Source organism: Sciurus carolinensis, chromosome X (assembly GCF_902686445.1).
Source record: "Sciurus carolinensis chromosome X, mSciCar1.2, whole genome shotgun sequence".
In the NCBI taxonomy this organism is placed as follows: Eukaryota; Metazoa; Chordata; class Mammalia; order Rodentia; family Sciuridae; genus Sciurus; species Sciurus carolinensis.
In genome coordinates, this window is record NC_062232.1 from 46,494,239 (window position 1) to 46,566,327 (window position 72,089).

Genomic DNA, 72,089 nt, shown 5'->3' on the forward strand with positions numbered 1-72,089 from the left:
AAAATTTTAGAGTTGTATAAAAATAACAAATTTGATTGGTATTTATTCATGTCATTTGATGTTTTGTAGCTGGATAAGGTAACCTCTAGTAAGTCATATATATGTATATATTCATATATATACATATATGTGCAATTTTGTGTTACTTTCACACTGAAATTGAAATTTAAGTCCATTTTTGAAAGATAATAAGGAGACCCTAACCTGTTTAAAGGTGATAAAGAATTTATAAAGTATTTGAAAAAGAAGATCAGTTTCATAAATAAAACACTTTACCTAAGTTTTGTAAAGAGACCATCACACCTGAGTTAAAACTCTGCCTCTCCCCTTATTCTACGTTAGTATAACCACTCAAGTTAATTTAAAGTTAAGTTGAAAATATAGGTTTTGTTATAAGGATAAATTTGATCTTGAAATAAAATTAAATATAATACATAGCTAATTAAAAGTTTAGGATTACAAAATTATTCACTTTTGTTAATACCTATAATATAAACTAAGTATGTTTTTACTCTTTTTAATTTCATTTCATATTTCCTTTAAACTTTAAAACTATTACCTGTTAGTGGTTTAAAGAAACATAGCTTCTAATATAATAACCAGAGTTAATTTGAGATAATGAGCCATCAGCTATAGGCTAGACAAAACGTAAGACTTCCAGTACACTACTGACCCCAATTAAACATAAGTAGTAACTAACTATAAAATTATAGACATGAAGGTAAAACCCAGTACTCCTTCTTTAAGACTAATAAACTTGGCCTCCTGAATAATTAAAACCAAAACTTAGGGACTAAAGATAAAAAGGGTCAGGGAAAAAAGCCAATATTGGACTCTTGCCCTCTGAGATCACCTTGAACCCAGGGAACAACGGGAACTTTTCTAAGTCTTTACAACTCTGGGCCACAAGACCTCCTGATCAGGGACATCAATGAGGCCCTAGACAATGGGAAGTCAACCAGGGCACATTCTGCAAAGAGGAGGGTCACTGGAAAGGAAAATGTTGCCCTGGTACTTCCAAAAGAAGCCATATGTGATCAACAAGACCTTGACCTATCCTATTAGATGGCACTAGAGAAGTTAAGATGATTCTCACAAGTTCCCAAGAGTGATCCCCTGAGGAATTTCAGGTGATTCTTAACAGTGGATAAGGACAAGGTCAATTTTGACCAAGTTGATCTTAAATATCTTGCAGGTGAGTTACAAAGCACAGCCACTCAAGAGCCAGCATCCAGAGCTAAGGTGACACAATTGATAGCAAAGGGGTTAGAGATCACTACAAAGTTACAACTAACTATACTATGAAATCCATCTATACTGCATCAGGTGTTCTCAGTTGTTCTGTTAATAATTAGGTAGAACACTATTAGGCAGACAGCATTCGCCCCTTACAAGATTCACTTTGGGCACACCCTCTTATTATAAGACGTATATAAAAAAAATCTAAAATTAAAATGCATCATGCCCTTTAAAGAAGGAGATGCTAATTTTTTTATAATAATAAAGTTAAGTCCAATTCCTAAAGCTGTTTTGGAGGGGTCCTTTCACTGTCTTTTTATCCCACCCTACTACAGTAAAGATAGAAGAGGTGGCCCCTTAGATTTATCACAGCAGGTTAAAAGTATCCTCTGATGGCTGGTAGTGCATTCTTGATCCAAAGGTACCTGGCAAGTTGACCATCCAAAATAAACAAACTGCACCTGCCCAGGTTGTTAAAATGTAAAAAGATTTTTGGGTGAATTACAACCTGAACTCCAAGCCATTACAACCACAATCAATTCATATTTGTCCCACTTTGCCTCTTCTTCCTTGACTTTTACTCTAAAGAATTCTAATCAGCAGATACCTGGGAAAAATGAACCACCTATTGGAGGTTCTGGATCTTTCCAATCATCTTACAGACAGGGGAGTTTAGGGAAGATGTTCTGCATTGTGAATCCAGGCTCCCTAATTTAAGGAAAACCTAAGCAACTAAACAAGACACTGTAAATAAAAATATAAAAAGGGAAAATGTGATGGCTACAGGGATAGATGAAGTCAGGCAAAATATCTGAAGTCAGAATTGAGTACAGGCAGTTAGTGGAGAAATATTGATCAGGTTAATTGAGAAAATGGAGACATGAATGCAATCTGCATCTGGGAAGTTGAAGAATGCCCCTGGGAGAATAGAATGGCAAAGACCTCCAGAACCCTTTGATTACAAATTTACCTGCCCTTACCATTCTTTTACAAAAGACTGCAGACAAAGATTTCCTAATTACTGTCCCAGGTTCCATTTGGCCCTGCCCCTTTGCCCACCTGCTTTTGACCTTCTTGCCATCTCATGGCACCTTCAGGGCCTAGTCATGTGAGGAGGAAAGAGCAAGAAAAGGGGGGGAGAACAGGAAAACAAAGGAGATCTTAATCTATAAAAGATGGAGCACATCAGCTGTGGTCCCCTTCTCCCTACTGCAAGAAGTTTGTTCTACTACTTTTAAATAAAACCTGCTTAATATGTTTTCCTTGGAGTTCTTCTCTTGTCATACTTCATCCTATGAGGAAGCAGAACTTGTCACCAATAAACAGTGCTATTATATCTGCTGGCAGAGAAAAAAATAAAACTTCACCCAGTTTTCAAAGCTACTGATGCTCTCCTTGCTGCAAAACCTCTCAGGAGTCACTGCACTGAGACTAGCTTCCAGAATATCATTTCCATTAAACTTTCAATTATTTGCTTCCATTCAAAATCTTGCTACCCATATTTGATCCTTCTGGATGAAATACCAATTTTGGTGAAGAGTGCTCCTATGATATGAGAGCAAAACACAGGATAGCTGTGATATTCAAAGTGGAGCCAGTTGGCACCCTGCACCTTGAGATTAAAGGGCTTGGGAAATCCATGTTCCAGTAGCACAGTGCACTTGGTTTATCACCCCAGCGATTGTCTGTGCCCTGAGTAACGTGTGAACCAATGAGTGACTACTGTGACATCCCGGCTGCTCTGCAGATACCTTGTGATTTAACAGAAAAGAAGAATTATAGCACAAAGGCATTATGATTCCCATGGCAACCAGAGAGGCTTCTGGTCCTGCCAACATCTGACAAACATTCAAGACAAGCACTAGCTCAGCTGTGAAGGTATGAGGGCAGACCAAGGCAGTGAGCCACAGGAGCCTGTTCTTGTTCAGAAATGCTATCCTAAGTTCATTGCCCAGATGAAGTGGAGCCAAGGTCTCCTGGGGACTCAGACTTGAGGGCCTATGGAAGATCCATATCTTTCCAGGATAAGAAACTGCACTGAAGACTGACAACATGCACGCTGGCCTACTGGACACCCCTATTCTGCTTCAGACTGGTCTGAGGGACCAGGAGGTGATGGAGTGTTATGCATGGGTGAGAGGATCACCCAGCAAAGTACCCTCACCATTGACATTGCCCTCCTATAATGCTCCTCCATGCCTGGGCTTACCTGCAATTTTGCCCACTCAGGAACCTGGCCTATGGCCCAACAAGCCAAACGGTATTATGAATGATGGTAGCTGAGTACAGGGGAGCATCCAAGTGCCAATAAGTGGGTTACATGATGATTGAGCTGGGTGCCTCTATTTCCTAGAATGTCCAAACAGGTGACACCTAAAACATGTGAACTTTGACTTTTTAAGTGGTGGTGTGTTGTGGATGTGATCCTTATTGAGGACAGGAGGGAGTGAGCTACTGAGAATGTGTAATAGAGGATAGGATCAATCTAGAACCTGAGTCAAGATGTTTTCTACACACTCCTCCTGCCAGTTGACACCTCCTTTGCTATTGCCCCACAACTTGGCTACACCCACAAATTCTTTTGCTCTCAGTTTCCGAGGGGCCCTTCAACTCCCATTGAAATATCTGGTCAATATGTCTTGAAATGAGGCTAATCCTCCTGACTTGACTACTGCCTATCTGACAAGAGGCCCACTGTGACAATGCCAAGGGTCCTTTTAACAGTCCCTGGAGGAGGATGCAGACTACAGGCCAGGGTCACAGAAACTGGCACAAAGATGCTCCCTAAAATTGAATGTGATGGATCAAACAAGTGCCTAGTAGAGACATGGTAAGTAGAATACAGCTCAGTAGGTAGAATGCTTGCCTCACAAGCACAAGGCCCTGGTTTCATTCCCCAGTACCACAAAATAAAAGATGTGATGAGCAGTATTCCAGACCATAATATCATATTGAGAAGCAAATCACACTGAAAGAGAGTAATGGTACATATTTCAAAGTTGAATATTAAAAAAGTCAAGAGCTAAGGAATTTCTGTGGGATATAAAAACAGAAGGGTGTTGGAGATGAAAAGCTATCTTCAGTGAACAGACACAAAAGAAAAAAATTGTCATGGTTAATTATCTCCCAAATATAACAGGACTTCCTTTAGTTTAAAAATATTATACCAAAACAACAAGAAGGAATTCACAGATCATTTGACAAGCAAAGATAACAACTGACAATAACTCACCTTGAAAGGGTTTGAATGTCCTTGAAAATTTATGACTCATTCCTGGTGCTTGCAATGGAAATCAGATAACACATATGCTTATTTTGCATTTCTGGCACATGACATTTGAGAAAAGATTTTCCTGTCACCAAGCACCTGCACCCAACACCAAAATTTACCCAAGTACAAGTTTGGAAATTCAGCAATTAATGATGGCTTCTAAATTAAATAGTGCACCACATTATCAGAGATTTAAACAAAATAATTGCTGCTAAAATACAGAAATGAAGACACAATATGATCGAATCCTGGATTTTAAAAGAAAAAATTTTAAAGAAGAACTAAACATATGATGAGAGTCATTGGCAATGAAACATAGATACTAACACATTTATAAAATACAAAATATTTTTTTCTTTGAATTTGTTATATCCACTACAAAGTCATGCAATACCTAATGTCTCAGATTTCAGTCTTTAAATGTGAATTCTATCAAATAGATGTTCTTTTGTTATGTCTTACCCTATAAATACAATAAAAATTTTCTACATGACCATGGTCAATGTGAGAAAACCACTTCCTTCACCCAATTCTACAGAGCATGGCTTAAGAACATCCATCAAAATCAACAAAAGTCTATAAGAGTACTTCATTAAAGTTTAGAGTGGACCTGCAATGATACAGGAAAGCTGGTTTTTAAATTCCCACTGTGTCTTCTGTGAGACATCAGTAGAAATTAAGATATGTACTTAGCACCAATTAACTCAATTCCTTAAAGAAAACAATATCTTCCCAATGCAAAAAAAAAAAAAAAAGTGAGAATAGTCATTGAGAAGAGTAGCTCTCTTTTTTCATCAACTCTAGGTTTCCCAGCTGACATTGAGGTTGACTTGTCACAAACCCAAGTGTCTCAGTACACTTCATTTGCCCAGAGACTGGCAGAGTGCCCCAGAAGGCTACAAATTCCCAAATAATATAGCAGTTGACCTTTTGAATTTCATGTCCTTATCTCCTGGTGAGCATACTTCCTTCTTCAAGAACTTGCTCATTTAATCCCCACATCAACATTTTCATGAGACTGAAATAACCTATCAGTTCCTCATGGTTGCCTTATCTCCAGGAAGACCTACTCTTAAAACTTCAAGGTCACTGGGGAAGTACTGCTAACTCTTAACCCAGACTTGTTCTGAAAACTCCCATTGGAATCAACTTCCATTTAATAGTGCTAATTTTCCAGACATGATATATTCACTTGATTTGACAGAGGAGAAAATATTGAGATTGAGGTATATGGATAATCTGAAAAGGTTCAATATGTCAGGTGACTGAATTCTGGTCCCCCACTGTGAAATGCTTTGCAGGAAAACCATACCAACACAAAACCAAACACTTTCTGGTGAATTTTAATTTCACATTTGAAAATAATCAATCCAGAAAAATTAGTTGCATGTCAACTCCAACTGTCTTAGGGGGATGTCATAAGAGGTAGATTTACCCCTGTCTTTGCAAGCATGAAAAGGTTTGTAGATGAACTCTGAACAGTCAAATTTCTCAGTGATACATGGGGGCCTGTGGTAAGAGAAGAAACAGGGACATCTAGGAAAGATTCTATGCTCAGGTCATTATTATATAAGAAAATTTTGGGGTTATTTCAAACCCAAACCCCAATCCTTTATGATCAAAATCAATTTTTCTCCCACTCTGCTTTCTCCTCCTGCACATTTATTTTAAAAAATTCTTAGCAGTGAATATCTGGGTCAAATAAATGGAGTAGTGAAGGTGCTGGATCTTCCCTATCATTTCAAGGACAGGGGGCACGCTGAGGCATGTACAGCTGCAGTGCAAAGCAAGATGCCCTAAATTAGAAAGGTGTAAACAACTTAGCCAGATGCTGTATCTATCTATAAATATACAAAGAAAGAGGTAAAGGCTTATGAGATTTGCGAAAACAGGCACAATATGTGATGACAGAAAAAATAATCCTCACCCAATTATCAAACTGTCTATTGTTCTGTTTGACACAAAATCCTTTCAGAAATTGTTGCAGAGATTAGCTTCCAGAAAGTCACTTACATTCAACTTTCAATCCTTCAATTCTATTCAAAATCCTGCTAGCCTGGTTTTGATTCTTCTCAAATAAATGCCTAACTTGGTTATCAGTGCTCCTGTGAAAGAGAACAAAAAACAATACAGGTACCATAAGCAAAGGGGAGCCATCTGGCATCCAGAAAATTGGGATTGAAGAGCAGTGAGTTCCAGGATCCTGTAGGAGAGGGCATTTGGTGTCTCTCCCCTGGGGTGGTTCCTGGGCATTGGTTAACATGGGCATTGATACGTGCTTGCTGTGACTTCCCCACCACGCTGAAGAAAATTCCTAATGTCATAGTTAGGGGGAATGAAAGCATGATGGTGTCATGTTTCCCATGGCAAACAGAGAGGATTCTGGCAAAGATTCAAGACAACCATAGGCTCAGCTTTGATGGTGGGAGTGAAAGTTAAGGGAGCTAGCCCCAGTGACCTGTTGTTTTAAAGAAATGGGATCCATTTTGGAATACACTGCCAGTTAAAAATGGTAGGATGACAACATGTGCCTTTATTAACTTGAAGAGTTCTGAAGTCATATCATCAACATGATTGTAACATTACAGACCCACCTAGTTTCTAAAAATATGGTAACAATTTCCTACCTACAAAAAAGAAATGGTAGGATGACTTCGAAAGGAAATCATTTCTTTACTTGCTGGTAAGAAATTAAGCCTTTAGGTAATTGATCCAATTGCAAATGCAAAACACAAAGTATGGGCTGAGGTTGTAACTCAATGGTAGAGCACTTGCCTAGCACATGTGAGGCACTGGGTTTGATCCTCAGCACCACATAAAAATGAATAAACACAATAAAGATATTGTGTCCATCTACAACTAAAAAAATATTTTTTTCGATATCATTTTATTAGTACAGAAGAACCCCCACTAGAATTTACATAGTGCAATAAAGTTGTTATTATCCCCAACATGATAACAATTATTCTTCATACAGCAAAAGAGCAAGATGAAAATACCTTTATGTTATAATTCAACTAATGTTGCTAGGTTTTATTAGAGTATTACAATTAAGATATTAAATTATAAACTCATATTGTATATCTGGAAATTAAATTACAAAATAATACAAATACTTTAAAGCTGTGATGTGCCAACAAATTTTACATTTTTATCATTAATATTTAGATTTCAGTTTCAGATTAGAAAAAGTTTGGTTGATTTTGTGGTGTGTATAGTAAAAGTTGAAAGGACTCAGGAAGAAGAAGATAAATAAATTACTTGACAGAAAAATTTTTTTAAACCAAGAAAAGATAATTAAGTTTTTAGCAGATTAATATTTTATCCTGTTGGCACAACACACAGAAAATACTTACATGATGAGTTCTTTTTTTTAAAGTCAACGGCAGCTTTACAAACAGTAATACTTCTTTATACATATATTAAAGTAACAATGTTTTACGGTTTAGCAGTTTTATGTTAAAGAGTTGAAAATTAATGTAGAGATCACTACTCATTTGCACATTATAATTCCCACCCCACCCACCTCCCCCAGTTTATTAAGAAATCATACAACTACATTATTTGGATATTAATTTATCAATATTTAAACTATGTGAATTCCTTTTGACTAATTCTTTTCCAAATACTGGAAGCATATAAAATACCATCTCTGCAAATATGACCTCCAGTCAAAGCCTGTAAAAAATTTTCAATATAACACACATTATTTTTCCATGTTTAGTCAAAAGAAATATATTACATAATTTACAAACATATTTAAACCAAAAAATTAAGCTAATATGAACATTTGTCCTTTGAGAAGTAATCTTCACAGCAGACAAATCTACTGAAGCAGAAATCTAATTTGGGGAGTGTAATTCATACTTTAATTCATATACCTATGTACTGAAATAGAAATCTAACATTATGAATTGCCAGTAAAACAATCATACACTAAGAAAAAAATCACCATGTTTTTACTTCTTGTGCTGATGAACCCTTACTATTACCAAGAGATCTCTTTTGGGGTCTCCAAAGAGTGAACCACACAACTTCCAAAAATAAAACTTTCCTAATTCTCATACCTCACCCACAACCTATAGTTCAATATACACAAATTCCAAAATTTAACTAAAGAAACAATTTATAAAGACATCATTAATACATATTTATGTCTACTCTCAACATAATAGCATTTTCTTTAATAAATCTTGGGTTGTCCTCTAGAAGTGACCTGTCTCATATAAAAAAGGCTATGGTCCCTTGGTTTTACTGGCAGAAGAGGTATTGCATGCGTGAGACCATTTATCAAACATAATCCAATACTTCCAAAGTCTATAGCAAAATTAAATTATTGGTGTTCTGAAGATTTCCCCAACTTCTCTTTTGATACAAATGTCAAAAATCTAAAATGGTGATTCTTGTTCAGAAGAGATAAAAAAATATAAGAAACCTTTGAAAAGCCATTACCTTAAGATCAAGAGTTATCTGAATCACCGACATGGAGTAAAGGAAATTAACACCATAAAAAGTATGGAAATTTTTTCAATTCACTTTTAAGACTGTCAGTAGTTCAAAATCTATCATTTCTTTAAATAAACTAACACTTCCAAATGTATAGAGACAGTAAGATCTGCCACATATAAATCCATGATAACTATTTCAGAGGCTTCATTCCTTACATGCTATGTTCCTTTAAGTATTGGATAATTAGTGCCTAGGAAGTCTACCCTGGAGAACATTGCTGACAGGACAGCATAATAATGTCCCCTTTTAGAACACTAATAAAGCTGACAGACTGACATTTTCTATATAGCAACGATCCTAAACTTTCATAAGTCACAAGTACTATATTACCAACCAAGAATCTAATCTCTCCAGTAATTAAGTGCCAGCATCATAAAACATCAAAATTAGCACAGTAGTCACAGTAAGTTCAGTAAAGAATCTGCTTAACTCTTCTCTTCTGCCTCTGTGAGGCAATACCCTGCCCCATATAATCAGGGCAGGGAAATAACACTCCCTCCTCAATTTTGCATCTGCTTATGGGAGCTTATAAGTGGAAAGTTGATTTAGCACATGCATGTTGGTCAGCTGGAGATGGAGGAGGTGTAGAGGGAAGACAGAGAAATGGATAATTTGTAATTTTATTACCATTTCATAAACTTATAGATATCACTAAAGTTCAGGTGATGATGGACTAGCAAATATAACATTAAGCTCAGTAAGTTTAATTTCTCCCAAGCAAGTACACACACTCTTAGAGAAGGGCAGAGATAAATAATAGTGAATAAAAAATACCTGTATATAAGTCATCTAATAGGTTCAGCATAATTAGAACAACTTTCTCTGTTCTACTAAAACTTCCTCTTCTGAGCCTTGATTATCAGGATACATGTTATGAATTGTGCAAAATTCCTTTTCCTTTCAGTAACTAAGGTGGTTGCTATGTGAAAGGTTCTCAAGGCTAGGCTTGAAATGTATATTTAAAAAAAGATGAAATGGTTTTGCACTCAGGACAAGTTTGAATGCCCAATCAAATCCATATCTGAAATCAAGAGTGTCCTGAACCAGAAGCATGCAAGAGAACATACCAGAATAGACTTTTTCAGGATAGCGTACATGTAAGTGCTGCAGTCATACAATCAGTTACAGTTATTCACCTGTTAAAATTTGTCTAACTTTATGTAAATAAGACTATGTACAAAAGCATTCCTGAGGTAAGTAAGAAGCAAATACAAGATAGAACCTGACAGGTCCTATCATGGGTGACTGTTCACTATCATAAATGACATCTATCATTTTCTACAAATAAGGCCAGCCAGTTCTAATCTATCTGAGTGGTGCCACTGCTAAATTCTGGAGGCTCTGTTTTAGCCCATCCCAACTTTAATGGATTCTAATGACCAGTGACCTCTGAAGTAAGCATTTGTGGGTCAAATGATAGCTTCATCAATTTTTTAGTGTATACATTTTGTGAACTTGTTAAATTCAGTCTTTAAGTTTGAGTCTACCTTCACCTCTTGTTTTAAAAAAACTCTTTTTAATCAGACAAATTGAGTAAAGGAGTTGTAGTCGTGAAGCAAACATTGGCAACCACTTTTATCCTTAGAACTTTCATCTTAAGCTTTCAAAATGACCTTAAATAGGCATTTTTAATTTATTTTCTTTAAAACTTGGTTGTCTTTATTTAAACTAATTTTTCATTATAAAATATGGTGAAACAGATCTGAATTTTCTGCGCAGTCCTTAGAAATACACTTTGATGCTAATTAAAAGTTAAGCTATAGATCATAATGAAGACATAAAAGCTACAAAAATATTTGTTGGGAATTAAACACATATAAATACTAGACAGTGCTAAATGTTGAGATGAAGCATAAAAGGTAATGACTGCAATGCTTACATGGCTGAGAGATAGCTGACATTTCCTGAGTTATATATTTTGGGGTGTAGAATTAGAATCAGAATGTTCTTTGTTCATGGAGCTGCAGTTGCTGGACTTCTCTTGCTCAGGATTGCCTTGTTGATCAGGAGTCCATGCTTCATTGTCCATCCCTGGCTCCAACACTTCAGGTGCTTCTGTTTCCTCTTCTCCACCTAGCTCTACATTGTCTTCTTCAGAACCATTAAGGGTTTTTCCAAGCTGAAGGGTTTCCATAGTCCTCTGGGTCTCTGAGACCCATGACTCCCATGACTCAATTGTACTATTAAGCCGCACTTCTACTGATATGGGTTCTTGAGTATAATCTTCCTCCTCTTCCTCATCTTCATCATCCTCTTCTTCAAGCATGCCAGGTACAAGAGTGCTGGTGGTGCTTGGGATAGAGGAATTTAAAAGATCGCAGCAACTGCCATCCAAAGAGCCTGTCTCTGTACTCTGCTGTGAGGCCCATTCCAGGTCATCTGGTTTCACTTCCTCTTTATCACCTGCTGTAGATTTCCCAGGATCTGTAGCTGAGGTAGTATTGCCTGCAGACACTAACGATGGTTGCTTACCAACATGAGTTATGTCAAGTGGAAGTTTAATGGGTTTTTCAAAACTGCTGTGCTTACAGGAAACCTCTCTCTCATTTTCTGATGTTTCCAGTCCATCTGAAGTTTCCACCATGTTTCTCCAATTTGCTTCATATTCCTTTTCATTTACTTCAGAGATGGGTTCGAAAATAACACTGCAGAAAGAAATAGCATTTGCTGCAGAGGGGTTCCAAGAATGCCCCATGTGGTGTGGTACCTTTTTCACAGTTTTTAAGGCTTCTTCAGCCTGTTCTTGTTCCATTGCTGCAACCATATCTTTATATGCTTTCCTGGATTTCTCAGTGAGTTCCACTAATTTATTAAACAGGCTCTCAGCATCAAAGTAGTTGAAGATTTCCACTACACTAACAGGAACCAGCTTGTTCACGCAGCATCCTAGATATTTTCTTCCAAGAGTAAACACGAAAGGAATTTCTTGTTCTCGTGCCATAGTTATGACATTGTAGAGAGCCTCATCTAGTCCACCTTTTGACTTCAGGTGCTTGTGTGTATTTTTTCACAGTTTGGAGATATCATAACACACTTGATCTTATTTAACTTCATATGTTTGGTGACCTCCCTTATTCATGCTTTTGCTCTTACAGGATCCTTTTGGTAGATGTGTTCCTGAAAACTGACAAGTTCTTGGAGAAGAAGGGTCACACATTCATCAATCTCTTTACAAAGAACCTGATTACAGTACTCTCTAAATCTTTTGCTATGGATTTTGGTTATTGTTGATGATGCCATTGAACTGCCTATCCCAGAACTGGCAGGAGAGCCTTGTGACACAGGTGTTATGCAGTATGGAGAATTCTGACTTGCTGGAGAAAGTGAAGTATCACTGGACACGCTCAGTCCAGTATCTTCCTGGGAAATGATCTCTTGTGGCAAATCATCAATAAAATCTAAATGCATTTCTGTTGGCTCCTCAGATCCCAAAAGATTGTGGTCCACAGTTAAATGTCCCTTCTTTTCCTCTCTTTCTTTCAAAATAACTTTTTAAGTGCTGTAGGTCATTTTAGTTTTGCAATTTCCTTCTCTTTTCCTTTTTTTGCTTTAGAGTCAGTAATATCCAAAGAGTTAAAAGATGTCAAGCAGGGTTGGCTTTTTGTTAAACATTTTCTGTTAGTAGAGTCTTTAGTGTGAAAAGAAGCTGCAGTAACCACTGTATATGACAGAGGTCGGGAATTAGTAATCTGCCTCTCTTTCATTGGTGCTTTTTGTTTTTCCAGAGCAGCTGACATGTCCCCTAAATCTAGCTGCACAGGTGTTTTATTCTTTTTTCCAGCTGCTTTTGATAAAGCTTCCTGTAATTTTTTTTGCTCCATACTTATTTCTGAATGTTCTTGAACTATGGCAAGAGCTGCTGCTAAAGGTTTCTTCTTCTGGCTTTTTGCATGTTTAGGAACTGAAGTGGTAATGTGAATTGGGGTCTGAACTATATTGATTGGTGAGTTTTCAGGTAAATCATCCAATACTTTTGAAGAAAGTTTCTGTTGAATATTCTCATCCTTAACATTTCCATTTTCATGTAGTTCTTGAAATCCACCTTCATCCTCAAAATATAAAGACTCAGAATTTGGGTCACTTCTATGGGTCTGACTAAGGTTTAAATGCTTATTATCTTGTCTTTTGCAAATTCTGTCTTCTTTCTGAGGAAGTACTATGACCTCGGCATCAGAATCCAGTCTGTGAATTATTTCTTTGTTCTGTTTGCCTTCTACTATGATCGTCCACTGCCCACGGGGACAATCACAACGCGAACGCTCTTCTTGATCACAGGAACCAAAAGCCGTTTATTCCGCAAGTCTCAGACTTATATCAAGTACATCAGCCTATCAGAGAGTAGACTACCAGGAAAGTTAGCCTATCAAGGAACAGTCTCCAGGCAGATACCAGGATCGCCTCATGTACAACAGCCAACCAGAGTTACTTCCTAAAACTTGTTTATGAGTGCAGCTATGTCTGGCAAGCTGCCAGGCGCCATCTTAGAGATCAGGCCACGGTGCGGCTCTGGGGCCCTCAGAGCCTGCCCCTGACATTCCACCTCTGGAAAATGCCTGATATTTTTCCATCCAGGATTTTTTCTGAGTTGCCTGGCAAGTTACACTAGATCAATTTACACCACCTGCACATACAGATGATTCCACATGATTTATGGTCCCAGAATCAGGATTTCTCAAAGCCCCTGCAGCAGGCTGGTTGTTGTTGTATTTGGGACTGCAGTAACCACTATCACTGTCAATGTTGGCTTCGCTAGCCCCCTATTCACTAGAGGATTCAGCCGTGGGGTGGGAAGCTCTTCTCCTCCTGTCTTTGGACTTCCAAAGCATTGTGGCAGTGCTCTCTGAGAGAGACATGTTAGGGATATCTGAAGGAAAATCAGTTTGCTGTGAAGCATCTACCAGAAGCACAATTTTTGATCGATTATCAGGACCTGCTGCATTTGTTTCTTTCTGAGTAGCTACATTTTTCACCAGTGATATTTTGCTTTTTATGTGCTGCTGTAAAAGCTGTTGTTTGGGTACCACTGGTCCTCTGTTACTGTTTCTGCTATGATGACTGGACAACAGAAAGACCTGTCCAAGCTGATTTGGACACTCAGTGCATTCTGTGGTGATAGCATTTACAGTATTTGCAGCCTGAAAGGTGTTGGAGTAAGGTGAAGGAAAAGGATGATAGAAACCCATAACTTGGGTGCATGGTGCTGGCATCAGCTGATAATAAGTATACTCTGTAGAAACAGGTGGCTGAGCAGATATAATGGGGTAGGCAAGGTATGGTCCAGTAGGGCTTGGGTTGGGCTGTTGCCATCATATATCATTATTATATAAAGGAAATTGTCTATTGGACTGGTTTTCCTGAACAAATGGATAACATGTAATCAAGTAGCTGGGAATTGGAGTTGGTTCTACACCAGAAACACTTCCGTTCTCGTTTGGGAGAGCCATAGGGATAATAAACGTATCAGGATTCTTCTTCTGGGGAATAAATGGCTCTACCTCAGCTGAAAGCTTGACATTCTCGTCTGTTGGGGCTCTGTCCATGGCGCCTGCAGTTTCAACACACCTGCTCTAGTAGGTATGAAGAGCGCCTCAGGCCGCTTTCTCCATGGCCCCCTGCTAGGGTCCAGGTTGTGCTCTGGACCTCTGCCACTGTCTAGCTATGCTCAACACCAAGTTGGCTACGCCATTGGCCCAGGCAGCTCCAGCTCCGGGGGCTGGAGGAGGCAGTGGCAAGCTCGGGGAGGGATCATCTGGGATTAAAAAATATTTTAAGAGAACACAAAGTAATCATTGAGAAGAGTGAGTGCCTCAGCTTTGAAGCTACTTGCTGAATCTGTTCCTCCTCAGCACTGGTAAACTGCTTTCAGCCAGCACATTCAAATGTCAGTTCAGTACTATTACACAAGCTAGTCTATCAAGAGAGCTCTTGTAGATAGGAACACTAACATCTGGGAGTTAAGTGGAGCTGCAAAAATGACCAAATTCACAAAGTTTCATTCAGACCCTTTTGCAAAATATTTTCAGAAAAATCTTCAACTGCAGTTTTCTGCTAGGAATGTGCTCCTGGTTTTGAAAGATACAGTGTGAATTGAAACTGTTTCTTCTGTTGCCATGAAGCACTTACATTTTTTGTTTATTCATCCAAATGCAAATCAATATATCTTCATTGACAACAGAGTGCAAGTCTCCAATTTGAAGTTTGCTGACCCTGCTCCTCTGCAGACCTTCTAAGTTCTTTTATTCATACACATTAACCACAGTTCATGAGCAATACCCCAACTAGTAGAATAAGATAACTCTTAAAGTTACAAACACCAAGCCGTGGGATGACAGCGGAACCATGCAGAGGATCTATTCCCCAAAGAGTCATTGGAATTCATTAGTGAAATATTTTCAGCAATCACTCTTCAACTGCAGTTGCCCTTTTGGAATGTATTGCCAATTACTGCAAGCCAATGACTTGCCAATGACTGTAAGCCTTTTCTTTAATTACTGGTAACATTTAGCTTTGTGATAATTCACCCAAATACAAACTATTGTATACTCATAGAGAACACAGTGAGTATGTGTACGTTGAAGGTACTTCAACTGCTCCTCCTCAGCACTTCTAGGCTGTTTCGAGACAGCACATTCAAACCACATTTTCATGCTAATACACAAACTAGGCTAAAAAGAAATCTCACATAAACAGAAGCCCCATCCTCTGGGAGTAAAATTGGACTGGAAGGATGATCAAATTCACAAGATCTCCTTGAACTCCATTTGTGAAACATTTTTAAGAAACTCTTTAACAGAAATTATCTAATAGGAATGAACTCCTGGCTTCAAATGATACACTTTGAATTGAAACGGTTTCTTCTGCTGCTGGAAAGCACCTATGATGTAAAGTGGGAACATGCATAGGATCTGCTTCCCAAAGATTCTTTGAAATTCATTACTGAAACATTTTCAGCAATCACTCTTCAACTTCAGTTGCCTTTTGGAATACCCTGCTGGTTAACAATGGTAGGACAGCTTTGAAAGGAAACCATTTAACTTGCTGGTAAGCAATAATGCTTTGAACTAACTGATCCAAATGCACACCACAAGGTACTCATTGAGAACAGAGTGAGTAAAAGGCATTGGGAAATGGTAGTTCATTGCAAGTGGGATCAAGCAATGCTAGACGATTTTATGAGAAGGAACTGTGTGTGACATTGGTAAGCAATAGTTCATTGCAAGTGGGATCTTCTCTTCAAGGCAGTTATCTAAAATAGTACATATTTTCATGTGTACCTTTTTATCAATATTCATGTGTCCTGATATCCATATTCATTTCCTAACTCTAACCCAAATCCAACCCAAAATGTAACACTAACCCTAAATTTATTACATAACTAAAAGTAACTTTGCATAAAAACATAAATAGAAATATGAATAGTTGAGTGCATTTTGATTTCTCTATTCAATAATCAATGGTAAATGTTCATATATATTATATATTCATATAGGTATATTATTCGTGCATCGATATTTTAAAAGGTGTATTTGTATGACTTATATTAAAACATTTGCTATTGCAATGTATTTTCTGGTGAAAAGACTTGTTTCCTGATATACATATATATTCCCTTACTCTAACCCTAACTGAAGCCAAAATTTATTACTAACTTAAAATTTACCCCTAGATCTAAACTCAAATATACATAAATGCATGTATAGTAATAACAGTAGTTATGTGTGTTTTGAATTATACCTTCAATTATCAAAGATATATTTGCATACATAACATTTTATATTCACAGATATATATCTATCCACACATACTCAAGTTTAAAAAATATGTATTTATATGGCTCATATTAAACCATTTTCTATTTCAAAATACACACTTTCATACATATTTTCACATGTAGCTGTTTATGAACACTCAGGTTTCATGATACATATATTGAATCCCTAACCATATATGGAAACCAATCAAAATTTAATAGTAATCCTAAAATTGTCTACTTTACTAAACCTAATTTTTCATAAAACCACATATGATAATGTGACTATTGATGTGTATTTTGATTGATATATTCACTTATAAATATGTGTATATATATTATACATTTAGGTATATAATTTATGAGCATTTCCCTAAATTTAAAAGTATATTTATTAAACTCACATTAAACCCTTCTCTATTTCAAGTTTTGTTTATACATTTTCACACATATTTTCAAATGTGCACTTACAAATATAAATATTTCCAGATACAATTATTTGTTCCCTAAACAACTCCAAATTTATAACCTCTAAATGTACCCCTATACTTAAACCTAATTTTATGTAAAAATTTGTATACTGATAAGAATATTTAAATTATCTTGATTTGTGTATTCAATTTCTTTGTTGTAAACAAATAGGATAAATGTTGTTTCTCTGTACATGGAGTAAAGGCATACCATTTGTGTAATCATAAATATACATATGGTAAGGTTGTTTGATTCATTCTGTTATTTTTCCCTTCCCCCCACCCCTCCCTACCCTCCTTTCCCTCTATATGGCCCTTTCTTCCTCCATTCTTGCCTGCCTCCAACCTTCCATTATGTGTCATCATTCGTTTATCAGCGAGATCATTCGTCAATTGTTTTTCTGAGATTGGCTTATGTCACGTAGCATGATATTCTCCAATTTCATCCATTTGCCTGCAAATGCCATAATTTTATTATTCTTTATGGCTGAGTAATATTCCATTCTATATATATACCACAGTTTCTTTTTTTTATTGTAAACAAATGGGATACACCTTGTTTCTCTGTTTGTACATGGAGTAAAGGCATACCATTTGTGTAATCATAAATTTACATAGGGTAATGTTGTTTGATTCATTCTGTTATTTTATTCCTTTCCCCACCCCTCCCACCCTTCTTTTCCCCCTATACAGTCCTTCCTTCCTCCATTCTTACCACCCTCCTTAACCCTAAACCTAAACCTAACGCTAACCCCTCCAACCCCCCCATTATATGTCCTCATCCACTTATCAGCAAGATCATTTGTCCTTTGGTTTTTTGAGATTGGCTTATCTCACCTAGCATGATATTCTCCAATTTCACCCATTTACCTGCAAATGCCATAATTTTATCATTCTTTATGGCTGAGTAATATTCCATTGTATATATATGCCACAGTTTCTTTAACCATTCATCAGTTGAAGGACATCTAGGTTGGTTCCACAATCTGGCTATGGTGAATTGAGCAGCTATGAACATTGATGTGGCTCTATCTCTGTAGTATGCTGATTTTAAGTACTTTGGATACACGCGAAGGAGTGGGATAGCTGGGTCAAATGGTGGTTCAATTCCAAGCTTTCTGAGAAATTTCCATACTGCTTTCCAGAGTGGCTGCACTAATTTGCAACCCCACCAGCAATGTATGAGTGTACCCTTTTCCCCACATCCTCACCAACACCTATTGTTGCTTGTGTTCTTGATAATCACCATTCTAATTGGGGTGAGATGGAATCTTAGGGTAGTTTTGATTTGCATTTCTCTTATTACTACAGATTTTGAACATTTTTTCATATATCTGTTGATTGCTTGTACATCTTCTGTGAAGTTTCTGTTCATTTCCTTAGCCCATTTGTTGATTGGATTATTTGTATTCTTGGTGTAGAGTTTTTTGAGTTCTTTATATATTCTGGAAATTAGTGCTGTATCTGAAATATGAGTGGCAAAGATTTTTCTCCCACTCCGTAGGCTCTCCCTTCACATTACTGGTAGTTTCCTTTGCTGAGAGAAAGCTATTTAGTTTGAATCTGTCCCAGTTGTTGATTCTTGATTTTATTTCTTGTGCTATGGGAGTCCTGTTAAGGAAGTCTGATCCTACACCGACATGTTGAAGGTTAGGACCTACATTTCCTTCTATAAGATGAAGGGTCTCTGGTCTGATTCTGAGGAACTTCATCCATTTTGAGTTGAGTTTTGAGCAGGGTGAGAGACAGGGGTTTAGTTTCATTATGCCTCAAATGGATTTCCAGTTTTTCCAGCACCATTTGTTGAAGAGGCTATCTTTTCCCCTTTGCATATCTTTGGCCCCTTTGTCTAGTATGAGAAAATTGTATTTATTTGGGTTTGTGTCTGTGTCCTCTGTCCTGTACCATTGATCAACCTGTCTATTTTGCTACCAATACCATGCCTTTTTTGTTCTTATTGCTTTGTAGTGTAGTTGAAGTTCTGGTATTCCAATACCTCATGCTTCACACTTCCTGCTAAATATTGCTTTAGCTATTGGATTTCTTATTCTTCCAAATGAATTTCATAATTGCTTGCTCTATTTCTGTAAGGTACGTCATTGGGATTTTAATTGGAATTGCATTGAATCTGTATAGCACTTTTGGTAGTATGGCTATTTTGACAATATTAATTCTGCCTATTCAAGAACATGGGATATCTTTCAATCTTCTGAGGTTTTCTGTAATTTCTTCCTTTATTGTTCTGTAGTTCTCATTGTATAGGTCTTTCACCTCTTTTGTTAGATTGATTCCCAAGTATTTTATTTTCTTCGCGGCAATTGTGAATGGGGTAGTTTTCCTAACTTCTTGTTCTGAGGATTCACCACTTATGAATAAAAATGCATTAGATTTATGAGCATTGTTCTTATATCTTGCTACTTTACTGAATTCAATTATGAGTTCTAAAAGTTTTCTGCTGTAATTTCCTGGCTCCTCTCAATATATAATCATGTCATCAGCAAACAGGGATATTTTCAGTTCTTCTTTTTCTATTCCTATCCCATTAATTTAATTTCCTTTTTGTCTAATTGCTCTGGATAGAGTTTTTTTTTTTTTTTTTTTTGTGGTGCTGTGGATCGAACCCAGGGCCTTGGGTTTGCAAGACAAGCACTCTACCAACTGAGCTATCTCTCCAGCCCCTGGCCAGAGTTTTGAGGACAATGTTGAATAGAAGTGGTAAAAGAGGGCATCACTGTCTTGTTCCAGTTTTTAGGGGGAATGCTTATAGTTTTTCACCATTTAGAATGATATTAGCCATGTTCTTAGCATAGATGGCCTTTACAATGTTAAGGAATGTTCCCACTATCCTTAATTTTTCTAGTGTTTTGAGCATGAAGGGATGCAGTATTTTATCAAATACTTTTCCTGCATCTATCAAAATAATCATGTGATTCTTTAAGTCTTTTGATATGGTGAATGACATTTATTGCTTTCCAGATGTTGAACCAACTTACATCCCTGGGATAAAACCCACTTGATTGTGGTGCACTATCGTTTTAATATATTTTGTATGCAATTTGCTAAAATTTTGTTGAGAATTTTTGTGTCGATGTTCATTAAGGATATTGGTCTGAAATTTTCTTTCCTCGATGTGTCTCTGATTTAGGTATAAGGGTGGTATTGGCTTCATAGAATGAGTATGGGAGGGTTCCCTCCTCTTCTATTTCATGGAATACTTTGAGGAGTATTGGAATTAACTCTTCTTTAAAGGTTTTGTAGAATTCGGCTGAGAACCTATCTGGTCCCAGACTTTTCTTTGTTGATAAGCTTCTGATGACTTCTTCTATTTCATTACTTGAAATTGATCTATTTAAATTGTGTATGTCCTCCTGGTTCAGTTTAGATAATTCATATGTCTCTAGAAACTTGTTGATGTTTTCTAGGGTTTTCGTTTTGTTGGAGTAGAGATTTTCAAAATAGCTTCTAATTATGTTTTATATTTCACTCGTGTCTGTTGTGATATTACCTTTTTCATTCTGAATTTTAGTAATTTGAGTTTTCTCTCTCTTTCTCTTTGTTAGTGTGGCTAAGGGTTTATCAATTTTGTTTATATTTTCAAAAAACCAACTATTTATTTTGTTAATTTTTTGTATTTTGTTTGTTTGTTTGTTTCAATTTCATATTTTCAGCTGTGATTTTAACTATTTCCCGTCTTCCACTACTTTTTGTGTTGATCTGTTCTTCTTTTTTGGGCTTTGAACTGTAGTGTTAAGTCGTTTATTTGTTGATTTTTTCCTTCTTTCGTTGAATATGCTCCATGCAATAAATCTTCCTCCAAGTACTGCTTTCATAGTGTCCCAGAGATTTTTATATGATGTCTTTGTTCTCGTTTACTTCTAAGAATTTTTTATTTCCCTCCTGATGTCTTCTGTTGTACATTCATCATATAATTGTGTATTATTTAATCTCCAGGTGTTGGAGAAGTTTCTGTTTTTTATTCTGTCATTTATTTCTAATTTCAATCCATTATGATCTGATAGAATACAAGGTACTATCTCTATCTTCTTGTATTTGCTAACGGTAACTTTGTGGCATAAAATATGGTCTATTTTAGAGAAGGATCCATGTTCTGCTGAGAAGAAGGTGTAGTCATTCTTTGTTGGATGGTATATTTTATATATGTCCGTTAAATCTAAATTGTTGATTGTTTTATTGAGATCTATGGTTTCTTTATTCAATTTTTGTTTGAAAGATCTGTCCAGTGGTGAGAGAGGTGTGTTAAAATCGCCTATTATTATTGTGTTGTGGTCTATTTGATTTCTGGAATTGAGAAGGATTTGTTTGATGTACATGGATGAGCCATTGTTTGTGGCATAGATATTTAAGATTGTTATGTGTTGCTGATTTATGCTTCCCTTAAGCAGTATGAAATGTCCTTCTTTATCCCTTCTGACTAACTTTGGCTTGAAGTCCACATTATCTGAAATGAGGATGGATACTCCAGCTTTTTTGCTGTGTCCATGTGTATCGTATGTTTTTTCCCATCCTTTCACATTTAGTCTGTTGGAATCTCATTCTATGAGATCAGTCTCTTGCAGGCAGTATATTGTTGGATTTTTCTTTTTATTAAAATCTGCCTGCCTATATCTTTTGACTGATGAATTCAGGCCATTAACATTCAGGGTTATTATTGTGATATCATTTGTATTCCCAGTCATTTGACTCATTTTTTTTTTGACATGACTTGGTTTCTCCTTTTATTTGGCTATTCCTTTATACCAGTTTCTCCATTTGTGAATTTGCATCATTGTTTTTCATCTCTTCCTCATGGAATATTTTGCTGAGAATATTCTGTAATGCTGGCTTTCTTTTTGTAAATTCTTTTAGCTTTTGTTTATCATGGAAAGATTTTATTTCGTGATCAAATTTGAACGTAAGTTTTGCTGGGTATAAGATTCTTGGTTGGTATCCGTTTTCTTTCAGGGTTTGGTAAATGTTGTTCCAGGCCCTTCTAGCTTTTAGGTTCTGGATTGAAAAATCTGCTGATATTCTTATTGGTTTCCCCTGAATGTAATTTGATTCTTTTCTCTCGCAGTCTTTAAAATTCTGTCTTTATTGTGTATTTTAGGTATTTTCATTATAATGTGCCTTGGTGTGGATGTGTTGTTATTTTTTGTATTTGGAGTTCTATAAGCCTCTTGTACCTGGTTTTCCATTTCATTCTTCAGATTTGGGAAATTGATATTATTTCATTGAATAGATTATTCATTCCTTTGGTTTGTTTCTCTAAGACTTCCTCAATCCCAATGAGTCTTTAATTTGGCCTTTTCATTATATCCCATAATTCTTGTAGATTCTGTTCATGATTTCTTACCTTTTTCTCTGTTTGTTCAACTTTATTTTCAAGATTAAATATTTTGTCTTCAATGTCTGTGGTTCTGTCTTCCAGGTGTTCTATCCAATTGTTATGCTTTCTATGGAGTTTTTAACTTGGTTTATTCTTTCCTTCATTTCAAGGCTTTCTGTTTTTTCTTTTTTCAGTATCTCTAACTCTTCATTGAAATGATCTTTTGCTTCCCATATTTGCTGTTTTAACTGTCAATTGGTACAATCATTCAATGCCTGCATTTCCTCCTTCATGTTATCATTCAATACCTGCCTTTGCTCGTTCATCTCCTTGTTTGCTTCCCTGATCATTTTAATTATGTACATTCTGAACTCCCTTTCTGACATTTCTTCTGCCATGCTGTCTTTGGGTTTTATTGATATAGCATCTAGGTTTGTTTGGGACATTTTCTTCCCTGGTTTTCTCATATTGGCCAGATAGCAGTGGGACTCTGAGATATTGCAGATTTCCTCTATTGGCTTAATGTGTCCCTGCAGATTTCCAGTATATCACCTCCCAGCTTTCAGTAGCCTGAAATCTTGGAGGAACTTGATAATGCAGTGCTTCTGAAGAAAGCTGCTCCTAGCCCACTGCTGTGTCCAGGGCTGGGGTTGACTCTGTACTGAAAAGCTCTCACTAGGCAGGCCTTCTCCGAGAAACTGGCTGTGGACCGGGCCTGCGGCCGGAGGGAGCTGGGCTGCTTGGGGAAGTCACTCGCTGCCCTGCCCTGCTCCATGTAGCTGCCCACTGCCCCAGTCTGCCACGGGGGCGGAGCTTCACCCAGTGGGAGAGACTCACCCAGCTGCTCTGCATTGGTCAGAGTCTCTCATTACCTCCCCTTCCTGAATCCTGAGTTCTGGAGTGACAGGAGATGCAGTCACCCTCTAGTCCATCACCTTGAATCCCTCTGTGTATTCAATTATTAAATGGTATAATTTGATATATATTTTATAGGTTAATTTATATGATATATCCATGCATCTGCAATTTTAAAAGTGTACATTCATAAGACTCACATTATAAAGCTTTCTGTATCAGAAAGCATAGGTTTATATGTATTGCTACAACTCACATGATACATTCCCTGTTTCAGAGTATGTATTTTAATGTTTTTACACATATTTTCATACATATATACTTATGTCTATTCATGTCCCCAGATATATGCATTTCTTCTCTAAACCACGTTGATATTTAATACTAACCTTAATCTTATTCATATACCTAAATCTAATTTTACACAAAAGCATGTATACTAATAGGAATATTTATGTGCTTTTTATGTGTTTATTCAATGATCAATTGAATATTTACATATATGCTATTTCTTATATATATGATGTAAAAAGGCATGAAACAAATTTTAAAAAGTGTATACATATGACTCTCGGTATACACATCAAGTTTCAGAACATTTATGTTTGTATATGGTTTTATACATATTCTTACATGTACATGCTTATGAATATTCATGTTACCCTATATACATATTAGTATCCTATACAACTAGAATTGAAACTTCCTGTTATTGTTTTTCTGGTACTTGGAGTCAAACTCAGGGGCACTCAACAACTTAGTCACATGCCCAGGGCTATTTTATATTTCATTTAGAGACAGCATCTCACCAAGTTGCTTAGTGCCTCCTTGTTGCTGAGACTGGCTTTGAATTCTCAATCCTCCTGACTCATTCTCCTGAGTTACTGGGATTACATGTGTGTGCCCCTGCATCCAGCATCAAAATTGAAGACTAACTATAATTTTAATTTTATAACTAAATTTAATTTACATAAAAGAATATATGCTAATGTGAATATTTATGGGTTTGTTGACTTAAATATTGAATTATTGATGCCATATTTGCATATATATTAATATATATTCAGTTATATGTTATCTCTATGCAGCCTCAATATAAAAAATGTGTATTATTATGATTCTGATAATATTAATTCTACCTGTCCGAGAACGTGGGAGATATTTCCATCTTCTAAGGTCTTCTTCAATTACTTTCTTTAATATTTTGTAGTTTTCATTGTAGAGATCTTTCACCTCTTTGGTTTTATTGATTCCCAAGTATGTTATTTCTTTGAGGCTATTGCAAGTAGAGTTGTTTTCCTCATTTCCCTTTCAGATGTTTCATTGCTTATGAATAAAAATGCTTCAGATTTATGTGTGTTGATTTTATATCCTGCTATTTTGCTGAACTTATTTATGAGGTCTAGAAGTTTTCTGGTGGATATTTTTGGATCCTCTAAATAGAGAATCATGTCATCAGCAAACAGTGACAGCTTGAGTTCCTCTTTTCCTATTCATATCCCTTTAATTTCTTTAGTCTCTCTAATTGCTCTGGATAGTATTTCTTTTTGGGGGTGGGGGTACTGGGGATCGAGCCCAGGGCCTTGTGCTTGCGAGGCGAGCACTCTACCAACTGAGCTATATCCCCAGCCCCTCTGCATAGTATTTCAAGAATGATGTTGAATAGAAGTGGTGAAAGAGGATATTCCTGTCTTGTTCCAGTTTTTAAAGGTAATTCTTTCAGTTTTTCTCCATTAAGAATGATATTGGTCATGGGCTTAGCATAATTAACCTTTAAAAGGTTGAGGTATGTTCCAACTATCCCTATTTTTTCTAATGTCTTGAGGATTAAGGGGTTTTTATTTTATCAAATGCCTTTTCTGCATCAATTGAAATAACCATATGATTCTTATCCTTAGGTCTATTGATTTGTTGGATTACATTTATTGATTTAGAGATGTTGAACCAACCTTGCATTCCTAGGATGAACCCCAATTGTTCATGTTGCACTACCTTCTTGATATGTTTTTGGATGTGGTTTGCCAGGATTTTGTTAAGAATTTTTGCCTCTATATTCATCAAAGATATTGGTCTACATTTTTTTTCTTTGATGTGTCATCATGTGGTTTGGATATGAGGGTGATATTAGCTTCATAGAATGAGTTTGGTAAGGTTTCCTCCCTTTCTATTTTCTGGAATACTTTGAGAAGTATTGGAATGAGGTCTTATTTGAAGGTCTTGTAGAACTCGGCTGAGAATCCATCTTGTCCTGCGCCTTTCTTGGTTGGTAGGCTTTTGATGGCTTCTTCTATTTCATTGCATGGTATTGATCTTCTGAATGTATATGTTTCCAAATATACATATTAATTCACTAACACTAATCCTTCCCCAACTCAACATTTAATACAAACCCTATTATCCATTAATGAGTCACATTAATACCCCTTTGATTCAGAACATATGTTATCATACACTTATATGCTATCATTCACATATCATACACATATCATACAAAAATTCTTATGAGTATTCTTGCATTCTAATATCTGTATACATTCCCTAACCCAAAATTTATCCCAACCACAAATTTAACATGAACACTAATTGTCCCTATACCTAATATAATTTTATATAAAAGCATGTACAATAATAATATGAATATATATTCATAACCTAAACTTACCTAGACACCTGTATGGTAATATGAACATTTATATGTATTTGACTTTTATTCAATTATCAATAGTATATATGCATATATATCATTTTATATTCATATGTATGATATATCCAGCAGCATCATAATAAAAAATGTGTAAATTCATGGCTTATCTTATGCCCTTTCCTTTTTCATGAGATATATTTTTATATGTGTTTTGTTTATATTTTCCCACATACTTTCTTAGGACTCTCCCTGTTTCTTGCTATTTATTTTCATTCCCTAAACCTGATTTTAACACAACTGAAAATTTAATGTTAAACCAACCATTATCCCTATACCAAAACCTAATTTTACAGAAAGCATATATTGTCATATGTTTATTTACCTTCATTTTAACATATTCAATTATCTATGGTACATTTGCATATATATTAGTATATATTCATTTATATGATATATCCATTCATCCACAGAGAAAATAAAAGTGTGTTCTTATGACTCACAATATATAATTCCCTGTTGCAGAACCTATATGATTATACAGGTTTTTATACCTATGTTCTCTGGTACTTCCTTAGGAAAACCTGTGTTTCCTAATATCCATATTCAGTTCCTCTCCCTAATCTTAAAACAACCAAGAATTTAATTCCAACTCTAAACTTATCCTGATACTTATACCTAATTTTACATACAAGCATATGTGCTTTTACTGTATTTTGATCTACATATCAAAATGTCAATGGTGCATTGGCATATATATTATGACATTCATTCCTATGCTATATCCATACATCTAAAGTTAAAAAAAATGTGTATTTATATTACTCACATTACACTTTTACCTTTTCCAGAATATATATTAATATATTTTCACACATATTTTCTTGCACATATTCTTATGAATATTCATGTTTCCCAATACACATATTCATACAATAATGCAAACACTAACTCTAACCCTAACTAAATGTAACTATAAATTTATCCCATAGCTAAGAATAATTTACCTAAAATCATGTAGAGTACATTGAAAATTTGTGTATTGTGATTATATTTTCAATTCAATGGTAAATTTGCCTACATATTATTATATGTTCATTTACTTCATATATCCATGCAATTTTCAAAATAGTGTACACATGACTCACATTGTGATCTACCCTGTTTCAAAACGTATAATTTACATGTTTTCATTCATATTTTAGTATGTATAATCTTATATTCATGTTTCTTGATGTACTTTTTCATTCTACAACACTAACCCTAAACAAACCCTGAATTTAATACTAATTTTACCCTTACACCTATACCTAAACCACATTTTACATAAAAGCATACAAACATAAATATTGTGTATTTTGAAAATTGTATGCAATTATGAATGATATATTTGCATATCTATTATTGTTTATAAATTTATACTATATATTCCATATGACCATAATTTTAAAAAGTGTATTTATTTGACTCACATTATAACTTACTCTTTTAGGAATGTATATGTTTATATATCATTTCATATGTATTTTATGTGTATATTCTTGTGAATATTCATGTTTCCTGATATACAAATATTCCCCAAACAACTCAAAATTTAATACTAAATTTAATACTAAATTAATTTACCACCATACCTCAACCTCATTTCATATAACAGCCTGTATACTAATAAAATGTTTATTTGTATTTTGAATTATATATTCAATAATCAATGGTTTATTTGCACATATATTATATATTTGTATAATAAATCCATGCACACCCAATTTTTTAAAAAAGGTGTACTCAAAGGAGTCACATTATAAAATATCCTATTTCAGAAAACATAGGTTCTTGTGTATTCTCATACATCTTTTCACATGGACCTTTCTGTGAATATTTGATTCTTTATATACATACTCATATCCAAAACATAAGAGTAACTCAACTCAAAATTTAATACTGGGCTGGGGAGATAGCTCAGCTGGTAGAGTGCTTGCCTCACAAGCATAAGGCCCTGAGTTCGATCCCCAGTACCACAAAAATGAAAAACTAATACTAACCCTAACATGATCCCATACCTAAAACCTAAGTTTACATAATAGGATGCATGATGATATAAGTAATATGATGCTTTCCTTATATATCCAATTTGACTAAATGATCTTAAATATTCAGTTATATGATATATCCATGCATTCTCAAGTTAAAAAATGTGTATTCAGTAGTACACAATATACCATTGCATGTTTTAGTACATACATATTTATATGTTTCCACACATATTTTAATGTACATTTTTATGAATATTCATGTTTCCCAATGTACATATGCAATCCCTAACCCTAAATGCAAATAATATTTAATACTAACCATAAAATTACCCATCTATATAAACGTAATTTTACATAAAAACATGTCTAATATTTGAAATAATTATCCATGAGAAATAACTAACTTTAAAACCTACAAATGAAAAAACTCAAATATGAACCGTTAGCATCACAATTAAACCAAGAAAAATAATCTTGATGAGAAGTTAACAAATTGTTTCCATTAGACTTCAAAAGATTCTCAGTGTCCCTTCTCAGCAGTGTTAGGTGGTTTTATCTGGAGTAAGATGTTTGCTCAACCCTCAGGATATGGTTGCTGGAGTGAGAGAGATAATCTATTAGGAGTAACTCATGGAGGTGGGGTTTAGGATTAGGTAGGTTCCAGGTTGTTGGATAGATTCTAATTGTTATGGCAGGATTAAGCCAATGCACCTCCAGGGTCCAGAATTGCCAGTCCACACTAGAAGACTGCTCATGAGGACTCTCCCCTTGATTTTATTCCTGCAGTGAAGGAGTAAATTTTTATTCCACTTTGTAACCTGTGGACCCCAGATTTCCTGGTCTCAGGTTCTGTCTCCAAACCCAATGTCTCCCACTCTGCCATTTTGAATTTGTGGTCAGAAGCATCTCTCCTATCCCATCCAGCAAGCATCTAAATTGGAGTGAAAGGGGGAGATCCAGGTGGGTTTCTACCACCTGTGTGAACTCCTCTGCACGTTTGATTTTCTCTTAGTCATTAGGCATGTTCCAGGTAATACATAATGGGTTTGCCAGGTCTGTATTCTGAGCCAAACCAGGGTTTTCCAGGAATGGGCTGCAAAGGGGCTGACTCCTGCACCAATAGTTGCAAAATAGTTCTTTCCTCTTTTCCATATCCATCATAGAAAGATTTGGGTTCTTTCCTGCACTAGAATATTGAGCAGGATGCCTTTCAGTTTATTTGGGAAGTCTTTGGTTTCTAAATTATCACTACTCATGGTTTCTGTGCAATTTGTAAAGTGTGCTTCCTCACAAGGGAAATCCATCACTGATACAGAATTTCCTGATAAAGTTTTCCAGTTCAAATTCAATGAAGTTTTGGGGAATTGTGTTTCTTCAAATACAAGTTTATTCCTCTAGCTAGGGCACCTAGGTACAAGTGCTCCCTTATAACCTTCATATTCTTATTCAAAATGCATGAGGAACAGCAGTGCACTCAAGTGCATTGGCACTTCCAAATGTCATCCAGAGACAACATTTCAAGAGTGCACTGACATTTAAACTGCAAACAGCAATTCTTCCTAGCAGAATCTGGATATCGGTTCTGACCTAAGCTGTGGATGTGATTGCTGAGAAGAGCTAGAAGGAAATTATGCACATTATTGAAGCAGCTTCAATTTGCAGGAACTCAGTTCTCAGTGTGTAGATTGTTGTTTCTCATGGGTGGAGCTAGCATAAAGTTTACTACTTTTCAGAGCATTCTGGTAAGTTTCCAATTTTGAAGCCTCTGTGGCAGTTCATTACAAGAGGGATCAAGCAATGCTAGGGGTTTTCCTGATATACCTATTCATTCCCTAAACCTAACCCTAACCCAAATTAAATTTAAATCTCACCTGAAATTTCCCCCTATACCTGAACTTAAGTTAACATAAATGCATATATGGTAATAAGAATAGTTATGTGTTTTGACATGTATCTTCAATTTTCAATGTTATATTTGCATACATATAATTGTGTATTAATATACAGTTATCCATGCATCCCTAAATTTAAAAAATATATATTTATATATCTCACATTAAAACATTTCCTATGTAAAAACATGTATATATTTTTATACATATTTTCACATGTAGATGTTTAAGAATATTCATGTTTCACAATATATATATTAAATTTCTAAACATATGTGAAAATCAATAAAAAATTCAATACTAATCCAAACATTGTGTGGATAACTAAACCTCATTTTACATAAAAGTCCATGTGATAATGTGAAAATTGATGTGTATTTTGATTGATATATTCAATCATAAATATTTGTATATGTATTACACATTTATGAATATAATTCATGAGGGTATTCTATACTAAAATGCTTATTTATAAAAATCACATTAAAGGGCTGGGGAGATAGCTCAGTTGGTAGACTGCTCGCCTCGCAAGCACAAGGCCCTGGGTTCGATCCCCAGCACCGCAAAGAAAAAAAAAAAAAATCACATTAGAGCCTTCTGTACTTCAAAAAAATTTTATATATTTTCATACATATTTTGAAATGTATTAAGAAATGTAATAAGAATATTAATATTCTTATTAATATTCAGATTTCCATATATATATTTGTTTGCTAAACAACTCAAAATGTATAACAAACTCTAAATTTACCCCATACATAAGCTTAATTTTATGTAAAATTTGTATAATGATATAAATATTTATATTTCTTTGATTAATGTATTCAATAATTAAATGTATATTTGCATATATATTATTACAGATTAATTTATATGATATATCCACACACCTGCAATTATGAGTTAGTAAATTCATGGGACCCACATTATAAACTTTCCCGTATCAGAGAACATATGTTCATATATGATTTCCAACATAATTTCTCACATACATTCTTATGAAAATTCACATTTACTGATATACAAATTAATTCCCTAACCTTAAATCAATACAAAATTGAACTATAACACTAAACTCTCCCATATCTAAACCTAATTTTATATAAAAGTGCTTATACTAACCTGCCTATATATGTGCATTTTGATTTGTGTATTAAAATATCAAAGATATATTAACATATATTATTATATATTAATTTATAGGTTATGTAATATATCCCTAAATTTTAAAAAGTGTATTCCTATAACTCATATTAAATGGCCCTTGTTTCAGAACATATATTTTTATATCTGCTATCATAAACATTTCATGCAAAAATTCCTATGAATATTCTTGTCTTCTTATATCCATATTCATTCTCTAATCCTAAACTTATTCCAACCCCATATTTAATGAGAACACTCTTTATCCCTATACCAAACATAATTTTACTTAAAAGCATGTATACAAATATGAATATTTATGTGTATTTTAAATTACATATTCAGTTATCTATGTTATGTTTGCATTCACATATTTACACATTCATTATATGATATATGCATGTATCCAATATTCCTACAACACACGATACCATCCCCTATTTCAGAGCATGCATTTTAATATTTTTACACATATTTTCACATGTACACACTTATGAATATTCATGTTTCCTGATATACCTATTCGTTTGCTATACCAACTTAAAATTTAATACTAACCTTAATCTTATTCCTATACATAAATCTAATTTTACATCAAAGCATGTATACTAATAGGAATTTTATGTGTATTTTTTACTTGTATATTCAATTATCAGTAGTATAATCACATATGTACTTTTTAATATTTATTTATATAGCATAACCAGGCATACCACAATTTAACAAATGTGTATGCATATGACTTTCAGTATACACTTAGAATTTCAGAGCATATATTTTTACATATATGGTCTTATATATATTTTCACAAGTGCATTCTTATGAATATTCATGTTAACCTATATGCATATTCATTCCCTATACAACTCAATATTTAACAATAACATAATGATTTGTTTGTTACTGGGGATCAAACTCAGGGACACTCAACCACCGAGTCACAGCCCAAGGGCTATTTTATATTTTATTAGAGATAGAGCCTCACTGAGTTGCTTCATGCCTCTTTGTTGCTGAGGCTGGTTTTGAATTCTTGATCCTCCTACTTCAGCCTCCTGAGCTGCTGGGATTACAGGTGTGTGCCACGGCACTTGGCATCAAAATTTAACACTAATTTTAATTTTAACCCTATAACTAAACCAATTTTACATAAAATATGTATGCTTATGTGAATGTTTATGGATGTTTTGACATAAATATTAAATTATCAATGCCATATTTGCATACTTATTATTATATATTCAATTATATCTTATTGTGATGGGCTGACAGATCTGGCTCCATGAGAATGTTATAGGCCAGACTATAAGGAAAATAACTAAACAGACTCCATTTTGCTCTGAGACTCCATGTTATGTAGGAAATAAGTTTCTCCCATGGGAACACCCCGCTTCTGTACCCATCCTCAGTTACTTAGCATGACATGTTTAGCAATACAAAATGACAATTCTTATGTAACGAAAAATTGTTCTATTTTGATCTCTATTGCTCTTAACCAATGTACCATGTGAATGGTAATTGTGTGGATGTTACTAACCATTCTTTAGTTTGTACCTATGTAAGGGTCTTTTTGACCCACTTCCCCCTCTGTTGATGATCTCATGATGTTAGTTTGTAATTTCGAATCACAGTAACATACACTTATGATCGGTGTGATTTTTGGTATAAGAACCCCTACAATCCTATGGTTAGGGCTGTTCTCCCAATAGCCATGTTTTGAGGTGCATTGTGTAAGACAGTCAGCTGGAAGGCTTAATAAAGACTCTCAAATTTGGACTTCTCAGTGATGATTGGTCTGCTCTTAAATTGTGCCCCATAACATTATATCCATATAGCCTCATTGTAAAAAATGTGTATTATTTTGATTCTTATGAATTATCATATTTCTTGCATATATATTATTATATATTTAGTTATATCCATGTATCCCCAACTTAAAAAATATATTATTTTGATTCTTATGTTTATTCATTTATCAATATACATATTCATTCACTAACTCTAATCCTACCCCAACTCAACACTTAATACAAACCCTATCATCCTTATTCCTAATCCTAATTTTACATAAAAGCATATATAGTGATATGTGTATTTATGTGTACTTTGATTTATATATTGAATTATCACTGGTGTATTTCTATAAATATTATGTCATATTCATTCATATCCATGCATCGCAAGATAAAAATATATGTACTTATGCTACTCACATTACATCCTCTTCTTTTTCAGAATGTATGTATGTTCATATATTTTCTATGTATGTTCAATATACATTGTAATGAATATTTATGTTTACAAATACACATATTCATACACTACCCCTAACCTTAACTTTAATCCTAAATAAAAATAATTCTAAACTTACCCATAGCTAACAATAATTTACATAAAATCATGTAGAGTAGTATGTAGAATTCCATGTATTTTGACTTATATTTTCGATTATCAAAGGTATAGTTTCATACACATTTTATATTCATATATTTGATATATCCATGCATTCCACTTTTAAAAATAGTGTACACAAGACTCACATTATACTCTTCCCTATTTCAGAACATATATTTTTATTTGTTTTCATTCATATTTTCAAATGTGTAATCTTACACTCATGTTTCTTGATGTACTTATTCATTCTATACCACTAACCCTAAAACAACCCAAAATTTAATACTATATTATTTTTACTCCTATACCTAAACATCATTTTACATAAAAGCATACAAACATGAATTTTGTGTATTTTGAAAATTGTAGGCAATTATGAATGATATATTTTCATATATATTATTATTTATAAATTTATATGATACATTCCATATGGCCACAATTTTAAAACTAAATTCATTTGACTCATATTATAACTTACACTTTTTTAGAACATATATGTGTATATATCTTTTCACATATATTTTTATATGTATATTCTTATGAATATTCATGTTCCCTGATATACAAATATTCCCCAAACAATTCAAAATTTAATACTAAATTTAATATCAAATCAAATTATTTTCATAACTGAACCTCATTTTACATAAGAGCCTGTATGCTAATAAAAATGTTTATGTGTATTTTTATATTATATATTCAATAATCAGTAATATATTTACAAACATTATAATATATTCATTCATTTGATTAATTCATCGATATCCATATTTTAAAAATGTGTATTCAAAGGAGATACATTATAAAATTTTCTATTTCAGTAAAGACATGTTCTTGTGTGTGTTTATACACCTTTCATAAGTCCCTTCCTTTCAATTGTAATGATTTCTGATATACATATTCATTCCCTAACCTTAATCCTAAACCATGTCAAACTTTAATACTCACACTAACTTTACCCCATATCTAAATCTGTTTACATAATAGGATGAATAGAAGAGTAGTTATGTGGTTTTACTTATATATTCAAATGGCATGAATGCTCTTAAATATTCAGTTATATATTCTTGCATTATCAAGGTAAAAATGTGTATTCATTAATGCACAATATAGGGTTGCACGTTTTAGTACATATATATTTATATGTCTTTACATATATATTTTAATGTACATTTTTATGAATATGTTTCCCAGTGTGCATATACAATCCCTAACTCTTATCATAACCAAACAAAATTTAATATCAATGGTATTATTATCACTCTAATTAAACCTACTTTTACATAAAGGCACATCTAAACCTGAAAATATTGATCCATGATAATAACTTGCTTTAAAACCCTAGAAATGATGGTTCCATTCCAAGTTTTCTAAGGAATCTCCACACTGCTTTCCAGAGTGGCTGCACTAATTTGCAACCCCACCAGCAATGTATGAGTGTACCTTTTTCCTCACATCCTTGCAAATACCTTTTTTGCTAGTATTCTTGATAATCACCATTCTAATTGAGGTGAAATGGAATCTTAGGGTATTTTTATTTGCATTTCTCTTATTACTAGAGATGTTGAAATTTTTTTCAAATATCTGTTGATTGTTTGTAGATCTTCTTCTGTGAAGTGTCTGTTCATTTTCTTAGCCCATTTGTTGATTACATTATTTGTATTATTTGTGTAGAGATTTTTAATATTGTCAAAATGGCCATCCTACCAAAAGTGCTATACATATTCAATGCCATTCCAATTAAAATCCCACTAATGTACATTACAGAAACAGAGCAAGCAATCATGAAATTCAACTGGAAGAATAAGAAACCCAGACTAGCTAAAGCAATCCTTAGCAGGAAGAGTGAAACAGGGGGTATCACAATACCAGAACTTCAACTATACTACAAAGCAATAATAACAAAAATGGCATGGTATTGGTACCAAAATAGACAAGTAGATCAATGGTATGGAATAGAGGACACGGTCAAAAACCCAAATAAATACAATTTTCTCATACCAGACAAAGGTTTCAAAAATATGCATGGAGACAAGATTGCCTCTTCAACAAATGATGCTGGGAAAACTGGAAATCCATATGCAGCAGAATGAAACTAAATCCCTCTCTCACCCTGCATAAAACTGAACTCAAAATGGATCAATTACCTTGGAATTAGACCAGAAACCCTGCATCTTATAGAAGAAAAAGTAGGTCCAAATCTTCAACATGTCGGCTTAGGATCAGACTTCCTTAACAGGACTCCCATAGCACAAGAAATAAAAGCAAGAATCAATAACTGGGAGAGATTCAAACTAAATAGCTTTCTCTTAGCAAAGGACACTACAAGCAATGTGAAGAGAGAGCCTACAGAGTGGGAGAATGTCTTTGTTACTCATAATTCAGATAGAGCACTAGTTTCCAGAATATATAAAGAATATTGTGGTTTCTGCCAGGTGGAACTAGCATGAAACTTTATTGCTTTTCATAGCATTCTGGCAAGTTTCTAATTTTGAAGTTTTTGAGTTTTCTAAAAACTTTCTTCATTATATTCCAAATGCTTTTCTGAGGAAAAGCAGCACATAGATGTACAGTTGATAAACAAGTGGTACAGGTATGTCCAGAGGTCATCCAGAAAGGACATTTCAATAGTGAATTCACAATTTAGCAAAACATTATAATTATTACTAACAACCTATGCATATTCGGTCTAAACTGTACTCCATACCAGTTTGCTGAGAACATCTAGGAAGAGAGAACTGAATCAGTTTTTGGACCAAGAACTCATTTACTTGTCATTGTGCACATTAGGGTTTATCTCAAGTTGACCCAGCATGAAACAGTACCCCTTCTCAGGAGTCACAGGCAAGGTTTCACTTTTGAAGAGTCTGTGCTATTGGTAAATGGCAGTTCTTTGCAAGAGAAATCTAGGACTTTAAGGGGGGTTTTGGAAAAATTTGTCAGTTCAATTTCAATGAATCTTTGTGGAGTTGACCCTTTTAGCAGCACCAGCTGTACCCCCTACCTTGGAGCACCTACTAGACTGGATACCTGATCAGAACTGTATTCTGCATGAGGTTGCTGAGAAGCTACAAAGAACAGAAAAGTAGCAATTTGTGGAAACAGCTTCAAGTTGAATGAACTCAGTTCTTAGTGAGCTCTTTGGGGTTTGTCCAGGGTTAACATAGTGTGAAGCATTACTGGTTTTCGATGTTTGTAGTTAAGGTTTTACTTTGGAACTGTGTGTGCCTTTAGTAAACAATAGTTCCTTGTAAGTTGTATGTTCTCTCCAAGGGAATTATGAAAGAGTACATATTTTTGTTTGTACATTCTTATGTATATTTGTGTTTTCTGATATCCATATTCATTTCCTAACCCTAACCCAAACCCAACCCTAAATTTAATACAAACCCTAAATTTATACCATAACTAAATGAAACTTTGCATGAAAACATAGATAGAAATATGAATATTGGTGTGTATTTTGACTTCTGTATTCGATAATTCACAGTATATTTGTGTATACATTATAAATTCATATATATAATTTATCCATGCTTCCATATTTTGAAAAGTGTATTTGTATGACTCACATTGAACCACTTGCTATTTCAATATATTTTCAAGCATGCTTTCTGGTGAAAATCATATTTCCTGATACATCTATGCATTCCCTAATCCTAATCCTAACCCAACCCAAAGTTTAAATCTAACCTGTAATTTCCCCCGTATCTAAACTTAAATTTATGAAAATGCATATATAGTAATAAGAATAGTTATGTGTTTTGACTTACACCTTAAATTATCAATAGCATATTTGCATACATATAATTGGATAGTCACATACATATTTATCCAAGCATCCCCAAATTTAAAAAATGCATTTATAGATCTCACATTAAACCATTCCCTATTTCAAAACATATATTTTCATAACTATTTTCACATGTAGATATTTGTGAATATTTGTTTCACCATATATATTAAATTCCTAAGCATATATGAAAATCAATCAAAAGTTTAACACCAATCCTAACATTGTGTAGAAATCTAAATCTAATTTTACATAAAAGTACATGTGATAATGTGAATATTGATGTGTACTTGAATGATATGTTCAATTATAAATATTGGTATATATATATATATTATACATTCATGTATTTAATTTATGAAGATTTCACTAATTTAAAATTTTTATTTTTAAAATTCACAATAAATCTTCTTCTATTTCAAAACTTTTATTTATATATTTTCATATATATTTTCAAATGTATATTCTTACTAACATTAATATTTCCAGATATACATATTTGTTCCCTTAACAACTCAAATTGTGTAACTAACTCTAAGTTTACCCCATACCTAAAACAAATTTTATGTAAAAATTGTATGATGATATGAATACTTATGTTGCTTTCATTAACACATTCAATTATTAAATATATTTGCAAATATATTATTATAGTTTAATTTATACGATATGTCAATGCATCTGCAATTTTGAAAAAGTAAATTCATGTGACTTACATTGTAAACTTTCCTGTATCAGAGAATGTATGTTCATATATGTTTTTAAACATTTTCTCACATACATTCTTTGGAAAAGTCATATTTACTGATACACATATTAATTCCCTAACCCTAATCCTAACCCCACCCAAATTTGAATTCTAACCATAATCTTCCCCATATCTAAACCTAATTTTACAAAAATGTGTTTGTACTAACATGCATATGTATGTTAATTTTGAATTATATATTAATATATCAAAGGTGTATTAGCATATATTTTTATATATTCATTTATAGGCTACATATAACACTCCTAAATTTAAAAATGTGCATTTCTATGACCCACATCAAACCCCATTGTTTCAGAACATATGTTTATATCTCTTGTAATGCATATTTCATGCAAAAATTCTTATGTATATTTCTGTGTTCTGATATCCATATTGATTCCCTGACCCTAAATTTATCCCAAACTCAAATTTAATACAAACACTAACTAATCCCTATACCTAACATAATTTTACATAAAAGCATGTATAATTATATGAACGTTTATGTGTATTTGAATTACATATTCAGTTATCTATGGTATATTTGCATTCACATAATTATATATTCATTACATGATATATGCACACATCCCAACTGAAATTAAAAAAGAAAACTGTATTCTAAAACTTACATCATACTGTCCCCTGTTTCAGAGCATGTATTTTAATGTTTTCACACATATTTTCATGCATACATACTTGTGAATATTCATATTTCTTAATATACATATTCATTTGCAAAACTAACTTAAAATTTAATAGTAACCTTAATCTTATTCCTATATCTAAATCTAATTTTACCTAAAAGCATGTATACTAATAGGAATGTCTATGTGTACTTTTTATTTGTATATTCAATTATCAATGGTATATTCACATATACTATTTCATATTTATTTATATAACATAACCAGGCATACAACAATTTAACAAATGTGTATACATATGACTCTCAGTATACACTTTGAGTTTCAGAACATAAATGTTTATGTACGGTTTTGTATGTATTTTTACATTTACATTCCTATGAATACTCATGTTATCCTATATACATATTCATTCCCTGTAGAATTTAAAATTTAACACTACCTGTAATTCTTGTTTATTTGGTCATTTTTTTTTCTTTGTACTGTGAATCAAACTCAGGAACACTGAACCACAGAGCCACATCCCAAGGGCTATTTCGTATTTTATTTAGAGTCAGAATCTCACTAAGTTGCTTAGTCCCTCATTGTTGTTGAGACTGGCTTTAATTCTTTATCCTCCTGCCTCAGCTTTCTGAACTGCTGGGATTACAGGTGTGTTCCATTGCAATTGGCATCAAAATTTATTTAACACTATGTGTACTTTTAATGCTATAAGTAAACCTAATTTTACATAAAAGCATGAGTGCTAATGTGAAGGTTTATGGGTATTTTGACTTAAATATGAAATTATCAATGCCATATTTGCATATATATTTTCATATATTCAATTATATGTTGGGTCCATGCAGCCTCAAATTAAAAATATATCTATTATGAATCTTATATATATCCTTGTTTATTGCATATATATTATTATATATTCAATTATATCCATACAGCCTAAACTTAAATAATTATGTACTATTATGATTCTTATGAATAGCCATGTTTCCCAATATATATATTCATTCCCTAATTATAATCCTATCCCAACTCAATAATTAATACTAACACTATTATCCCTATAACTAAACCCAATTTTAAAAACCTGTACAGTAATATGAATATTCATGTGTACTTTGACATATATTTAATTTTCAATAGGATATTTGCCTATATATATTTATATTCATATGTATGGTATATATGAATATATACCATTATCAATGGAATATACCATTGATAATGGCATCCTCTAATGAGAAACATGTGGCTCACCTTATACCCTTTCCTTTTTCATAATATGTATGTTTATATGTGTTTTCTTTATATTTTCACACATACATTCTTATGACTCTTCCTGTTTCCTGAGGTACATATTCATTCACTAAACCTAATTTTTAAAAAACTGAAAATTTAATGCTAAACTAAACATTATCCCTATGCAAAAATCTAATATTACAAAAGCATATATAGTCATTTTTATTAATCTGCATTTTAACATATATTTAATTATCCATGGTACATTGGCATATATATTAGTATATGTTCATTTATATGATATATGCATGCATCCACAAAGAAAATAAGTTTGTGATTCATAATACACCCTTCCCTGTTCCAGATCATATGTTTATATCAGTTGTCATACCATTTCCTCAGGTCCTTTTATTGTTATAACCTGTGTTTCAGAGAGATCTCTATGTTTCTTGTAGTTAGGGCTAGATAATCAAACTAACAAACATTGATTAAGCCTACCTGTGTAGGAGATTAGGAAGATCTGTCACATTTCTGACTCTGGTCATTTCTCTTGACGGTTATCAGGCACACCTCCCTTGGAATCTCTCTTGTAGCCTCCAGTTTTAATAACTCCTGGGGCTAACACAAGTTACACTTAACTAATGTTATTTTTTAAATGCCCAAGAACAGCTATGTTTTTGTTTTAGCTGTTTTGGTAGGTGTTAAAGATCAAGCTGGTCAAATTGACACGTTCCTGTCTGTTAAGAATCAGCTGAGTTCCTGCAGATATTACTCATGGGGAACCTGAGAGCAGGTTCTTAGCTCTTTTAGTGCCATTCACTTGGTAATGTCTCCCTGATGAAGTGACTTCCTCTGGAAGCATCAGGGACATCTCCCTTTTCCAATGACCTTTGTCTTGGCAGTAGGTACACTGATGGGCTTTTTGTCCTTTAGTGGTCTCATCAATCTCCCTGATCAGGAAGTCCTGTGACCAAGAGCTGTAAAGTTCCTTAGAGAAGTTCTCTTGTTCCCTGGATTCAGGCTGACTCTGAGGGCAAGAGCCAAATACTGGAATTCTTGACCCATTTATTTTGGTCTTGATCTCTATGTTTGATTGTAAACATCAAGAAAGCCAGTACTACCAGTCATAAAGTAAGAGTACTGGGCCTTAACTTCAATGTTTATGACTTTAGAGTCATTTATCCCCTTTTACTTATTTGGGGAATATATTATCTTATCTGTCCTATAGGTGATGCCTTATTATCTCAAACTAATTTATTTTTTTCTTGAAATAGTATTTCTGCAAAACATTAATCAGGCAGCATTTATAAGGTTTACAAGGAAAATATTAAATGGAATTAACAACAGTAAAAACATAGTGAGTTTGTGTAATAGATAGGTTCAATTTTGGCTGAGCTATACATTATATCTCCTCTTTGAGATCACAGTAATTTTACAACAAAGACCATCTTTTGAATATACCTTTAAATGAATTGAATTCTGGCTTATTTTGGAGTCACTCCAATATGTGGTAAGGTAGGAGGTAAAGATTTATCTCAAGCAAGGTGGGGTTTACAAATTTTATGTAAAGTGTTTTATGTCTAAAGCTGATCTGTGCCTCCTTTCTAGATATCATTTTACAAAGTTTACATATATTGTTTCCTGAGTCTATATGAATGTTAGTCAAAACAACATGACATTACATATAAAACATGAATCAAGGAGAGACTGAGAGTACTTTTAACTTTCCTCTTCTGTGGCAAAGTGGCAAAATGTCATCATATTTCATCATCCTAACCTTTAAAAAAAATCAGGCTCTCACTGACTTCTAGAAATTTTTTGCAATTTTATCCCAGTTTAGAAGGTAACATAAAATTTTGCATATATCCTATTGATGATAGGTCCTATTATAGAACACTAAATGATATAAATAATTTCCAATAAAATTTCTATTATTTTACATTTATAATTACCATTACAGACAAGTTTAGTTTAAAGAACAGCAGCTTGATAAATTTTCTGCTTTAAAGACTCTTATACCTGGAAGATATGAACACATTTAATATACAAAGAAGAGTGACCACCTCACAATTATCTTGATATTTTTATATTAATGGAATGGAGATTTTAAAGAAAAATTTAGACTGTAACATAGTACAATTCTCTAATTTCCGTTTAACCATAATTGTACAAAACCTGACTTTTAAGACTGATTATTTTAAAGAATAAAACTTAACAGACTTAATGTTAAGAGTAAATTAGTGTTTTTAAGAAATCCTTGTCATTTTAACATATAGACTAAACTCTAATTTATATCAGCACATTAATAATGAACCTTAAGGAAAAAACATTATAGAGCTTTAACTGATCATCTTACATACATATAACCAAATTATGTACATACAAACTTATTGAATCTGCCCTTTTCTTACACATAGACTTTCTTAGCAGTTACTTAGACCCTCAAGTATTTTAAAACACAAAGACTTTCCTGCTAAGAAACATTTTTCCTTTTACTACATAAATCTGCATACCTAGAATCTTTTATTTTTCTCTTTCCTATCTGTTGACCCCTTTTTGTTCAAATTCTGAAACAACTCTTATGAAATTTTTGAATTTAGATGAATTTAATATGCTGAAATATTTTATATTACTTATAGTACTCTAATTGAAACACAGTTGAAACTTTCTGATCTTTGTATATAAAAGTGTACCTGTTAGAACATAATTCTGAGTAACATTCATTGTTTTTAGTGATGACACAAGGCAATTTTAAATGCTTTTTGTTTACCAATCTATGAAAAAACCAATAATGATTAAGTATGTAACCCCATGGTATTTAAGGAGTTATGAGTACTCGATGTTATATAACAGTTGGTATTTTATCTTTGTAAATTAATCAGATGTCTCTAACAAATACGTTTGAATAACTTCATATCTGTCAAATTTTATTATTTTACTGTAAAAACAAAGATATCAGACAAGTGTACTGAACAGTACCTGCCATCTATTTCCTATTGAAGAAAAGTCCTAGAAACAATTGATATTAGACATTTTATTGACATCAACATTTTATTAGTTTGACCATCTAGAGACTTGTGAGGTAAGTAATTTTAAAGACATTTTATTTGCATTTGTTTACCCAATTTAAATTGAACCTTTTAAAACCATGTGGATTAAAGGTATCTGGATCCATTTTTTTAAATTTTATTTCATGAGCACTCATTATATATAAATTTTGATATCGTGTACATGATATTTGGACATACATATGTAGACAGGCAACACAATATACACATAACATAAAAGCAAAGAGCTTTTAGCTTTTTTTTTTTTAGTGGTGTTGGGGATTGAACCAAGGGTCTTGTGTATACAAGGCAAATACTCTACCAACTGAGCTAAATCCCAGCTTCCTTTTAGCTTTTTATAGATGAATCTACAATGCAATGTAACAGATGTTCAGAAACTCCAGTTCGATAAAAACTAGGACTGATCAAAATAACACTGTCATGAGCTTAAAAAATAGACTTTAAGGAAAAAAAAAACTTCTGAAAAAAATGGCTTGGTTGCTAATTATTTGAGTAAAGCACGATACAATTTACTTTTGTGGGAGTTCAGGTAGAAGACTCTCTTTTCTCCCCTTCCCTTCGGTTTGAGATTGGTCTCCTACTGAACCTGAAGGCTTCTTCCATTTACATTTCAATAAAAGCCTTGACTGAGATCTGAAAGGGTTTGAGAGATTACTGGTTCCAGCAGAAACTTGATGCCAAGGGCATTTTAACATTTTCTTAATTTTAGAACAGTTTTCGATGTCAAAGAAAATTATGAGACCTAATTTTCCATTACTTTTCAGAATGAAGCTACTATGTTAAGCTCCTTACTGAGATATGCCATTGGCTACTGAGCTTGTTTGCCCATTACTTCCTATCCAGTATATTTGGATGAATATTTATAGGATTAGTTTCCTCTCAGCAATGGACATGTTAAATCTTGCTCCATAATGCTGAGGACAAGGGCTTGAAGTAAGGCCCCTTTTGATATTTCAAAACCCTTCAATGTGTTTTGGTTCTCACATAAGAGCAGTTTGTTCCTTGGTGTAGAGTTTTTTAAGGAGGCTGTAAAAAGGCTTAGCTAATTCCCCATACCCAGGAATCCAAAGCCTGCAGTATCGAGTTATCCCTAGGAAGCTTGAGTTGCTTTATCATCTGGGGCAGAGGATATTGGTCTGTGGTGACTATTTATCCTGTCCTACCTTTTGGGTTCTTTAAGACAGATGCAATCCTAAATATTGAACCTATTGATGGGCTGTTTCAAGGCATTAAATATTTCTGTCATTTGATTATTTGAATGATTTTCCATAAGCCCTTTTTCTTATCTTTATTCTCCTTTCTTTTCTTTTTGATCTCTATTTTACAAAAAATGGAAGATGCAAGCTGGAGGAGATTATCTAAGGATTGATCAGGACCATATACCAATTTTTTTTTAATTTCCTCTAAATGTTTGGGGCTGAATGAATAATAAATCTATCATTTAAAAGTAGTTGGCCCCCTGTGGTTTCAGGACTCAGGGCAATGTGTTTTCTTTTTGCCTTCCTGAGTCTCTCTATGAAAAGAGCATGAGTTTCATGAAGGCAATTTCTTACTAATCATCCCTCAACTTTTCTTAATCCTACAATTTGAATTACTAATGTTTGAATGAGGAGGGATGGGGAGCATCCAGGAAGGAGTGGATATGGGGGAATGTTGTATGGCCCATATGGAGGCAAAGGTAATTGGCATTTTCCCTCAGTGGTGTTTGTTAACCAATCATCCTAGATACTCCTTAGGGTTGTCAGGATGGGGAGTCCAGAGAAGAAAACTTTGGGATCCATCTAAGAATAGCCTGAGTCAGAGAACTTTGCAGTTGTTCCAACCCTTCATCTGCCTGATTGAATCCAAGGTAGATCAGGAATAGGCACACTGTGTACTGATGACAATTGTGGTCCAGTCCTGAACAGAAAAGTAGGAAACAGCTTCAGCAGAGTCCAACATGTCTGGTCTGCATAGAGTAGGTGATTGGGAATTCCCTGGGCCGGGTAACCTCTCACCTGGGTCTTGAAAGGTGGTGGCTGCAGTAGCTAAATTTAAGTAGCCAGCGCATGCCCATTTTTGCCTTCCAGAAAGAAAGAGACAGAAAGATGCCCTTCAAACTGATGTGGGGTGCATGCAGAGAAGCTTACCTTGGTGTAGATCTTGGTGGAAACTCCTAATCTAATACAGTCATTTACCGGTGACATGTTCTGCTTCCTCAGGTGTTGAAGTATAGCAACTAGTGTTGCACACCAAAGTAAGCATATTAACCAGGTTTATTTAAAGGTAATAATACAGACTTCTCCTGGGAGGGAAAAGGGGGCCATGGCTGATGTTCTAGATCCCAAGAAGTGAGCACACTCTACATCTTTTATAGATTAGGGTCTCCTTTGTTCTGTTCTCTCCACCCCCCTTATCTTTCTCCTTCCTGCCTACATTACTAAGCCCAGGTATTGGTGGTGATATGACAAAAAAGTTGAGAAGCAGATGGCAGGGGGAAGGGCCAAATGGAGATTCAGGTAGGTACCTAGGAAATATTAATTAGCAATTCCCTGCCTGTGGCATTTGGGATGGATAGTTAGGAAGGTAACCTTGGTGATCAAAAGGGCACTGGAGACACTAATATTCCAATCACCCAGGGACAGTCTCCAACTTCAAAGACTCAGATGGCCTTTATTGATGAATTCAACCAGATTTCTTTTTCTACATTAACTACCTGTCCTCAATTCTGGCTTCAAAACTTTGGTCAACTGATCCATTCTGAAGCCCCATATTACTCTAAACAGTTGGTGGTCCTAGCTACAATGGAACTGTAGCTAGCACGCCGTGTATACTGGGCATGCACTGTGCTGAGAAAATGCTTCCTGAGAATAGTATAATATTGCAGAATAGAAGCAGTATCACGAAGAGCTTCAACTTCCAGTCCCTCACTCAGTTACAAGTTCAAACCATGTGCTTTGGATTTGGATGAATTATAATGAAACAAAAGAAATTTGTGGCACTCTCAGAAAAAGTACCAATTTTTTACCATTAGTTCCAAATATACCTGACAGTTCCTTGGAAGACTGAAACTGCAGCTGAAGTGAATTTTCTTAAAAAGCTTCAGGAGTTCATTTAAATCAAATTTTGCAGAATTTACCCCATCTGAATCTCCACATTGCTACACAATGTTGGTAAAAGTAGCTACAAGAACTCTCTTGCTAGCATACTTGGAATATTATACCTTGGCTATGAATATTCTGGATGAAAACCACCATGAAGGCAGAACAGAAGCAGCTTTGGCTAGGAATTCCAACTTCTGGGCACCCACTTTATTCTCAAAGTGAACATCGTGCTTTGTATCTGGTTGAAGTAGCAAGAAGCATAAGCTCATTCTAACAGTTGCAGAAAAGTTACCATTTCATAGAGATTTTACCATGGGTAACAGACAGATCATTACAAGTAGCCAAGTGAGGTAGAAGTGCATTTTCTGCAAAAAGAATCACAAATACATTTCATTGAAAGTTTGGTCAATCGATCCGTACTGCAGTCCCACATTACTCTCAACACTTGGTCATTCTACCTACAAGGGTACTGTAGTAGTACATTTTGAACATAGGGCTTGCACTCTACTTAAAAAATGCTACCTGAGAACACTCTAATATTGCAGAGCATAAGCAGGTTCAAGAAGAGCTTCAACCTCCAGGAACTCATTTGGGTCCCACCATGAGATTGTGCATTTGATTTGGATGAACTAATGTAAAACATAAATGATTTTCATCACTTGCAGAAAAGGTATCAATTCAGAGTGTAAGTTCCATTGGTAACTGGCAGTTCCTTGGAATACTGAAACTGTGGTTGAAGTGAGTTTTCTTAAAAAAGTTTTATTAGTGAATTTCAATAAAACATTTTATAATTGATCCCTTCTGCAGCTCCACTTCGCTCCCTGGAGCTGGTGAAGGTTGCTACAGGGCTTCAAGAGAAAAATTCAAATTATATTCAGGAGGAAACCAGTATGGATATCAGCATATTTCTCAACCTAGACCCTAAAAGCTAGAAGGGCATATAACAGCATTTTTCAAGTTCTGAAAGAAAATGGATGCCAACCAGGAATCTTATACCCAGAAAAACTTACCTTCAGATTTTATGATGAAATAAAATCCTTCCATGATAAACAAAAGCTAAAAGAATTTACAAATAGAAAGCCAGTATGACAGAACATTCTCAGCAAAATATTCCATGAGGAAGAATTGAAAAACAATGATGTAAGTCAGCAAAGGGTGGAACTACCCTAAAGTAATAGCCAAATAAAGAGAAACCAAGTCAAGTTCAAAACCAAAAAATAAGCCAAAATGACCAGGAATACAAATCATATCTCAATAATAACCATGAATATTAATGGCCTGAACTCAGCAATCAAAAGACACAGACTGCCTTGCAAGCACAAGGTCCTGGGTTCGATCCCCAACACCCAAAACAAAACAAAACAAAAATAAATAAATAAATAAAAGACACAGACTGGCACATTGGATTAAAAAGAAAGACCCAACAATATGCTGCCTTCAAGAGACCCATCACATAGAAAAAGATACCCATGGATTAAAGGTGAAAGGATGGAAAAAACATACATAAACAAGGACTCAGCAAAAAGTGAGGGTATCCATTCTCATATCAGATAAAGTAGACTTCAAGTCAAAGTTAATCAGAAAGGATAAAGAAGGACATTTAATACTGCTTAAGGGAAGCATAAATAAGCAAGATATAACAATCAGAAATATTTATGCAACAAACACTGTCTCATCCATGTGCATCAAACAAATCCTTCTCAATTCCAGGAACCAAATAGACCACAACACAATAATACTAGATGATTTTAACACACCTGACTCACCACTTGACAGATGTTCCAAACAAAAATTGAACAAAGAAATCATAGATCTCAATAACACAATTGATAATTTAGACTTAACAGACAGATATAGAATATTCCATCCATCAATGAGCAAATACACTTTCTTCTCAGCAGCACATGGATCCTTCTCTAAAATAGACCATATGTTATGTCACAAAGCTGCTCTTAGCAAATACAAAATTATAGAGATAATACCTTGTATTCTATCACATCATAAAGGAATGAAATTAGAAATCAATGACAAAATAAAAAACAGAAACTACTCCAACACCTGGAGATTAAATAATATGCTATTCAATGATGCATGGATAGCAGAAGACATCAGGGGGGAAACAAAAAAAAAATTCTTAGAGGTAAAAGAGAAAAAAGATACAACATATCAAAATATCTGGGACACTATGAAAGCAGCACTAAGAGGAAAATGCATTTCATGGAGCGCATTCAATAAATGAAGATAAAGTCAACAAATAAACAACCTAACATTACAGCTCAGAGCCCTAGGAAAAGAAGAACAGATCAACACCAAATGTAGTAGAAGACAGAAAATAGTAAAAATCATAACTGAGATCAATGAAACTGAAACAAATAAATAATTGAAAAAATTGACAATATAAAAAGGTGGTTCTTTGAAAAAATAAACAAAATTGATAAATCCTTAGCCACACTAACAAAGAGAAGGAGAGAAGAATTCAGTAATTTTAGAAATACTAAAATTTGGGATGAAAAAGGAAATATCATGACAGACACTAGTGAAATACAGAACATAATTAGAAGCTGTTTTTAAAATCTATACTACAACAAACTAGAAAATCTCAAAGACATCAACAAGCTTCTAGAGACATATGATCCACCCAAACTGAATCAGAAGGACATACACAATTTAAATAGATCAATTTCAAGCAAGGAAATAGAGGAAGTCATCAAAAGCCTACAAACAAAGCAAAGTCTGGGACCTGATGGATTCTCAGTGGAGTTCTACAAGACCTTCGAAGAAGAGCTCATTCCAATACTCCTCAAAGTATTTTATGAAATAGAAGTGGAGGGATACTTTCCAAACACATTCTATGAAGCTAATATCACCCTGATACCAAAACTAGATAGGGACACATCCAGGAAAGAAAATCTCAGACCAATATCTCTAATGAACATAGATGCAAAAATTCTTAACAAAATTTTAGCAAATCACATACAAAAGCATATTAAAATTATAGTGCACCATGATCAAGTGGGTTTTATCCCGAGGACGCAAGGTTGATTCAACATCCAGAATTCAATAAATGTAATTAACCATATCAACAGACTTAAAGTTAAGAATCACATGATTCTTTCAATAGATGCAGAAAAAAGCATTTGATAAAATACAGCACCCCTTCATGCTCAAAACACTAGAAAAAATAAGGATAGTAGGAACATTCCTCAACATTGTCAGGATATCTATGCTAAGCCCACAGCCAATATAATTCTAAATGGAGAAAACAGAAAGCATTCCCACTAAAAACTGGAACAAGGCAGGGATGCCCTCTTTCATCAATTTTATTCAACATTGTCCTTAAAACTTTAGCCAAAGCAATTAGACGGAAAAAAGGAATTAGAGGGATATGAATAGGAAAATAAGAAATCAAACTACTCCTATTTGCCAATGACATGATTCTATATTTAGAAGAGGCAAAAAATTCCACCAGAAAACTTCTAGAACTCATAAATGAATTCAGTAAAGTAGCAAGATACAAAATCAGTGCTCATAAATCTAATGCATTTTTATTCATAAGTGATGAATACCCTGAAAGAGAATTTAGGAAAACTATCCCAATCACAATAGCCTAAAAAAAATAAAATACTTGGGAATCAATCTAACAAAATTGGTGAAAGCCCTCTATAATGAGAACTACAGAAGACTAAAGAAAGAAACTAAAGAAAATCTTAGAAGATGGAAAGGTTTCCCATGTTCTTGGATAGGCAGAATTAATATTGTCAAAATGACCATACTACCAAAAGTGCTATACGAATTCAATGCAATTCCAATTAAAATCTCAATGACGTACCTCATAGAAATAGAGTAAGCAATCATGAAATTCATTTGGAAGAATAAGAGACACAGAATAGCTAAAGCAATCCTTAACAGGAAGAGTGAAGCAGCGGGTATCACAATACCAGAACTTCAACTATAATACAGAGCAATAGTAACAAAAACAGCATGGTATTAGCACCAAAACAGACAAGTAGATCAATGGTACAGAATAGAGGACACAGAGACAAACCCAAATAAATACAGTTTTCTCATACTAGACAAAGGTGTCAAAAACATACAATAGAGAAAAGATAGCCTGTTCAACAAATGGTGCTGGGAAAACTAGAAATCCATTTGTAGCAGCATGAAACTAAAACCCTCTCTCTTACCTGCAGAAAACTCAACTCAAAATGAATCAAGGACCTTGGAATCAGTCCAGAGACCCTGCACCTTATAGAAGAAAAAGTATACCCAAATCATCATGTCAGCTTAGGATCAGACTTCCTTAACATGATTCCCAAAGCACAATAAATAAAAGCAGGAATCAGTAATTAGGATAGATTCAAACTAAACAACTTTTTATTAGCAAAGAAAACTATCAGCAATGTGATGAGAGAGCCTACAGAGTGGGAAAAAAATTTGCCACACATACTTCACATACAGCACTAATCTCCATAGTTCTTTATAGAACTCAAAAAACTTTACACAAGAATATGAATAACCAAATCAAAAAATGGGCTAAGGAAATGAGCAGACATTTCAGAGAAGATGTACAAGCAATCAATAGATATATGAAAAAATGTTCAACATCTCTAGTAATAAGAGAAATGCAAATCAAAACTACCCTAAGATTTCATCTCACCCCAATCAGAATGGCAATTATCAAGAATACAAGCAACAATAGGTGTTGGTCAGGATATGGGAAAAAAGGTACTGAATCATACATTACTGGTGGGGTTGCAAATTTGTGCAGCCACTCTGGAAAGAAGTGTGGAGATTACTTACAAATCTTGGAGTGGAACCCCTATTTGACCCAGCTATTGCACTCCTTGGTCTATACCCAAAGGACTTAAAATCAGCCTACTACATTGATGGAGCCACATCAATGTTCATAGCTGCCCCTTTCACAATATCTAGATTGTGGAACTAACCTAGGTGCCCATGAACTGAATTGATTAAGACACTGTGGTATATATACACAATGGAATATTACTCAGCCATAAATAAGAATAAAATTATGGCATTTGAAAGCAAATATATGAAGTTGGAGAATATCATGCTATGTGAGATAAGACAATCCCAAAAATCCAAAGGTTGAATGATCTCTCTGATATTCGGATGATGATACATAATGAGGGGGTGGGATGGAGGCAAGCATGGAGGAAGGATGGATTGTACAGAGGAAAAAGAGGGGTGGGAGGGGTAGGGGAAGGAAAAATAATGGAATAAGACAAACATCATTACCCTATGTAAATGTATGATTACACAAATGGTATGACCCTATTTCATGTACAACCAGAGAAACAAGTTGTACCCCATTTGTTTACAATGAATGAAAATAAATAAATGACTAGTGAATTACAATAAAACTTTTGGAAATTGATTTCTTCTTAAGTTCTGCTTTTCTCCCCAAATTTGGAGAATGTTGCCACAAGGGCTTTCTTGCTAGGACACTTTGGTTATTGGGCCTGAACTGTGCTAGTAATAGGCTGAATGAAAACCACCTTGAAGGCAGAACAGAAGCAGTTCAGCTAGTACTTCCAACTTCCAGGCACACACTTTGTTCTCAAAGTAAACATGGTCCTTTGTATCTGGTTGAAGTAGCATGAATCTTAAGCACTTTCTAGCAACTGAAGAAGCATTTTAATTTCATAACTATTTTACCATGGGTAACAGGCAGATCACTGCAAACTGGCACATGCAGCTGAAGAGAGTTTTATTCAAAAGAATCACAAATGTGTTTCAGTGAATTTTTGGTCAGTTGATCTATTCAGCAGCCCCATGTTACTCCCAACACTTGGTGATCCTAGCAAAAAAGGAACTGTAGCCCGCAGTCTTTGTATACTGGGCTTGCACTGTGCTGAGAAAATACTGCCTGAATACAGTCTATGGTTGCAGAACAGAAACAGTTTCAAGGAGAGTTTCAGTTCCCACTGTGAACCTTTTGCTACTGTGAAACATAAGAAATTTGTAGCACTCGCAGAAAAGGTGTCAATTCATAATGTTAGCTCCATTGGTTACTGGCAGTTCATTGGCTCTTTCCATTGCCATAATTTTCTGTATATTTCAATAATTTCCATTACATTGCAAACACTTTATCAACTGCACTTCTGTTACTTTTCCCTTGGGTTTTGAATAGAAATATGATAGGTCTTAGGTAGCATACTTACATTTGTTCCCCAAGTTAGAATAAGTAACTGCTATGAAGGTCAATTCTCCAAAGTCCAAATGAATATGAAAATGCAAACTCTCTATGAAAACACTCTAGCAATAATTATCCCTGCTTACTAATGGCACTGACACTTCAAAATGGTAAATTTGCATCAAAAGTCTGAAAATTTGATCTACTTCATGGTATTTCAAACAGGGACAACCCCAATGTGCACAATGAAGAACTAAGTTCCTGGACATTGAAACTGCATGCAGAAATGATTTCACATATCCTCTTCCTAGCTGGTCTCAGCAAGAAAATTCTAAGCACATCTCAGACCCTGTAAAAGAGTCTCCTGGGAAGAATTAGAATTTGAATGTACTGCTGAAGTGTGAATAAAATCTTGCAAAGTACCCTCTGGGTGAACTTTGGAAGAGCTAGAGCAACTTGTTGAGTAGCTGCCCTCCTATACACTACTTTCCTTCAGTCATTTTGACTAGGAAAATGAAAGTTCTTAAAAACACTTGTACCTAGGTGCACCAAGTTAGAAGAACTGCCACTGTTAAGAAGGTCAGTAACCCAAAGTCTCAATGAAATTGGAATGTCAAACTTTCTCATAAAATTGGGAATTAGAATTGGGAAGTCCTGCTTGCTGCAAACTTCAATTTAACCAAAGTTAGGGATGCTTCACAAGTGAAAACTTGCCTGTGAACTTTGATAATCAATCATTCTTCAGGTTAGTTCAAACAGGGACAACCCAACCATTCACATTGAGAACTAAGTTCCTACAACTTGAAACTACTTTCACAAATGGTTTTTGTTCTGCTCTTCCTCGCTGTAATCAGCCAGCACATTCAGAGCACAGTTCTGACCCAGTATTCAGAGTCCCCGGGAATAATTGGAACATTCTACTGAATTGTGTGTATACTCCTGAGAGCACCTCTCAGCATCAACTTTGGAAATGCTACTGCCACTTCTTTAGCAGCTGTGCTTCTCTGTACTGCTTTTCCATCTACTACGATGGTAAAAGTCTAAACTTGCCACACACTCCCTATTCCTCAGCCATTAAGTAATCTAATGCCAAACTAATGCTAAGCTACAGAAGCAATAATGCTTCATGCTAGATCCACTAGAAAAAAACACCCATGTGCTCACTGAGAACAAGTTACATCTTGCAATTGTAGCTGCAGGTAAGAACTACTGCAGTTCTGCATTTCCTAGCTTTTCTCAGAAACAATGAGAACACAGTTCTGACCCAGTAAACATGGGCCCCTAGGAAGACAGCATTAGTAAACACACACACAAACTTGAAGAAGCTAACTGTGACTGCTGAGAACATCAATTCATCTAAGTTCCATTGAAATCTAATTGCAAATTTTTTCAGAAAATTCCTTTGAGGAATTAAAGTGAAAAGACCCATTACTAATGGCACAGACATTTCAGAAGTGAAATGTTTGCAGGTTCTGAGAGCAGTAATGGTTCATACTACTTCAACCAGTGAATAACTGCAATGTGCTCACTAAGAACTAAGTTAGCTGCTTGGGCAAGCTGTTCCAGTTCTGCAATACAAGTTGTTCTCAAAAAGCATATTCAGAGTAGTTAAGACCCAATATCCATAGTCTGCTACCAGGAGAGGCCTTGTACCTGGGATCACCATATTTGAAGAATAAAGTGGAACTGTGGAGAAGATGAATTCCACAAAAATTTAGTGAAATTCATCTGTAATGCTCTTTCAAAAACTCACTTGAAGCGCAGTTGCCCCCTTTCAACCAACTGCATTTTACCAATGGCAAAGATTCTTCAACTTGAAACAATGCCTGCAATCTCTAAGAAGATAACTTCTTATGGTTCATGCAAATAAAACCAGAGGCAAACCACAATGTGCTCACTAAGAATAAAGATATTTCCTACAATTGAAATTACTTGCACAAACTGTTTCTGTTCTGCACTTCCAAGTCCATTCTCACTAAGCACACTCAGATCAGAGTATAGGCCCAAAATACAAAGTCTGCTAGAAAAGAGCTCTTGTACCTAGGATCACCAACTTAGAGTAGAGAAGTTGGAATACTGAATAGATATATTCTGCCAATATTCCCTGAAATTCATCTATGACACTTTTTCTGAAAACTCACCTGAATTGCAAGTGCCTGCTTGAAATGAACAGCCTTTTACTAATGGCACAGACAGTTCCAAGTGTCACTGGGACTGCAAGCTCTGAGAAGCAGTTATGCTTGATGCTTGTTCAACCAGGGAGAAACCCCAGTGTGCTCACTGAATACAGTTATTTCCTGCACATTAAAGCTCCTGGCATAAACTGCTTCCATTCTGAAATTCCAAACAGATCTCAGAAATGATATTCAGAGCAGAGATCAGACTCAATATACAATGTCTACCTAAAAGAGAGCCCTTGTTCTTATATTACCAACTTTGAGGAAGAAAGTGATACCTTGGACCAGATGAATTCTCCAAAGATTCATTAAAATACACCTGTCAACCTTTTTTTTAAATTGCAATTGAATTGCAGGTGCCCACTTGCAATGAACTACTATTTATCAATTGACCAGATGATGCAAAATGAACCTGTACCTGCAAGCTCAGAAAAGCAGTTATACTTCATGCTACTTCATCCAGGGGCAAACCTCAATGTGCTCACTGAGGACATAGTTCCTGCAAGTAGAAACTGCTTGCACAAATTGCTTTAGTTCTGCAATGCTAAGCTTTTCTCAGCCATCACACTTGGAGCACAGTTCAGACCCACTATACTTCTAACAAGAGAACCCTTGCACATAGGATCACCAACTTTGAGGGGAAAAGTAGTTTGGCTGAGAAGATCAATTCCTCAAAGTTTGATTGAAATCCATGAGTCAAATTGTTTCAAAAACTCACTTGAATTGCAGATGCCTGCTTAAAACAAACTGCTATTTACCAATTGCACAGATGCTTCAAAATGAAACTGTCCTTGCAAGCTCTGAAAAGCAGTTATGCTTCATGCTATTTCAACCAGGGAGAAAGCCCACAAAGGTCATTAACAACAAAGTTATTTCCTCAATGTTGAAGCTGTTTTCGCAATGTGCTCTAGTTCTTCACTTCCAAGCAGTTCTCAGGAAGGATATTAGAGCAGAGATCAAACCCAATATACAGTCTGCAAGCATGAAAGCCCTTGCACCTAGGATCTTCAAATTTAACAAGAAAGTAGTAATTCTGAGGAGATCCTTTCCCTGAGGTTCCCTTCATATCCATCAGTCAATTTTTTTTATAAAACTCACATTATAGGCAGGTGCCCACTTGCTACTAGCTGCCCTTTAACAATATCAAAGATGATTTAAAGTGAAACTGTGGCTTCAAGCTCTAAGAACTTCTTATGAGTTATGTTAATTCATCCAAAAACAAATCCCATTAAGCTCACTGAGAAGAAGTTTATTTCCTGCAAGTTGAACCTAATTGCAAAACTGCTTTAGTTGGGCACTTCCAAGGTCTTCTCATCATATTGGGTTAGAGCACAGTTATAACCAAATATATAAATTCTGCTATCAAAAGAGCCCTTGTACCTACATAGGATCACAAATTTTGAGGAAGATAATGGGACCATTCAGGAGACCTATTTGATAAAGGTCATTGAAAATCATCTGTCAAACTTAAAAAAAAACCAACCTGAAATGCAGATGCCCATTTGAAATGAACTGTCATTTACCTACAGCACAGACACTTAAAAGTGAAAACTCACTTGAGATGCAGGTACCTACTTGCAACAAACTGTCTTTATCAGTGTTACAGGTGCTTCAATGTGAAACTATGCCCACAACCTCTGAGAAGTTGTTTTATTTTCTGCCAGTTCAACCAGTGACAAAACCCAATGTGCATAGTTAATTCCTACAAGTGAAAGCTGCATGCACAAAATGCTTCAGTTCTTCACTTCCAAACTGTTCTCAGCAAGCACATTTTGAAAGTTTTGACCCAAAATACAGTGTGGTAGCAAGACAGCATTTGTACCTAAAATCACCAAAACTGAGGAAGAAAATGAGAATGCTGAGACAATCAATTAATCTTAATTTCATGGAAATCCATCTGTCAAACATTTTCCAGAAAACTCACTTGAATTTCAGGAGCACTCTTGCAATAACCTGCTTTATAAAAATGGCAAAGGCATATCAAAGTGAAATTGAGCCTATAAGCTCTGAGAAGTGGTTATGTGTAAGGTTAGTTCAACCAGGAACCACCAAAAGGTGTTTGAAAACAAAGTTAATTCATGAAAGTTGAAGCCGCTTACATGAACTGCTTAAGTTCTGCACATCCAAGATGTTCTAAACATTAGAGCCCAGTTCAGGCCCAATATACAAAATCTGCTCCAAAGACAGCCTTTGTACTTAGCAACTCCAACTTTAAGGAGGAAAGTGGGACTGCTGGTAAGATCACATCAGCAATGATTGATTGAAATCCATCTGTCAAATCTTTTCAAAAAAGTCCCATGGGTGCTGTTCCCTGCTTGCAACATACTGCCCTTCACCAAAAGCACAGAGGCTTCAAAGTGAAACCATGGTTGCAAATTGTGAGGAGTGTTAATGCTTCATACTATTTCAACCAGGGACAAATCCCAATGTGTTCATTGAGAACAAAGTTTGTGCAATTTAAAGCTGCTTGAACAAACTGCTTTGATTCTACACTTCCAAGTTGTTCTTAGCAAGCACTTTCAGAGCACAATCCATATACAAAGTCTGCTATAAAGACAGTCCTTGTACCCAGGATCACCAACACTGCAGATGGCAGTGGAACTCTTGAGAAAATCAAGTCCTCAATGATTCATTGAAATCTGTGTGTCAAATTTATTCACAATATTCACTTAAAATGCAAGCGTCCAGTTTCAATGAATGTTGATTCACAAATGGCACAGTAAATACCAAGTGAAACTGACTGTAAGCTCAGAAGTAGTTATGCTTAATGCAAGTTCAACAAGGGACAAAACCTAATGTACTCACTGAGAACTGAGTTCCTGTAGTCGAAGCTGCTTGCACAAACTGCTTCATTTCTGCACTTTCAAACTGCTCTCAGCAAACACATTCAGTCCCAAAACACATAGGGTGATAGAAAAAGAGCCTCTTGGAGCTAAGATCACCAAATTTTAGGAGGAAATTGGGGATGCTGAGGCTATCAATTACCCATAGTTTCCTGGAAATCCATTTTTGTAACTTTTGCAAAGGTTCCTGCTCAGAACAAACTGATTATCAATGGCTTCAAATTGAAATCCTGCCTGAAAGCTCTGAGAAGTTTTCCTTGCTTCATACTAGTTCAAAGAGAGACAACCCCAAACTCTTCATTGAGAAGCAACTGAGTTCCTGCAATTTGAAGCTACCTGAACAAATGGCTTCAGTTCTGCACTTTCAGTTCTCAGCACATTCATAGCATGGTTAAGGATCAATGTAAAACACTGCTAGCAAGAGGGCCCTGTTGTTACAATCACCAAATTTAATGAGACCACTGCTGGGGAGACCAATTCACCAAAGTTTCTTGGAAAACCACCTCTCAAACTTTTCCACTAAAATCACTTGAAGTGAAATTGCCCACTTGTAAAGTGCTGTCATTTCCCAATTTTACTGAATTTTCAATTTGAAACTAGTTTGCAAGGTCAGAAAAGCCATTCTGCTTAATGTTAATTCAACCAAGGACAAACCCCCAGGTGCTGAGAACCTATTGAGTTCTTACAAGTTGAAGCTGCCTGCATAATCTTCTTCAGTTCTGACTTTGCAAACTGTTCTCCATCAGCATATTTAGAGCACAGTTCAGGCCCAGTACAAAACACTGCTAGTAAGAGAGCCCTTATAGCTAGTATTACCAAATTTGAGGAGGAAAAGAGAACTATGGACCAGATAAATTCCTCAATGTTTCATTGAAATCCAGTCATGAAATCTGTTCAGAAAACCAAGTCCTGAGAGGAATTTGTGCTTCATGTTAGTTCAACAAGAGACAAACCACAATGTTCTCATTGAGAACAAAGTGAGTTACCATAAGTGGAGGCTGCTTGCCCAAACTTCTGTCCTGCACCTGCAACAGGTTCTCAGCTACTACATTCAGAGAACAATTCAGACCCAATATACAAAGTAGCTAGAAAATATCAGAAATATTGGGGAGGAAAGTGGAACTTCTCAGAGGAAAAATCCCCAAAGTTTCATTGAAATTCATTTCATTGAAATTCATTTTCATTTTCTGAAACTTTTTCAGAAAACTCACTTCAACTGCAGTTGCCCCTTTGCAATGGCCTGAAATTTACAAATGGCACAAATCTGTCAAATTGAAACCCTTTCTGAAAGTGCTGAGAGGAACTTAATTTCATGCTAGTTCAACCAGAGACAAACCACAGTGTTCTCACTAAAATGAAAGTGAGTTCATGCACATTGAAGCTTCTTGTTCATACTTCTTCTGTTATGCACTTCAAAGCTGTTCTCAGCACATACAAAACACATTTCAGGCCTAATAAATACATAAACAATAATAGCCAGCCTTTGTACCTAGGATAACCAATTTTAGTGAGATAATTTGGACTGCTGAGAGGATAATTCCCCCAAATTTCACTAAAATCCATATACAAACTTTTTTGAAAACTCATTTCAAAATCAGCTGTTTTCAGCTGGAAAAAAAACCCAATTCAAGGCCCATCTATAAAATTGGTTAGTGAGAGCATTTTTCCTAGAATCACCAATTTTGGGTAAGGATGTGTGACTGCAGAGCAGATCAATTCTCCAAAGTTTCATTAAAATCCATTCGTGAGAGTGTTTCATAAAACTTACTTCAATGGGCAGATGGAAACCAGAGACCACACCCACCTTCTCCCCACCACAGATGAACCTCAGCATGCCTGCTTGCACCCAATGCAGTCTCAGCACACCCACACTGCAGCTCCCAAGCTTCTTTGGAAGCAGGTGCAAACATTTTGAATTATTCCTGAGGGTGTGGCCAACTTCATTGGAGGGGTAGCTCCCTTCCTGAGACACCTACAGGAAACTGGAGACCCTTTGACAGGTATCACACTTGCATCAAGATACTGAGGACTGGGAGGATTGAGTGGTGTATGACTGTTAACCAAAGTTTTTTTTTTTTTATTTATCAATGTTTTATTTCTTCTTTATTCTCTCACTCTATTTTCCTCTTATTTACCTGTTCCCTTGGAGTCTCCTTCTCCCTTTTCTCATACTAAAGACCAACTTCTTTTGACCTTGCTCTCACTCTTTCCTTTATCATGTACCTCTATATAATAACTTCTTTTTCCATTAAGAGTTACATCCTGCACCCTTCCCCATCCTCTCTGTTCACTACTAGAAATATTGTGGATAATAATCAAAATAATCCCGTTATTGCAATAATGGTAAAGACTTTATGAGGGTTATGTGGTTTAGGGCTGCATATCATTTGTATTGGGTGCTGCTGATATTGATCTCCCCCTCAAAGTAGAGGTACTGGAAATCTGAAGGATCACCATAAGCCTGAAAGGGGAATCTACAGTACCTCAGATCTTCACTGCTAGAGGGGAACATACAGAAACAATTTGAAAAAACAGGGGAAGAAAATGTCCCTAACAAACCAAGATGGCATTGTAATAGAATTCAATAAAAGCATGGCAGTAGAAATAACAAAAAGGAGTTTTATAATCTGCATAATTAAGATGATCCATGATATAAAAGATGAGATAAGAGAGCAATTGCAGGCAATGCATGATCACTAAAACAAACAGTTAAAAGAGCAAATGCAGGAAGCAAAAGAGCACTTCAATAAAGAGATAGTGATTCTAAAAAAAAAAAAAAAAACAAAACCCAACAGAAATACTTGAAATGAAAGAAACAATACACCAAATTAAAAAGTCAATAGAAAGCATCATCAACAGAATAAGTCTCATGGAAGACAGAATCTCAGAAAATGAAGACAAAATATTTAATCTTGAAAATAAATTTGAACAAACTGAGAAGATGGTAAGAAATCATGAATGGAATCTCTAAAAATTATGGGATATCATGAAAAGACCAAATTTAAGAATTACTGGAATTGAGGAAGGCACAGAGATACAAAGCAAAAGAATGAACCACCTGTTCAATGAAATAATATCAGAATATTTTCCAAACCGGAAAAATGAAATGGAAAATCAAATACGAGAGTCTTACAGAACAACAAATTCACAAAATTAAAACAGATCTACACTAAAGTACATTATAATGAAAATACCTTACATTTAAAATAAAGATAGGATTTTAAAGGTTGTGAGAGAAAAGCATCAGTTTACTTATAAGGGGAAATCAATACAGATATCAGCAGATTTCTCAGCCCTGACCCTAAAAGCAAGAAGGTCCTGTAATGATATATTTCAAGCTCTGAAAGAACATGGATGCCAACCAAGAATCCTATACCCAGCAAAACTAACATACAAATTTGATGATAAAATAAGATCTTTCCATGATAAACTAAAGTTAAAAGAATTTACAGAGGGAAAGATTGCACTAGAGAACATTCTCAGCAAAATATTTCGAGAAGAGACAGTGAAAATCAAGTCAAAAAGGGAGGAAAAACACTAAAGGAAAAGTCAAAGTAGAAATCAAGTCAAGTTAAAAGATAAAAATAAGTCAAATTGACAGGAAATACAAATCATATCAAAATAATAACCCTGAATGTTAATGGACTAAAGACATAGACTGGTTGATTGGATTAAAAAGAAAGACCCCAAAAATATTCTACCTTCAAGAGACTCATCTCATAGGAAAAGACATCCACAAACTAAAGGTGAAAGGATGGGGAAAATATACCATGCACATGGACTCAGAGAAAAGCAGGGCTCTCCATCCTTACATCAGATAAAGTGGACTTTCAACCTAAGTTAGTCAGAAGGGATAAAGAAGGACATTTCATGCTGCTCCAGGGAAACATAAACCAATAAGATATAAAGATTTTGAATATTTATGCTCCCAAGAATGGAGCATCTATGTACATCAAACAAAACCTACTCAATATTAAGAATGAAATAGACCAACAAACAATAATAGTGGAGGACTTTAACACACCACTGTCACCACTGGATAGAACCTCCAAACAAATCTGAACAAAGAAATTATAAGACTAAATAATACAGTCAATGATATACACTTAATGAATATTTACAGTGCATTTCATCCACCTTGAGCAAATATACTTTCTTCTCAGCAGCCCATGGATCCTTCTCCAAAATAGACCATATGCTATGCTACAAAGAAGCGATTAGTAACTACAAAAAAATAGATACACTACAAGTATCCTATCAGACCATAGAGGAATGCAATTAGAAATCAATGATACAAGAGAAAACAAAACCTACTCCTACACCTGGATACTAAATTTTATGCTATTGAAAGATGCAATGATAACAGAAGACATCAGGGGGGAAATAACAAAAAAATCTTAGTGGCAAATGAGAACAATGTCACAACATATCAAAATCTCTGGGACACTCTGAATGCAGTACTAAGATTAAAGTTCATTGCATTGAGCTCATACATTAAAAAAATTAAAAGTCAACAACTAAATGACCTAACAATACATCTCAAAGTCCTAGAAAAAGAACAGATCAACACCAAAAATAGTAGAAGACAGGAAATCATTAAAATCAGACCTGAAATCAATGAAATTGAAACAAGAGAAATGATTTAAAAAATTGACAAAACAAAAAGTTGGTTCTTTGAAAAAGTAAACAAAATTGATAAACCCTTAGTCACAATAAGGAATAGAAGGAGAACAAAAATTCAAATTACTAGAATTTGTGATGAAAAAGGAAAGATCACAATAGACAGCATTGAAATACATAACAAAATTAAAAGCTATTTTGAAAATCTATAATCCAAAAAGTAAAAATATCGAAGACATTGACAAATTTTTAGAGACATATGATCCTCCCAAACTGAATCAGGAAGATGTTCACAATTTAAACAGATCAATTTCAGGCACCAAAATAGAAGAAGCCATTAAAAACCTATCAATGAAGTCAAGCCCAGGAACAGATGGATTCTCCACCAAATTCACAACACCTTTAAAGAAGAACTAATATCAATACTCTGCAAAGTATTTCAGGAAATAGAAAAACAGGAAACCTTCCAAACTCACTCTACAAAACTAGTAGCATACTAACATCAAAACCAAACAAAGACTCATCCTGGAAAGAAAATTTTAGACCAATATCTGATGAATATAGATGCAAAAATCCTTAACAGAATTCTGACAAATCATATTAAAAAGGTAGTGCCCCATGTTCAAGTTGGGTTTATCTCAGAGATGCAAGGTTGGTTCAGCATCTGGAAAACAAAATATGTAATTCATCACATTTATAGACTTAAAGTTAAGAATCATGATTATTTCAATAGAAGCTGAGAAAGCATTTGATAAAATACACCAACCCTTCATGCTTAAAACACTAGAATAAATAGGAATACTAGGAACATACCTCAACATTGTAAGGGCTATCTATGCTTAGCCCATGGCCAACATCATTCTAAAAAGAGAAAGACTGAAAACATTCCCTTTATCACCACTTGTATTCAACATTGTCTTTGAAACACTAGCCAGAGCAATTAGACAGACCAAAGAAATTAAAGGATATAAATAGGAAAAGAAAAACTCAAGCTGTCACAGTTTCCCAATGACATGATTCTATATTTAGAGGATCCAAAAACTCTATAAGAAAACTTCTAGGACTAACAAATGAATTCAGCAAAGTAGCATGATATAAAATCAATACACATAGATCTGATGCTTTTCTATTCATATGTGATGAATCCTCTGAAAGAGAAATTAGGAAAACCACTCCAGTCACAACAGCCTCAAAAAAATAAATTAAAATAAAATACTTGGGAATCAATCTAACAAAAAGAGGTGAAAGACCTCTACAATTAAAACTACAAAACACTAAAGAAAGAAATTTAAGAAAACCATAGAAGATGGAAAGATCCCCCATGTTCTGAGGCAAGTGGAAATAATATTGTCAAAACGGCCATTCTACCAAAGGTGCTATACAGATTCAATGCAATTCCAATTAAAATCCTAATCACATTCCTCATAGAAATAGAGAAAGCAATCATGAACTTCATCTGGAAGCATAAGAGACCTCCAATAGCCAAAACAATCCTGAGCAGAAAAGTGATGCAGGAGGTATCACAATATCAGACCTTCAACTATACTACAGGGCAATAGTAACAAGAATGGCATGATATTGGCACCAAAATAGCCAAGCAGACCAATGGTACAGAAAAGAAGACACAGAGGCAAACCCACATAAATACATTCATCTCATACTAGACAAAGGAGTCAAAAACATCATACAATGGAGAAAAGACAGTCTGTTCAACAAATGGTGATGAGAAAACTGGAAATTCATATGCAGTAAAATGAAATTTAACCCCTATCTCTCACCCAGCACAAAACTCAACTCAAAATGGATCAAGGACTTAGGAATTAGACCAGAGATCCTGTTCCAAATAGAAGACAATGTAGGCTTGAATCTTCATCATGTTGGCTTAGGATCAAACTTCCTTAACAAGACTCCCAAAGGACAAGAAATCAAACAAAGAATCAATAAATGGGATGGGCTCAAACTAAAAAGCTTTTTCTCAGCAAAGGATACAATCAATAATGTGAAAAGAGAGCCTACAGAGTAGGGGAAAATCTTTTCCCCACACACTTCAGAGCACTTATCTCCAAAATACATAAAGGACTTACAAACTTTACACCAAAAATACAAAGAACCTGGTCAATAAATGGGCCAAAGAACTGTAAAGACATTTTACAGAAGACATACAGGCAATTAATAAATATATGAAAAAGTATTCAATATGTCTATTAATTAGAGAAATGCAAATGAAAACAAGTAAGATTTCATCATACTCCAATTAGAATGGCTATTATCTAGAACACAAACAATAATAGACCTTGGTGTGGAAGTGGGGAAAATGTCACGCTTTTACATTGCTGGTGGAGTTGCAAATTAGTAGACCCACTCTGAAAAGCTGTGTGGAGAATCATCAGAAAACTTGGAATGAACTCAACTTTTGATCCAGTTATCCCACTCCTGAGTTTGTACCCAAAGGATTTAAATTATCCTACTACAGTAATGTACTCACCTCAATTTTTATAGCAGCACTATTCACAATAGCTATATTGTGGAACCAATCTAGATGTCCTTCAACAGATGAATGAAAAAAGAAATGGTGGTATATTTACAGAATGGAAAAATAAAGAATAATAATATTATGGCATTTGAAGATACATCAATAAAATTGGAGAATATTATGCTAAGTGCAATAAACCAATCCCAAAAAACCAAAGGCAGAATGTTTTAGGATCAAACTAATGGATGATGATATATAACGGGGGTGGGGAGTGACAGAATAATGGAGGATCTTTAGATTACATACAGGCAAATGAGAGGGAGTGCAAGTGTATGAAAATTGGTGAAATGAGACAGACATCATTACCCTATGTACATGTATGAGTACATGAATGGTGTGAATCCACATCATGCACAACCATGGAAATGAAAAGATGGGATCATTTGTGTACAATGAATCAAAATGAACTCTGCAATAATAAAAAAATATTAAAACTCACTTCAATGGAATCACCCACTGCAGCAAACTATTGTATAACAATGGCAAAAATGATTCATACTGTTTTTTTTTTTTTTTAGGTAGAAAAATATTTATTAAGCTCTTTAATAAATTATGTGTACATGGCTTTTAGAAAAGGTAGCCTTTTGCAATTAACATATATCTTTAGATACATTGAAGTTTTTTTAGACTGTACCTTTAAATTGTCATCTTTTTCCCAAAAACTAGAGGTTTACAACTCTTGTATATAGTAAAGCAGCTTACTTCTTATTGTTAAGCACCTCGGAGATGAGGAAAAAAGAGTTCAAGATGGACAAATTTCAGGCAAAATTCCAAAAAAAATTCAAAAGTAAAAATTTAAAAACTTGATTCCCCGTTTATTCTTATTTATTTTTATATTCAGATATTATATATTGTAAATATCTCTGAAACTTTCTTTTAATGCTTTACTTGTCATCAGTATAATTGGAAAATCTGAATATTGTGCAATGCAGCATGTAGCTGGTATCTTTTCTAGAGACACATTTCAAGTATTTTGGCAAACAGTAATAAAGTATATCAATGCCACATATGTTAAAACTGCATGCTTTATTGAGTCTCTTTCTTTCATCCCTTTGATCTGCCTTTTATCCAAGAACATCATTCCCCAGGAGATCCAAGTTCCTCTAGTTGTTTTCTTTGTGTTGTTTCTAGTTCTTCCAGTCTTTTGCAAAGTAGAGAGAGTTCCCTTTGATGCTGTTCCTCCTGCATATGTGGAGGAAAGGACAGTTCCATGCCTGGAACCATGGCTGATGACTGCATGCGAACAGGATTGACAGATGCTGTTGGAGGCATGTTAGGAACCAAAATTAGACTTCGAAATTCATTATGTCGTCTCTGTATATCCTTTAGTCTTTTTTGAAGCCTTGTATATTCTTCAAATGGAACATTTTGTCTATTTAACACTTGATTTTCTGTCTCCAATTCTTCTTTCTTTGCCTCCAAGACTTCTCCTTTCTCTTGCAATCTCTTCAATTTGTTTTCATGAAGAGATTTTCTCTTTTTCTTAGCAATGGCAGCACACTGTAGTTTCTCTTTAGCTTGATTATACTTTTCTTCTCTGTCTGTGATATGTTCATGAAGCTTATGCTTTTCTTCCAACCACTGTGTTTGTTTTTCTTCCAATGTCTTTTCAACTTCCAGTTGTGCTTTTTCAGCTTGGCTTCTTAAATTTCGGCATTCTTGTTTTAATCTCTCCACCATTTCCTTCAGCATTTGGTTTGAATTCAGCAAGTCATTTTCTGACTGCGCCAGTGAGGTCACCTGGATCTGCAAACTACTGATTTGCTGTTTCAGATCAGAATTTTCACTTTTTTCTTTCTCTGCATTTTCAATATTCACAATTTGTTGTTGAAGTTTTAACCTGATACTCTGCAGTTCCCTCTGGCTGATTCTTCTGCCATCTGTGATGCCCGCAATTTCTCTTCACACTGATCCTTTTCAGATTGCCTCCAGACATCATGTTCCACTTTCATTTTCTCCAAATCTGCTAATCTGTTCTCAAGTTCTAGCTTTTCACCTTGTAATACCACAAGTTTTTGATAACCTTCCTCCTTGGCAGCTTGTACTTTATGTATTAACTCACGATCCTTTTCAGCTAACAGCACTTTGTGGTATTCAACCACTGATTTGAGGATTTCATTGTCTGACTGTAATCTTTACTGGTCAATGTATTTATTTCTCGGTCAGCTTTATGCAATATACTGGTTAAACAAGTATTTTGTTCATTGCTTGATTGTAGTTCTTTTTCCAAACGTTAAGCCTGTAGCTTAGCTGACTGTTTTTCAGCCTCCAGGGACCTAACTGTAGCCTGCATCTCAGCCAACTGTCGCACCTGTATTCTTTGGACATTTTCTATCTGAGCACCAGAATTCTCTTTTTCAGCCTGTAATTCTGCTACTTCAGTCTCTAAACCTTTTAATTTCTGAGACAAATGGACTTTTTCTCGTACAAGTTGCTCCACTCGTTTGCTGTCTCTTGTGAGATCAACACTAAACAGCTGGTTATGTAGTTCTTCTTTATCATTCTCCAGTCTTGCAATCTCTGATTCATATTTTATTTTTTCTTCTTCTGAAATGCGTGCAAACTCTCCTTTCTGGTGTTCAAATTCTGACTTGAGAAATGTATGTTCATAGCGAAGCTTATTATATTCAGCTCTATACTTCTCCACTTCTTCATTCAGATTCCATAAATGTTCTCTCATTGGAGTTTCTAATTCTCGTTGTATTTGGGCTCTTAACAATTCCAATTTTTGTGGAGTTAATACCTGCAGTTTTATTTCTTCTAAGTCTTTAGTTTTCTCTACTAGTTCCCTTTTTAGCTCTTCAAGCAGCAGCTGGAATTTTTCCTGGTTCATTTCATTTTCATTTAACAGGCGCTTGAGTTCATTTTGTGACTTTATGTACTCACCCCGCAATCTTGTGTGTTCGGCTTTGAGAGTCTAATAATTAGTTTTATGATGGTCACATCGTAACCTTTCATCAATTAGCAATTTTTGGAACTCAGATTCAGAATTTAGTCCACTGTCTCCACCAGGTGGAAAAATGTTAGGAAAAGTGTCCATATTGGTAACTAAGCTGATAATCATGTAAAAAAAGTTGTGGCTTTCTTATTGTTTTAGTTCTTTTTTTCAGGAGTATTTCCCACTTCTTTCTTTTTAAGACAGAATCTCAGGAAACCAAATTATACCATTCTCCCACATGGTCCTTGCAACGTGCACGCAGAAAACAACCGTGATGGGTGTTCTGGCCACATCCACCCAGGGAGAACACCTCCACAGCTCCAATCACCGGCACCCACTCAACTCTGCTCGTGGAGGCATTGGTGTTGAGAGATAAGGTCCCACGGCAGGGGTGTCCACCCAGCCTGCCAGGTCTGGCGAGGTCCGAGCGGCCGCTCGCGCCGCAGGCTGCAGTACTGGAGTAGGAGGGCCAAGAGGGACCCTCAGGCTCTGGACCCTGGGGAAATATGAGGTGTCCCGAGAGAGCTCCGAGAATGGAGAGGGCAGCCCCGAAGAGGCCCCGCTCCTCCTCGGTGGTCAGGACCCCTCAAGGATGCCGGACCGGTCCAGCGCCGTCACGCGGAGGACGCGCCCCTGTTTTTTTTCTTAAAGCACAGAAAAGTGCTTTTTATTTTCTTGCCATTTCAAGCAGAGAAAAACCACAAGATTTCAAATTTCAGGTTTGGGATATTTCTTTTTTTTTACTTTAAATTATTTTATTTCACCAATTATATTGCATGAATAATTATTATGCTGGAAGCTGGTGTATATTTTTAAAGAGTTCTGGAATATTATTCTTGACATTTCACAGTTTTAAGTTTTTTACAGACTGCATTTTGATTCATTGTACAAAAATGGGGCACATCATTTCGTTTCTTTGGTTATATGCGATATTTTCTAACATTATTTCATTGAACAGGTTGTTCATTCCTTTGCTTTGTATCTCTGTGCCTTCCTCAATCCCAGTAATTCTTAAATTTGTTCCTTTCATGATATTCCATAATTCTTGGAGATTCTGTTCATGATTTCTTACCATCTTCTCAGTTTGTTCAAATTTATTTTCAAGATTAAATATTTTGTCTTCATTTTCTGAGATTCTGTCTTCCATGAGACTTATTCTGTTGGTAATGCTTTCTATTGACTTTTTAATTTGGTTTATTGTTTCTTGCATTTCAAGTATTTCCGTTTCTTTTTTTTTTTTAAATCACTATCTTTTTATTGAAGTGCTCTTTTGCTTCCTGCATTTGCTCTTTTAACTGTTTGTTTTAGTGATCATGCATTGCCTGCATTTGCTCTCTTATCTCATCTTTCGCATCATGGATCATTTTAATTATGCAGATTCTAAAGTCTTTTTTGTCATTTCTACTTCTATGCTTTCACTGGATTTTATTACAATGCCTTCTTGGTTTGTTAGGGACACTTTCTTCCCCTGTTTTTTCATATTGTTTCTGTATGTTCCCCTCTAGCAATGAAGATACAAGGTTAAAGTTCCCCCCTGCATGATTATTCTGACTTTGTAGATTACTAGTACCTCTCCTTTGAAGAGGAGATCAATTTTAGCAGTAACAAATACAAAGAAAATGCTGCCCTGAACCAGATAGCCCCTATAATGACTTCAACATTTTTTAATTTACAGGATGATTTTGATTACTATCTACAGTATTTCTTGTGGAGAATGAAGAGGATGGGGAAGGGTGCAGGATGTAATTGAATAAATAGAGGTACCTGTCAAAGGCATCCAGTTACCTGTAGGTGTATCAGCAAGGGAGCCACCCCTCTAATGATGGTGGCCATGCCCTCAGGTATAATTCAAAATGTCTGCACCAGCCTCCAAAGAAGCTTGGGAGCTGCATCATGGGCACACCAAGTCAGTTTGGTGGTGGGGGGATGGTAGGTGTGGGTTCCAGTGTCCATCTTATACCTCAATTTTGATCAAAATGATTCTCCAAGTGATGAGGGACCAAAAGAACTCATGTGTCAATTCCTTTTAAAACATTAATGGAGTTAAAATATGCATGCTTTATGTATGGAGCAAAGACACCATTCATACTAAACCTCTTACAATCAATAAGTAATGATGCCCTTCCACCTAATTATTGGATCCTTCTATCTAGCTCCTGCCTTTCAGAAGGCAAGTATTTAACATGAAAATATGAGTGGTTAGAATATTTTTCAGATCAGGCAGAACTTAATAAATTGAATAGAGTTCAGATTACCTTATGTATGCTCACCGGTTCAGGACGATTTGCTTATTTGGGACAAAAATTGACTTATGATTTGCAAACATATACTCACATAAGTGTATATGCACAAAGAGCATGGATAGAATTACCTCCCAAGGGAGAGAAAATTCTTGACCCCAGCCCAAATCAGCAGGGGCCAGAGTAAAATTTCCAGACTTTGAGGCAAATAACCTGCACAGTGTTGCTTGAAGGATTTGGAGATACTCCTTCCCTGTTTATAAAAATTCTAGCTAAGGACTTAACAAAATTCATAGATAAAACATTTGTAATTTTTCTCCAATACATAGATGAGATCCTTTATCTGCTACAACAAAAGAAAAATATCAAGGTGATTACAGAGGCTTCCTAAGTATAACTGGATACTTCAGGCCTTGGATTCTGGGTACATAGAATTAGCAAAGCCTTTTTACATCCTCCTTTAAAAAATCTACAACAAGGAACAACAGCCCTGATGTGAGAACCAAAATATACTAAATATTTTTAACTATCAGAAAAGGGGTCATATTTCAAGCCCCTATTTTCATCTTACCTTAAGGAACAAGATTTAACCTGTTTGTCACTGAGAGAAAAATAACCCAAAAAATATTCACCCCAGACTGCTGGATAGGCAGCCTTGGATGAACCAGGTCAATAGCCAATGGCATATCTTAGGAAGAAGCTTAGCAATAGTAATAGAAAATGAGGTCTCATAATTTTCTTTGACATCCAAACCTGTCCTGAAAATAAGAAATCGTTAAAATGCCCTCGGCATCAAGGTTTTGCTAAACCACTAATCTCTCTCTCTTAGCTCCTTTTATATCTCAGTGAAGGCTTACATTGAAATGTAATTGGAAGAAGCCTTCAGGCTCAGTAGGAGACCAGTCTCAAACTCCACTCCAAAAAGGGAAAACGTGTCTTTTACCTGAATTCCAACCATTCTAAACTAAAAAGTAAATTGTATGGTGCTTTAATAAAATAATTAACAGCAGTGTAATTTTTCCAAGACTCTTTACTTCCTTTAATTTCTACATTTTTTGAGCTCATGAATTTTTTGATCAGTCCTATTTTTTATTCAATTTCAAGTTTTGAACATCTGTTACATTGCAATGGAGATTCACCTATAAATAGCTATAAGGCCTTTGCTTTTGTGTTATGTGCATATTACATTGTCTGATATCATGTTGTCTGTCTATATGTGCATCCAAATATCATGTATATGCTATAAAAATTGATAATCAGTGCTAGTGAATTAAAATTTAAAAATGGATTCAGATACCTTTAATTCACGTAATTTTAAAAATTTTGATTTGAGTTGGATAAACAAATGAAACTAAAATGTCTCTAAAATTACTTACCTCACAAGTATCTAGGTGGTTAAACTAATAAAATGTCGCTGTCTATAAAATGTCTAATATTAATTGTTTCTAGGACTTTTCTTCAACAGGAAAGAGATGGCAAATACTGTTCAAATGCATATCTTGGTTTTTACAGTAAAATAAGTAAACTGACTTTGATATGTGTATTTCTCAAATGTGATTGTTAGAGACATATGATTAATTTACAAAAGTTAAAATGCTAACTATTAAATGAAATTGAGTACTCTTAACTCTTCAAATTCCATGGGATAACATACTTAAACATTATTGGTGTTTTCATAGATTAGTATACAAAAAGGGTTTAAAATTGCTTTGTGTCATCACTAAAAACAACGTTACTAATAGTTAAGTCCTACCAGGTACAATTCTATATAATAAGGGATTGAAAAGTTTCAACTGTGTTTCAGTTAGAGTACGAAAAATAACATAAAATGTTTTATCTTTTTAAAATTGAGTAATTCATCTGGATTAAAAAATTTTATAAGACTTGTTTCAAAATGTGAACAAATTGGGTTGACAGGAAAGAGAAAAACAAAAGGCTGTAGGTATGGAAATATATTTAGTAGAAGGAAAAAATATTTCTTAGTAGGAAAATCTTTGTGTGATGAAATACATGAGGGTTTAAGTAAGTGGTAAGAAAGTCTGTGTACAAATAAAGGGCAAATTTTAACAAGTTTGTTTGTAACTAAGTGGTTATATGTATGTGAGAAAAATCATTTAAAGTTCGTTAAGGTTTTTCCTTAAGGTCACATATTAATTAAATAAACCAGAGTTTAATCTATTATGTTAAGATGACAAGGATTTCTTAAAAACACTAATTTACTCTTTTTTTTGTGCTGTATTATACTTTATTGGCAGTAAAACAATAATTTAACGTATAGCAACTTAATTTATCTATTGATATAATTAATATTTTTCAATGATTATTTTCTTCTAATTAATTTGAACTACCTCATCTCTCCCATGGTATTTTTTGAAAATCATAAACCAACTCTAATGGCTTTTAATTTAAAGACTTCTCAGAAGAGATTCACAGCACTAAGAGGAAAGAGAGAGCAAGAAAAATTTTCAAATACATAG

The 72,089-nt window shown here is 34.8% G+C and overlaps 2 pseudogenes; both read right to left on the minus strand.

The window, feature by feature from the left end:
* Nucleotides 1–10,928: 10,928 nt before the first annotated feature.
* On the minus strand, nt 10,929–14,559 carry LOC124971465 (selenocysteine insertion sequence-binding protein 2-like; annotated as a pseudogene).
* Nucleotides 14,560–65,253: 50,694 nt separating this feature from the next.
* LOC124972249 (centrosomal protein of 83 kDa-like) lies at nt 65,254–67,605 on the minus strand (annotated as a pseudogene).
* Between the last annotated feature and the right edge of the window lie 4,484 nt (nt 67,606–72,089).